The sequence below is a fragment of the Lutjanus erythropterus genome, chromosome 12 (assembly GCF_056507025.1).
Source record: "Lutjanus erythropterus isolate fLutEry1 chromosome 12, fLutEry1.hap2, whole genome shotgun sequence".
Lineage (NCBI taxonomy): Eukaryota > Metazoa > Chordata > Actinopteri > Lutjaniformes > Lutjanidae > Lutjanus > Lutjanus erythropterus.
Window position 1 is genome coordinate 21,931,559 of NC_139328.1, and position 64,229 is coordinate 21,995,787.

Consider the following 64,229-nt stretch of genomic DNA (forward strand, 5'->3'; position numbering starts at 1 on the left):
TTTATTCATTTATGTTTAGTCTCATTCTCTAACTTCCTTCCTCACTCTCTGAAGTATCAGACTTATCCTGTTCTCCTGGAAGTTATAGGAACTAGCAATGGATAGCTGAAAATGCACAGTTAACTTAAATAAATTAGGCTTTTGTCTGTATTTTAAAATTGTTGGAAACATAGGATAATGTATAAGTACAAAATTTAACAAAATATATAAAATACGTCTAGTTTTTTTAGACATTTTAATGTGTAAATATTACATATAATGGCTTTAAGAACAAATATGTTTTCTAATATTTAAGAGTTCACTGTGTCTCTCCATGTTTTCTTGCCAAATCAAGGCTTACAAGCAACAGTACATTGTTCAATTTCTTCTTCAATTATCAACATAATATTTGAACAAGAGTTCTCTGTGATCTTTGTGTGTTAGCCAATGTTAGCTAATGTTATGGATAATGTTATAGATGCAGCAGTTTTTTGACAGGCTGGCAAGTAACCTGCTGGGAAGTGTCTCTTTCTAAGTGTTCAGTGCCACCTAACTGGAGAGAAGAATCCATGGCGACAATGAGAAACATATTGTTGGAAAAATATCATGCACAAGCTTAAAATAAGTTTTTCTGTTGTTTCCTGCCCAACCAGATCAAAGGCACATACAGCCAAGTGAGTGTAATTAACTTTTCCCAACTCATTTGGATAATCTCTCCCTCAGTTACCTTAGCTTGTGTGAAATTTCCAATTATCTATATCCCGGCAAAATCACAAAACAACGCCATGTGAAATTTCTTAATGAATTCCTTTGTCTCTGACTGGCACAGATGAGGCATGAGAAAGGCACATGTACGGCGAGCGTATTAGTTAGGCGAGCCCATGTGATGGTGCCCGTTCACGGCTGACGGAGCGTTGGTATCCTCGGGCATGGCTGCCAAGCTGCCAGTCTGTGCCGTCACACCTTGCTGCCTTTAAAGATTGCCCTGCAGAGACGGGGAGGGGGTACGGAGGGCCTCACGTTTTTAACAACGCACAGTCTGGCAACCCAGGAGGGTTTACGACTCAGGATCGGTGCCAAGAACTGCCCACCAGAGAGAAGGGGGGTGTGAGGGGAGCTGGGGGAGGAGGATGCAAGGAGATATGGGTGTAGAGCACACACACACACACACACACACACACACACACACACACACACACACACACACACACACACACACACACACAGAGTAAGGCCTCCATCAGTCACATTCACACAAAGTATGTGTGTATGAATATGTGCATATATGAATTCTTCTCCTATATCAGTGTGTGTGTGTGTAAGAAGAGGCAGCTGGGTCCAATATTGGGGTGTATATCGAACAAAACAGTATGTCAAATCAATTCATCAAGCTTTCTCTGTGACATGTTAAGGGAAAGAGAAGAGTGTGTGCACATATTATGTACCCCCAGCATCACACACACACACTCCCACACACACTTTGCCTTTTCTCAGTAATCCACACAAATGGCAGTGGATGGCAGAATGTAAATGAGCTGGTTATTACACAGCAACGTTCATCAAGCTGAGCTGGAAAGACTTCAATGGCCCTGATGAATATGCATGCAAATTTGTTAATTAAGTTAATTATTCTGCTGAAAATTCATTTGTCTTCCCAAGGACATTTCTGCGATGATTTTAACATGTTTCCACCATTAGTCATGCACGGTGCTATTGAAAATCACTTCTGTTCACCTTTTGGAAAGTTGTGGCCAAAAGGGGGATAGAACACCTACAAATGAGGAGGAGGAGGGACGAAGCAGGTAGAGGACAACATATCAGGGGCGTGGAGTGTGGCTGGAGGTAGACAGCAGCTGGTGCAGCCTGAGGATAAGGACGGGTAAGCCAAAAAGCATGGTCTATAGGATATTAGCTCAGTGGGTAGAGCACTGAAGAGTCAGAGCCAGGTCTAGAGGTCCAGTTCTCACTGGGACCATCCAAAAAATGTTTAGCACTAGAAAGCACTTGTTATTTTATTAAGTGATGTGATGCTATGTCATATTATGATAAATTGTGGACAGAAATGAAACACCTGGTGTGGAGGTTATACTCTTGACATACAGTTTTATGAGTGTAATAAATAAATAAATGTCCTGGGAATACAGCTATTTTACTTTATTACATGACCTAATCTGTAATTTTTAAACACATAAATGTAGGATTTTCCTTTACACTTTGTCATTGTGTAATATTGCATTGTATTGTGTTGCATAACCTTATGAAAAACTATTTTGTATTACATTATGTTTAATTCAAATAATTTCTATTTTCAAATCTGTACTTTGGTCCCATTATATTCTCCTTTGGGTGAGGCCAACCAGGTGCCACATTAGCATTTTGCTGCGCGTGATGTTATGTTATAAACCGAATACGTAATATGTCCACATTAAAATGTCTTAAAAAACGTATGATCCATATTTTATTGAGTTGTATCCTTGCTTTATCCCAGATTTTTCCAGCTTTGTTCAGATCTAGAGATATCTGTAATATTTTCAAGGTAACAGTGCATTTCCTGCTAGCATTGCTGGATAGAAATAGCTAGAACTAGAACTAGATAGAAATTTAAGATATTCTAATACATTATGTCATTATCTGATGTAATTTTATGTTGTGTTTGCGTTGAATTGCCCTGCCTTACGTTACCTTAGGTTGTGTTATTTTACATTATGTTATGTTACAATCAAATAATTTATATTTCTAAGTCTGTGATTTTCTCCCCATTATTTTTTCTTCTTCTTTGGGTCAGGCCGACGAGGTGCCACATTGGTCTATTGCTGCTTGATATGTTATGAAAGCTATAGGCTGAATGTGTAACATGTCCACATAAAAAACACCAGTTGTACTATATGTTCTACATTTTGCTGAGTTGTGTACTATTATCCCAAATGTTTCCAGTAATGTTCAGATCCCGAGGAATATGTAATTTATTCAGGGTAACAATGCCTTTCCTGGTAGCCGTTGCTTGCTGGTTGCTATAATTTCCAGGAAAACGTGGGATAGGATGGGACACGTTGGATGTATCACATACATCAGAGGGTGAGGACGGAAGTCGGTGAATGTGACTAAATATGACATGAATGAAACATGAATGTTGCCTCTCTCTTTTTTTTTTTTTTTCTAGCTCAGTGGGTACAGCGTAGTCTCAGGGCCAAATGTGGGGGTCCAGTTCTCAGTGGGACCACCCAAAAATGTTTTCATTCATACCACTGCAAAGCCCCTATTTTATTTTATGTGATGTAAGTTTATGTTACGATAAACTGTGGACAGAAATATAACACCAGGTGTGGAGATTATTTCTTGACCAGTGTTGGACAGTAATGTATTACACAGTAATATTTTACTCTTACATTATTACTTTTTCCAGTTACGAATAGTGTAAGGGATTACAATTTATAAAACAGTAATTATATTACAGTTACTATTTCAAGTAACTGAGAGTGACTGAGTTACTTTTTGAACTAGCTAGGTTATGTTATGATGATGTGCAAAAAGATAAACAAAGGATTGAGGATGAAGGAGAGGGAGAGAAGCAAACTTTTCACAGGTGGAAATGTTTCTGTAAGCCACACTCAGAGGTGTAGACTGTTTCTACCATGGCAGACATCTGGACAGCTAAAAACAAAAGGTTTCTGAATGTGAACAGTTCACTGGATCAGCAGTTCAAGTTTGGAGTGCAACAAGACTGCCACAAGGTACATTACAAAAGTAGTATAGTAACGTAACTAGTAATGTAACCAATTACTTTTGATACCAGGTATTAAGTGAAGTACTGGGGTGCCCTTATAGCTCAGCTAGTAGAAAGTGTGCCACATATAATGAGGCTGTTAGTCCTCTGCAGCAGTTACTGGTTCATTTCCCACCTGTGGCCCATTTGGTGTGTGTCATCTACCCCCTTTCAGCTATCACTATCCAAATAAAGGCAAAAGCCTCCCCACCCCACCCCCCAAAAAATCTTAAAATATATAAAGTACTCTCATTACTTTTTAAAGGAGTAAAAAGTAACTTCCTCAGCAACTTGCCAACACTGCTCTTGATATACAGTTTATGAGCCTAAAAAATAAAAATAGTTGTCCTGGGAATACAGTTATTTTAATTTATTATGTGACCTATTTTTTTTTTCCAATATACATATACTTCCTTCCATTACGTTATGTCATATCATATCATGTAGTATTGTTTTGTGGCTTAACTAATTCACATTTAAATGTTATCAGGTTAAAATTAGCCTGTTTATTATCACTGATGAAGGCATCAAAAGTCAAAATACTGCTGATCATCAAACCTGTATCATCATCGTATATAATCTAGATACGGCTTTTTGCATTTTTCATGAGTTTTGCGACCACTGAAGTTCCTCTTACTTGCATGGAAGGGGAGGATAAGGCGAGGTGTTTGCAATTTGCAAGCCCACCACTAGATGCCACTAAATCCTACACACCAGTCCTATAAATACAGAACAACATTTCCTCATTAAGTTCATAGAAAACATATTTCAGTTGGCATTGCATTACTTGTCCCTTTGAACATATTTGCTATAGCAAATTAAACACAACTATAAGGAGAAAGGACTGATTATCTGAGGTAGACACAAAGTTTAAGACCACAAGCTACACCATGACAATTCATTCTTGGCCATAGGTCTTGTTTTATTGTTTTATTGTATTTTATATTTTACTGTCTCTCTTTGTGCACATGCTGTTAAACAATTAGTTTTTACAAGTGAGTAAATGTAATTAAACCTTAAGTGATGTTGTATGCAGGATTAACAAGATTATATCATAACACAGGCAACGTATGTTACTATAAGAGTCAGAAAGTTGACTGTTTCTTCTTTAAGTGTATCTATTTTATTTTGTTGTGTATTTCATCATCATCAAGTAGGGATATATTTATTGTGGAAAAAGTGGATCATTTACATTTAAACATATGTAATTGTTATGTTATTTCTTGACAACTGTGTGCAGAAATGTAAGATCTAATGTGAGGTTAATATATGCGAAGGTGAAACATAAAATAAAAAAAAACATCCTGGGATTACAGCTCTTTCCTCTTGTTGTAGGTCCCATGTCAAGTTTGTTTTTTTGACAATTCATTTAAAAGAAAAATCACATTTGCAACACCAGTACACTGGCTGTTGGTGTAGGAGCATGTGGGTGTGTGAACACATACTGTAAAAGCACAAAAAACATAATTACAAAGAAAATGCTAACACTGAGCATTAGCAAGCATTATTTGGACAACAGACTAAAATACACGTCCTATTATACTAAAACCGGTCCATTAAGTAAGTTGCAAAATGCTCCCTACACTTTGTCTTTACAGGGGTGCATTATCTTAAAGTTAATGTTTCAGTTTCACATTAAATGTGACCGGATTTCTAGTTTGTTTAACACCATTGGGAATCTTAGTCTGATCCTTATGTTGTGTCATTCTGAATGCCACAGAGTAATCAAAAAAGTTACATGAAATACTAAACAAGCAACATTAAAAGTTAAAGTTGCAAAGTGGGAGACGCTGTAAAAAACATAAAAAAAAATAAAAAATAAAGATACAAAACAAGCCAGATGGGAAAAATTTAGCAAGAAACATCAGGACGCACTGTTTGATACATCAAATGGCCAATCTTACAAGAGGCAGCTAAGCCTTTGCAGTAGGCCTAGTCTGAATATCCAGATGTTTGATTTGTTAATTAAGTCTCCATGGTAGTTAATCACCGTGCTTTTCTATCTGACAACAGCAGGTAAGAAGACGAGGATGACCCTAAAATATAGAGATATGACGGTGTGGGATATGCAGAGACAGGCTGCATTTGTTCTTTGTGGGGAACATTTGTGTTTGAAACTGGCACCGGCAGCCAAAAAAGTTGTTGACTTAAAAAAACAACAGCAGAAACATGAAAATATATTCAAAGCAGTGCATATTTTTAGCTCTTTTGTAGGGACTAATAATCTTTTTGTCAGTCTATATGAGAGTCAATCTCTGTCCTAAGTTTTTATGGCTGATATGGAAAGTAAATCAGATTGTAATCAATAATGTGGCCTAGGAATAATGAAACAAACAGCAATATGCCAATACCCATGTCCCCTCTAGTGGAGAAATGTGGCATCGCAGTGTCAAAATAAAGCCAAGATGCAGCACGAGAGGAGGTTATTGTTTTGTTTTGTTTTTTTAATCTATAATCCATCAAATGCACACATCACTCTCCTGTATCCATGAATGAGCAAAACAAAGATGTGTGTGTTTGACTTAATGATTGAGGTAAGGGTGTGTGTTAAACATAGAATGTAATCCTTTTTAAAGAAGAAAATGTTCCCATGACAAATTCAATCAGGATGAGGTGCATTAGCAAAATGTCATACATGCCAGTGTATGTCATACAAGGATTAAGTCATCTATATTTGTTCACTAAAACAGTTGTTTGTAATGATAAGGCTGACACACTTAATCGATTTGCACGCATTTTCCCTGACAGTCCAGATTAACAAGCAGCAAGACTTTATTAGTAATATGCACAAAGCACACACACGCATTTACACATTTGCAAGGCATCAATTAAATTCACATATGGTTGGAGTAATTATCGTTATAGATAACTGAAATTAAAGGGGAGATATCGATGTGGAAAAGGAGGCTGAGTTGCCCTGGAGAAAAGAAGAGCAGGGAGTGAATGTTGGGGCCAGGGAGGGCTAGTAGAAGAGACTACATAAGAAAACAGCAACAGCTGTTTAGCTTGTGGCGAAAAACAGGATTGAACAACAACATCATTTGCTAAGAAAATGATCTGGGAAAAGAGATTCTGACTTGAAGATAAGAAATTGGATGCCTTAGATTGTCTTATTTGAGCTCTGTGGGGTGGATTTTCTACTGCGTTTGTGAAATCTTTTCTCTGTGGTCTTCAGTGTTATTAATTCTTAAAACAAACTTCTTGCTTATTGTTTTATTTGCGTATTAAAAACAAAAATTCAAAAACTCTCTCTTTCTCTCTTTCCACCAGCTGACACTCCAAACAAGGTAAGACTAGACCTAACAGAGGTTTTATCACTTTCTTTTCAGAAATGCTGATAAGTCCAAAGGCTGTTTGCAAACACTCATAAATCATTCTAACATGAGGAATCATATGCAAGATAATGGGATGACAGTTCCCCAAACTGCAGAATAAAGGTGGACTGCAGGTTTGAAACTTCTCTGTTCATAGGTTACTGATATTTTATGTTTACTGACTGCATAAAGACACATGTAAAGAATAATGTATGTATGTGTCATTATTGCAAAATAAACAATGACATGTGGTCTTGAACTGCACTCACAATGACATATTAGTTAAAGGTTTAGGCATGAAGAGTGTGATCAGGTAGGATTAGGGTAAGAATATCAGGATAATACAATAAGAGGCAGAGTAGGGCGGTAAATGCTTGCACCATCTTGGGAAAAAAAAAGGAAGCGCAACCTCCAGTGGCTAACTGTTAATGTTATCAGTGACACCTTTTTGGCACCAATCACTCAGAGGTGTCTTTTTCCAGTTGTTTTCTATAGGTGGTGAGCATTTTGCATGCTGCTAATGCACCCCAAGCATTTCACATTTCACGGCTCTCGTTTTTGCATAAGTGCCCTGAATTCCTTGAAAACTGCAGAAATACACTTGACATCATTTGTGTTTTTTTTGCCCCCATTGTCCAATCAGCTCAGTTTCGATATCTGCCTGGGAAAGTGGCCTGTAATTTCTCCTCTGTCTGAGGATTTCAGACAGATCCCTGTTTCCCTGTGTCAATGCAGGACCATGACATGAAACTACTTACTTAAAAAAAATCAATCATTTGGCAAAAAATATTGATTTTTATTAATTTAAAAAATATTTCATTGCTTTCGCTAAGTCTTCCAAAGTCATATGATGTGAAGTATGTCCATAGCAATGATGTGATATTTATAGCAGTGGTCTGAATGTAGAGCGTAGAATGCTGTAATTGACCAATGAGAATAGAGTATTCGACCAAGCCAGTGTAACAATAGACTAAATACTGACTTGTACATACAACTTTATTATAGCTACAGTATCCATTTTTTTCCTGCCATTACACACACACAGATAAAATTCGGCACAAATCCTCTCCCAGTGCCTGCCAGAAAATGTGTGAGCACACCCGTGACTGCTCTGCCCTTGACTTGTATCCATTCATCCAAGCGTGCTGGATGGTTTAGTTAATTAAGCTTAATCTACCCCCAGAGACAGATATGAGTGCTGTTACAGTGGCCCACTGAGCTGTCCCTATACACTCTTCTCTGGACCCCCCGTGGAGCCATCAGGGCCGCGCTACTCAACCATGTTCAAGTACAATGACTCTGGAGAAACACATTACATATAATAGAGTTAAAAGATTTGGACCACAGAAGAGGAAAAAAAGGTTTGTGAAATATTTTAATTACTGAAATAATACAGCTAAATTACTTAACTGTTGAAATGTCTGGCATACATAACAGGAAAAGCAACTAAAAGCACATGGACTGTTGAGTTAGACATACTTGACTGGCTATGATTTTAATCACAAATATGCAGTCTGTTATATTATATTTTATCGATCCTGCTGCTGACAGCTAATTTGTTTATTCTGTGTCACATAGACAAGGTCACTCCAGAGGGAAACACTTCCCTAACATATTGGCTGATATGTAAAAAAAAAAAAAATGAAGAGGGAAATGAATTAGATTCAGAATTGCTTTATTTGCAGTTACAGTGGATGCACAAGGAATATCGTCTGGTTAAATGGTACTTACACAAATAAAGACAGAGACTAATGGACAGAAATATAACATCTGATATGCAGGTAAGAGTTTGAGATTTAAAAATATATAATAAGCAACTTGGGTGTAATTACTCAGAATTCAAAACACAGGCTTGTTTTACAGTAAATGTTAGATGACAAAATAGCCTTAGCTTAGACTTGTATTAAATATTCTGCTTTTTAAAAAAAATATATTTTACTGTATACAGTATTCATGATATCAACTGCAGTCTTTCTTATAGTAGGCCTATATTTGCATGGCATTACAAGTTAAATTGTCCACCTCTACAACACTGAGTAACAACCATTATCCATTACCATTACATAGTTTCAAAATTCTGACTCTTTTTTCTTAACAAACAAACAAAAAAAGATCTGAAGAAATTATCACCAGCCTTATTTCCATTTATTTTTGTTGCCATCTTGTGGGTTGAGCTGTTCAGTGCAGTAAAATCATCATAACAAGGTTATCTTAAGTGTTTATAGTTGTGAGCTGTTTTCTGTATTTGAGATAAAGTTACTTTGATATATAAAACTTTTTCCCTTTTTTCCTGCTTCATTTTTTCAGTCTCAGCATTTCTTTTATTGAATCAAGACACCCTTCCTCTTTCATGCAAGCCAATTTTGCAATAACCACCAAATAACATTTTTTTTCTGCTTCTTATGTTGTATTTCATGTGTATTGTGTCAGTTCGCCACTGACACAATACACAAGAAAGATAATTCATCGGTTTTCTTGTTTCTGGTTACTCATGGTTACTGCTATTCATGCTGCCATCAAAAAGGAACTTGTAGCTGCAACATGTCAAGCTGTGCAACTTAACATGGAGGGTTTACAAAATTTCTGCTTACGAGGTCATGAATACAACAAGGTGGGCGTTCTCCTCTTGTGAACATGGTAAACGTGACCACAACTGAAAGAGGGATCTGTTACTGCTGACTGTTTGTTAAATTAAAAAAAAAAAAAAAGTTCACAAGTGATGCACATTCACTGTTGTGTTTACTCACTGCATGGAAGCTGGTCCTTGATGCTATCAGAGTTCAGACTAACATTAGCTGCTCTGTCCTGCTTTGTGATGGGATCTGGGGAAGTTTACTCTTAAGCAACCTAAGTCAGCTTTGGCTGAGATAGCGTTATACTTGCTAAATACATTTTTGTTCCTCATCCTGCAAGCCTTTTTTCTTGTAATGAGCCGTCCACACCAAGAACCACACAAGAGAAGCGTGGCACAATTAGCCTGTTGTAAACCTCTTGAGGCTTGGCGAACAGTCATGAATGAGATTTGTGAGTTATTTCTTCTAATCATGGATGGTTATTTAATTATGATAAAAGAAAAATAATCCTCATCTTAAAATGTATTTAGACAAATATAAATGTTTGTTAGTTACACAGCAGGGATGACTGCCATTGAGATGAGGTTGTGACTCCCATCTCTTCTCTCAGATGAAGTCTTACATGGTACCAGTAGATGTCTACTAAACTTTTGTACTCCAAATATATGGACCAGTGGGTTCAGGCAGCAGTGGAAGTAAGGCAGTGGGTTAATGTTCAACTCTGCATGGTACATTGCCTGACTCCTTTTAACTCTGCTGCCCAAAACACAGGCCATCATCATTTTCTTAGCAAATGATATATAAAGAGCATGAGCACGAGCATATTGTATGCTACCAAACAAAGGAAAAAAAACAACAGTCATCATTAAAATCAATCTTGAAGCCTGGCGTTGTGTGTTTATTTCCACATGTTAACACAGCAGAATATGATAATGAAAGGTATGAGAATGAAAAGGACAATCTGCTTGTAAATGTCAAAGAGCAGTCATGTAAATGACAGTGGATCATATAAACATGTTATATCACTAAATCCATGGTCTGCAGCCTCAATGCTTACAGCAGCACATACCAGCCATATTGCAGTGCTAGCCACAAGGACACCCGATTTTTGGGCAGACAGAAGCATGAAACATGAACCACAGCAACATAATGATGATGAGGGTCAACACGTAGCTGCTCAACCACAGAAAAAAAGACGCTCTTATGACTGATACAGTCTGTGAAGATGTAGCCGTGGTGTAGACAGCAGGCCCAAACGGCAGGGTCACAGTGATGCAAAAGTCAGAAATTTTGAGTTGCAGAGGCAAGATGTCAGGTGTGGTCTCTTAAACTCGTATCCTCAGGATAATGCACAGGAGGATAATTCCAACCACGATAATGCAGGAGAGGATGACGCACACAAAGTAAGAAGACATCAAATGATGTTCTCTTGGCCTGATGATTCATCAAGCTGGTTTCCTCATTGTAGTCACTGCAGTATTGTAGTGATCGTAGTCACTGTGGTGTAAATGGTCATGATAGTCACTGATATCATAGTCAGTGTCATGATCCATTGTTTACTTGTTGATGTCTTGTGAGGAAGTTTTACGTTTGTGCACGATTCTCACACGAAAGAATAAATAAATGAATAATAGATATCACATAATGTTTTAAGACATTATTCATGGAAAAAATAAAGAAGAAATCTGTAATATATTTACTGTAATTTATCATTACATGATCATAATATGTCATCAGAGATTAAGGGAATATGCTAAATTGAAATACTCACTTCTCTGACAACAACTCTGTGTGCTCCTTTAAAACTTCCATTCCAGGCCAGAATAACTGTCAGTTGTTTGCCTGTTTCATATTACTTAGAGTTGTGGCAAATTAAAGCTGAGTGTTGGGCGAATGAGTGAGTGTCTGTTTAGTTGTAAGAGTTTATTAAAGGAAATTTTATAACTCAAATCCAGGAACAAGACCACTCTCATCTTCCCTCGCTTTTGTAGCAATTTTTGAATAAGGATTAGCAAAGAAAATTCAGGACATTTTATTTAATTGTGGTACTTGAGCTAGAACATTTTTTTTTAAATTACATATTTATAGTTATCATTCTTAGTGTGGATGGCCTATTTTTCAGTGTTCTCAGGCTTGTATCATGTTTTAATCCATGTTCTCAAAATTTCACTCAATATTCTTAATTTTCATTGCAAATTTTCCATTTAATTTTTATGTAAACAATTTCCCAGATTGATAAATACATGAATACATATGATGCAGCATAATTTGAAGAGATAAAATGCCTAGGAGACCTTATCTTGGACGTACAGTCAGTGTGACAATGAGTTTTGCTGTAGATGCTTTTTTTAGTCAATTGTATTGTCTGTGCCACTTTCACTCTGTGTGGGATTTTTCCCAGAGAAAAGTACTTGCACAGCAAAATTTAAAATCCACCCTACTCCAATGGTTAAAAAAAAAAGAAGTGAAACCAACCAAACTAGACTCCAGCCTAACTTTATTCAAAAGTACAACAGTAACAGCACAAGACCGGTTCATTCAAAATGATTGCGCAGCAGCACAAAGCATCCATCATACATGCTTGCATACTTTACATATAGTCATCATTTACTTGACACATTTAAAAAGAAATTTATATAAAATGAAAATAAATATAACAAGTTTTGTCAACCTATAATCTTATATTTACTTCTTTAGATAGACTTGATTCTTTTAGTATTAGAAACCAAAGATTTTTTTTTAAAAACAAATCAGTATTACAAAACTTGTTCACAGTGAGCTGTGGGCCCGATGTCAAGGTTTCTCAGAGAAAAAACACTGGAAATGCCAACATTGTCCTTACTCAAATTCCATAATTAATTTAACTTAATTTATACAAATCTTGGTTTTTGCCCTCACATGTTTCATTCTATAATATTTACAGAGTTTATAGCTTTTACAGTGATTAAATATTCAAAACATTAAAAAATTAATGGAAAATTAAATAAATACAAACCTGCATGAAAGCATCTATGTTGTACTTCAAGAGTAAATGTCTATTTGAGGGGTAGTTCCAACAGAACTGCAGAGTTTTGTGCAATAAAAGCTACATTATGGCAAACAGAAGTGCTCTGGGCAGTGCCTCTCTCTTTGTTATTACTCTTGGCATTCTTGCAGCGTAAAAGTTTCAAAAGATGTCCTCGCAACTTTTGTGAGAGCATGTACAGCAGAGGGTTCATGCAGCAGTGAGAATAAGCAAGTATTCGACAAACAGAATGAACAGTGTACAAGGTGTCCTCGAAATAATCGAGTTCATAGAAAGACTGGATGAAGAGCATAATATTGTAAGGTCCCCAGCAGATGAAGAAAGCAGTAACAATACAGAACACCACCACTACAGTCCTGTATCTTCTTCTGTTGGAAGCTTGGAGGACTGTCTTGAGGATGGCAGAATAGCAGAAAACAATGATGACAAATGGGAGAAAGAAGAGCAGTGACACTTGGAGATAATATCCAAGTTCGATATAATATGTATCAGAGGTATGGGTACATTTGGAAAAATTCGCCTCGGTTTTCACCTCTGCATTTATAGCATCACTCACAGCTGCAGCGATGCTGATGGCCCAGGCTACAGCGCAGGCAGCTGCTGTGCACCTCTGTCTCCTGACAGGGCTGCTTGGCCAGTGGTGCAGCACCACCGTTATGAAACGATCCACAGTCATGGCAGTCAGCAGAATGACGCTGCTGTACAAACCTAAAATGTACATCGCAATCATAAATTTGCAGACAAAGTCACCAAAGATCCAGTGGTGCAGGAAATAGACGGCCCAGAATGGAAGTGTGAAAGTGAAGATCAGATCAGAGCAGGCCAGGTTCAGGATGAAAATATTCGTGACATTTTTCAGCTTCTCATAGATGAAAAGAACACATAAGAGGAGGATGTTGCCTGTGACACTGAAGATGAAGATCACAATGAAGATTGCACCACTGATGGTGTCCAACAAGACAAACAGCTCATCATCTAAATACTCTGGCTCAAAACTGTCCTCCACACTTCCGTTGCTCATTGTGCTGTAAAAAAATCAGACAGGAATTTAATGGAATTAATTAATCTTTTCTCATTGACTTCATGGAAATATATATTCTATAAGTTTTATACATTTGATTTACTTAAATTCAAGATTTTACTTTCAGAACTTATAAAAATTAGTTCTTCTAACTTTAAATCTTTTGATTTTAAATGATGCTTCTTTTTTATAGTTTAAAGAAAACATTGAAAACTTGGTATGTGTCTCTAATACACTTAAAGATAAGTCATGGTTGCTTATAGGGCTGCACCCTGGAAACTGAAGATAGAATTTTACAAAAATGCACAGGGAGAACATTTAAATTAGGATTTAAGGGGAATCATATAGGAGTCCATATAGGAGTTTAGTTTGGTGCACTGAACTGGAAAATTGGACAGCCAAATCTGATTCCACTGAATAAAATCTTAGTCAGGGACGGTTCTAGTTGCTCATTTTCACAATGAAAACACTGCAAAACATGTTTTCTCAAGTACAACTTCATATATCAATCTATCAATACTAAGTTTATTTGATTAGAAATGAATTTAGCCTAATGTACTTAAGACATTAAGACTAAGCACATGTCTTCAACCTTCACCAATTTGTCATTTAAAAAAAAAAGTAATTACTTGTCAAATATTAACCCTAAAACCCGGAGAGTAATTACTGCAAATACAAAGCAACTTACCCTGAAACACAGCTGTAACGTCTCAGAATGACTTGAAGTGTGAAGGAAAGGAGTGGTATAAGTGCAAACAAATGGTTCCTCTTTTTTTGTTTCACAGTAAGTCAGAGGTGTCTGGTCAGTAATCCAGTCTGAGAATGAACATACTTTGAATTCACCGAAAAAACGTGAGGTTGGTTTTGGTTTTGGTTTTACCTAGAAACAGCAGTAAGGGTTATGCCCCACTTAAAACAGAGACATGCTGGAACTTTAAGTTGAGTGATTTTTATTTTATCATAAAGCTTGAAAATAATGATGATATTGTCATGTGAAAAGAAACATGATGAAAAATAAATTCAGTAATCAACAGTAAAATACTCTTCATTGATAGGAAAAAGTATAATTCAGCTATCCAAAGTAAATCATACAATTATATTATCTCTCTATATAATCGATTTATCAATATAAACTCAAAATCACATATATATTCTTAACACAGAAGTACAGAGCTCATTGTTCTTTAATAACAACACAGATTCATTGGAAAATACAAGATGAATATGGAATTAAGTTATGAATTAAACATTGTACACTTCTTATCATCATATCATTGTTATTAAATAAAAGTCTCACACACATTTGCCAATGTATCAGGTACACTTTAAGAACTGGTTGACCCCCTCCTCTGTTGGGGAGGCCACTGGCGTACATTGAATTTGCTGTCAACCAGTTTGAAATGACATGTGCACTGACTGTGACATGCTGTGCTTTTTTTAGACTATGGCCATGAAGTGATACACTGTCAGTCAGGTATCACATCTCTTTTTCAAAACCTCTTGACCATGTTTACATGCTTTTATGTACAGAGTTGTTGCTACTTGATCAGCTGATTAAATAATTGCATTATTGAGCAGGTGTACCAAAAAAGTGGCCACTGAAATGTAAAGGATATAATTGTAGATTGACAACTACACAGAGTATTGAGTGAATAATATAAACAACCATGTTAGCAGCTCTGTCGAGCTTTGAACTAAATATTAATGTTTGCAGTGACAATGGTAACGAGCTGATGTTTAGCATATGTCAGTCAGAGATGGGAACTAAGTTCAAATACTTTGTTACTGTGCTTAAGTAGGTTTTTCAGATATCTGTACTTAACTTGAGTATTTCTTTCTGACAACTTTTAACATTTAGTCCCTACATTTGAACAAAAATATATGGCTTATATTAGAGACAGGCCTTTATTACTAATTTCCTCTGTTTACTAAACATATTTGGTGATAATTTAGTGGCAAACATGCTTGTTTTCTGAGCTGCTTCCATTTGCCCTATTCAATTCTTGTTACTGCATTAGGCTGTGATCACATATATGCAAAGATAGAGGAGTGGCTATTGCTTGCCAGGGCAAATTACACATGTCTTTGCTATTGGTTGAGGCTGTGATTCTGTTGTTTCAGAATTCTCCAAAGTTGACATGCAAAGTGAAAAATTCAAGCATGTGTGACCGTGGCATTATGCTGTTAACACAAACCCAACACTTCTGATCCACTGCAAATTAAAAGCCCTCTAACATCGCGTCTCTTAATGAGGATTTTATTGTGGAATATTTGTGTTGCGAAAAACAGTGTATTGTATATAGTGCTTTGTACCACAACGGTACTTCAAATATAGCTAATATCATCTTGTGGCACTTGTACATTACTACAAAATATAGTTTAGTTGAGGCATGAACACGAAGTGCACCAGCAATGCATTATTTGAGACCCAGCTCTTATTTAACTACAAACATTTGTGTGAGGAATTATGGTATTTAAATTATTACAAATGTAGAACCTGGTAGGTCCAGTTTTACTACTGCTCACTGCATCTTTTACATTGAGAACTCTTCACCACTTGTCATTGATGTGATTGTGAGTCGGCTTTGCCTATTGCGGATGCTGCTGTTGTCGTGGCCCCAGTTCTTCAGCAGTTTCTTCAAATGGTTTTTGAACTTAACCCCCACAAATACATAAAACACAGGGTTCAGGCAGCAGTGCGAAAAGGCAAAAAATCGACTGATGTAAAAGGCGTAATCTAGCTGTTTTGATATTTCACAATTTTTAGTCATAACCTTTTGGTCAGCCTCCCCTTCGGTCCATAAATACAGAGATTGTAAAAATATTACTATATTATAAGGTGCCCAGCCCACAAAGAAAACAACCATGAGAGTGAAAATGAGTTTTAAAGTTTTGCTCTTTCTTCTTCGGGCAGTGGGGCGCAGCAACCTACAAATGATGTGAGAATAGCAAAAAATGAATACCACTGAACTCACTATGAAGAGAACATTTTGCTGGTAGATTCCCCACATGGTCAAGTAAGAAGACCCAAACACACAGTCATTATTGTCCTCGACTTTGATGAAGATGAAGGCCGGACTGGTGACCAAAACACTCACTGACCAGATGACCGCAGATGCTAGTACACTGTAGAAGCCTTTGGTGGACACAATATCAGACAGAGGATTCATAACAGCTACGTAACGGTGAGCAGTCATCAGGATAAGGAGGATACCACTGCTGTAGAAGCCAAGAAAGAAGACAAAGGTGACTATTTTGCATGCAGGCTCCCCTAAAGTCCATCCGTACATATGGTAGTAGGCCCAGAAGGGCAGGCCTGTGGTGAAGAAGAGGTCCGATACTGCCAGGTTCAGGATGAAAGTGTTGGTGAGGGATTTGAGATTCTCATACTTGACCAGAATCACAATGACCAGGATGTTGCCAAACAGACTGAAGATCGCCACAATGGAGAAGAACACCGTAGTGAAGGCTGCCCCAAAATGCTTGATGCTTGTTTTGTCACATATTTCATCTCCATAGTCGCCGTAGGTGTAATAATCAGAATGATTTTCTGTGGTGTCAGATGTGAAGCTGTAGATGGTGGTTGTCATAGCTGTGGCTGTAAAGTCACAAAAGTTGATTTTGCTTCTGCTAGAAGATAAAGTATAAACAAGGGCTTTGTTAGAAGGGTAAATCAAACAGGTCAGATAACAGAGACTTAATGATTCAGATGTGGATTTCATTGTAAACGTTTTTCATAGATTTCTGTCAAAACTTCATTGTCTACAACGTCATATCAGTTGTCTGATATTAGATCATTATCTTGATACATGACTACATTTTGTCTGGGACACGAGGTTATCACATATCATATATCTCAGAGAGTCAGCTTACCCAATATCCAAAAAGTTGTTGTTTTATTTGCCTATGCTTTAAGATATCCATCTTTCTGTCTCCAACACAGTGCAACGGAAATGCTTAGATTTTGGCTTTGTGGTGCTCACAACTTTAAAAAAATTTATTCAAACCCCTGACAAGCTTGTTTTCAAATCTTGTATTTTTTTGTCCAAATTCGATGGAAAAACTACACTTATATCAAATGTGCTGTGTACCATATCTGCTTTTCTTAAAAAACACAAGAGCTTCTTTATAAAGTGACTCTGAAATCATGAAATTCAACTACTTCCTTAGTAGCCCACATATTGGTCAAGATCAACACTGTCCTGCTCCAGTGATGGGTGCTACTCTGCACCATGAGATCCAGTGGGTATTTAGACCACTACCTTTCTGTGGCACACCTAATAGGCAAAGCATTGGTCACTGTACTGGCACAGAGGACATAACTGTATTGATGACATCACCGTTTTATAACTGAAAACAGCACACAATGAAATATATAACTATTAGCCTGCAGAGTTTATTGTACCATGTTAGGACATCACTCTGGCTTTTTCATTTTCATTTTTAATCATCATTATGTGTATTATATATTATTCAAAATATTATTGCATTATAAAACTAAAGAATGCATTTATTAATTTGTTATTTATATTAACATTTGCCAAAATATTGTCAATAGATTTTTAAAGAAAATCAAAAGTGGGTCCCCGACCATGAGCTAATATATATATGTATTTTGAGGGCATTGGCATGAAAAAGTTTGTGGTTATTATATTGTTCAAAGCAGGGCCATGAGGGATCAATCACCTTGTGTAGTGAAATGAGCCTATTTGTGATAGAAAAAAAATGTTTTCAGGGCTAATTCAACAGCAACAATTCCTTTCCACAGTATAAGGAAACATTATATTTTCAGAATCCACATATTCATTGTGAGCTACTGAGAACTGTATTCTAAACTCTCAAACAAGGTTGCATATCCTTAAAGCTAATCAAATACAACAAAATCTGTAATCGTGGCTAACAGAGGTAAATGAAGGTAATTCTTTTTTAAATTTGGGTGAACTGAGCCTTTAAATGCTTTTTGTCCCTCTGCCTTAAAGCTATTAGCTGCTACCAATATTAGAATAAGGAGGTAACACAGTCTGTCTCTTCTGCAATTAGTCATTATATGTTACAAATATTTCAGTAAAACTTTTTTTTTTTCAAAATATACAATATTAAACTTAAATTCCAATATTGCTGAATTCTACTTCACAAGAGATCCTCATTATAATAAATAATTGTAATGTGGAAAAGTTATACTGTACCTGCACAACAGCTGTGCACACACCAGAGTCGTCCTGGCAACTACCTCTGGAAAACGGCATTGTTCCTTAAGTATCAACCACAAAGGTGAACAGAAATCAAACACCATTTTCAGATCTCCCACACACATGATTTCTGTGGGATACTTTGTTCTCAACAATGCATGTGACAACACATGTTCCCTTTAATCATTCATTCATTTTAATTTATCAGTTTTTGCTTACAAATTTGTCACCACAAATAAGAATACAAGTCTGTGTGACAGCATCCTTTACACCTTAAACAATGTAAGTCAAGATTTTTTAATTAATTTAATTTAATTAGTTTAATTAATTAATTAATAATAGGGCTACAATATACTATTACTTTAATTATTGACTCATTTGTGGATTATTTATCTATTGTCTAATTGTCACAAAACATGATTTTTCTTTTTATTAAACTAACATCACAAATTTAAAATTATATAAAAACAAGAAACTAATCTTAATCCTCAAATTTTTGGGCATTTCTTCTTGATAAATGCCTAATACTTTCAAATTTTAGTTTAAATATTCAAAAATTAACTGAGATTATCAAGAGCATGTGAAGGAAGAACAGTTTTGAGATTATGTCAGTGTTGATGTATTGTTTTGCAGAGATATCTGCTAAAATTAGCATGCTAACCAGCTAGCCTTGGCTTGTTCTGTCTTTTAATACCACTTTGTACCTCAAGAGGCAATAGTGAGTTGTTGTTGTTTTTTTTTTCTGAATGATTAATTTATTAATAAACATTAACATCAAAAGTAGAATTTTAATGCCATAGAAATATAAGAAACAAACAATGTAGGGGATAAACTGCCCACACCACCACCACCACACCATCTCACCACAGGTCTAGTTACATTAGGATAAAAGGAAATAAACCAACCAAACATGTGTTATATATTATTCTGGTGAATGCTGCTTGCATATACTATACTTATGCTGACTTTGCTGCTACTAATTACACCACTATGCCACTCTTGCCCTAATTTTGACTTTAATTGTTCTTGCTCCATAGCTTCTATTTTTATGTTCTGATTATTTATTTGTCACTTTCTCTATTTATCTGTGTTTATGTCTGCCCATGGGCTGCTACGAAACCTGAATTTTTCCTTTTGGCATCAATAAAGGCTTATTTTATCTTAAAATAACAGGACAGACATAGTCAACAAATAGAACTTCAGAGAAATACTGACAGCAAACAAGCACTTAGGAAAACCAGCAGGCAGGAAAGCAGTCAAAGAATGGCTATAGAGAATGATCTCAAAGTTGAGAAAGTTGAGAGAGGTATGAGTGTGATTTTTTGTTTGACATTTCAGGTAATTCAATGGCACAGGTGCACTAACAGCAGAACCCCTCTAATTAGGGACTCCTGGAGAATGTTAAATATTTAAGAACTATTTTTGTTCATGTTGGTTGATTTTTTTTTTTTTTTTCCAGTGATTTAATTTTTGATTATATTATTCAACTGGTTCTGTTTTAATTGTTAAAAATATTTGAATACTAAAAATAAAATAAAGAAAAATAGTTTTAAAATATGTATTATTCATATATTTAGGTTCATGCCTCTTCTATATTTTGTTGCATGATACAGAGCGTTGATGCCATAAGTTATACTACTTATGTATCATGAACAGTATTACGCTTAATATAGTGCAATATCACAGCATCTATCATGCACAATATTACTTTTCATTTTTCATTATTATTATCATGTACAATGTCACGTTTATTATTTTTCAATATCACTGCCAATATTACGTTTCCATGTCATCTAATCTTGTCGAAATTCTGTCACCACAACCCCGTTGATCTGTGTACAGTAAAATCTACATGTAAAATAATAAAGTGACAGAAGAACGTCTTATTTGTTACACTAGATATTCTTCAGTTATATTTAATAAAATATTCGTTTTATAAGGCACGTCACACGTCTCAGCTTTTTGTTTATTTACCATTTGTCTCTCAACCAAACTAGAACAGATTTCAGCAGCAGCGGACGGCTATTTGTTCATTGGGCCTGTCAATCATCCGCAGTGTCCGCCCCCAACGGTAGCAAGTTTCTGCTGTATCACCTACAAACTGGACACTCTGGACAATATAACACAACAAGTATGTATGTTATTTAACTATGTATTCGTTGTGGAAGTGTTTTGCTTTATTTACAGCCAAAATGTGATGGTTTATAACAAAAATGGACATTAAACAGGACCGGGAAATGAAGAGCTGAGAACAGGTGCATGTCCGATAGCTCTCGCCAGCTTTGACAAATCGGTGTTTATGTCACGGTTTGTTGCATTTAAATGCTGTTTGAAACTGATGTAAGTCAACTTCAGTGTTGGGTAATAGCGACGGTAGATAAATCTTTAGTCAGAGGGATCTGATAAAACATACTGTCGCTATAAACAGTGGTACGCTTTCACCTGTCGTCGTGATGTACATGTTGTACCTCCTCTGACTGACTGCAGGCAAATTCTGCTAACTTTACTGAGCTGCTGTGCCTCTTCCGTGTGTCAGTTAAACAAATTCATAGACCCCTCGGGAATATTGAAATTATTTAATTAATGAAAGACTTCTGAACTGACTGAACTGACTTATGAAGGAGACTCATATTCCTTTACAGTAAGGGGAAACTAATTTAGGGCAATACTATTTTTATGTTTACCTCCTACTGGTAGTAGCTTTCGCATATTTTTAAAGTCACATGCTGTCATTTATTTTATTTTTAGATACAGGTTTATTTTTTACAATTCAGACATATGAGGGGCAATTTTTATATCATGAGAACATTTCTTGAATAGTCAAAAAATAATGACTGTTATTTTTAATCCCACATGCAGAATTTCCTGACTACACTGCCCTTACCCCACAATGGCCTCCTCCTCCTCCTCATCAGTTGGAGATAATCAACTGCAGAGGATAATCAGAGATCTGCATGGTAATTAAGCTGGTCACACTTCCGATAAACAACATCTCTTACAGTCTCTGTGCTATATATTACTTTATGTGTGCCAGTCAGCGTGTTTTAATGTGTACTTTCTGAGGTAGGCACATGTATGTGTGTTTCCTCAAGTAATGGCCCAAACATGAGATAAACATTATTAGAATCTGCATACAGAGTAGTCACAGCTTTTCATCATGAAATGTCTGGTGCCTGATAAAGATCATTGACTGATAAATGGTGAAATGCTGTAGAATTTATTGAGGGACAGTTTGCATATTCTACTGTTGGTATGTTTTTTTGCCTTGTCATAGTACACAGGAAAATAATTTGATATTTGTGTGTGTATGTGTTAATAATGTTGTTATCGTCTTGTATAGATGCTGTGTTAGAGTTGAGTAAAGAGCACAAGGAGTGTGCTGAACCTGTGACTGATGACAGCACCAACCTACACAAGTTCTTCTATAAGCTAGAATATCTGCTACAGGTATGTTTTCATATCAGAGCAAGTAGCATTTTGGTTCAGTACTTGTCACAAGTATTGATATGTACTCTTTCAAACCACACGCATGAAAAAATACAATATCTGTTAATTATAGTATTGAACTTACTGAAGGAAGCTATGAAAGTGATTTAAGTGCTCATCAAGACCTCAGTTCAGTTTTTATTGTCCTGCATACAGTGTGGCTTGCAGCAAAATCAGACAGTATTCAGTGGCTTTTTCTGTACCAGCACTGTGTGCATGATGTTAATAACTGCTGTGGTACCTAAAGAGGTATCAAATATAATTTTTTTGCACTAGTATTGTGTCACTAAGTTAAATAGGATGATCCGATTTCAGTTGTGCTCATTTGACTCTTCTGACTAGTGGTCTCAAACTCACCTCTAAAGGGCTCACAAGACAAATCTTAAGGGTTGTCATATGATAAAAAGTTAGGGAAAAGGATATAAAAAAAATGTACTTTTATAGTGTATGTCTTCTCTTAACAGTTATGACTTTTACAGCCATTAAGACAAAACAACCTGAAAAGCATTGTTTTTTTTGGTTGAAATGTCCACATATCGAAAATATACAACCTGTGTCAAATAGGACTTTCTCAAATACCGTTTTCGGGGCTTTGAAGCTCCAATGAAAATGACCTGTTAATATTCGAAGCTTTGTGAGGTAGGACACAAGCTATCATACTTTCTTCAAACCCTGTCGCCTTGTCGCATTCTTCCAGTCGCCCAGTCCTAATGCAGAAGGGAAATGCTCCCTCATGAGTGGCGCACATGTTTGTTTTTATGTGTGCAGGTTTTTGAGAGTGTTTAAATGCCACAGAGGAGATCCATTTGTCACTCTTTAGTCTTCTGCCTCTTGACTAATTCCTCTGTTTAAAAATAGAAACTAAAAAACCCTCAAAACATTTGAATATTGATGTGGATGTTGATTACGATGGCAACAGTATAAACCTCAAAGCATTAGGGTCAGCCCTAGCAACAAGGGGTTGTACACTACATAGTTAAAAAAGATTGAAAACCTGTTCAGTTATTCAAATCTTCTTGGGTTATGAACCTAAACAATGAAGCATTAATGATTTCCTGTCACTGAGTATTATAAAAGTAAAAAAGAGAATAATATGTGATAATAATATTCTAAATTTACAACAACAACAATAATAATAATAATTATGTGAGTAGCTGAACTACATTTTTCAAATTTCTTGTGATCCTTGGTGTCCTTGAACCTCAGATTGGGAACAGCTGTAGAGGGTGAAACACAGAGGAAACCTATAGGAAATATATTAATTGCAATGTGAACCAAATGCTTAACTACACACCAGTCAGACAGACCTATTGTACAAACCAATTTCCTTAGTATGTTGTTACGTAATATAATGGTACTTTTAAGCTATTATAGCACCTCTTTAAACAGGGTTTGCATGGGATTTTACAGGGTAAAAAAACAACAGGAATCACGAAAGTGTTGATCATAAAAAAATATCAGGAGAAGAGAGAGAAGAGCATCATCAGTAAACAACCCATAGAATAAGCAATAACACATGAATGCAACATAACAATGTCTTAATATGTTTCTTAGTTTGACCAGAAAGAGAAGACAACCTTTCTTGGACAGAGGAAAGACTACTGGGATTACTTCTGTGACTGCCTGATTAAGATCAAGGGAGCTAACGATGGCATCCGTTTTGTTAAGTCCATCCCTGAGGTAATCCTCCTGTGCAACGCACACACAAACGCCCACAGTGCCTTCTCGGCCCTGTCATGGCGTGCAACACACGCAAATACACAGTGACTGTATAACCATGTAACTAATCCTCCGCTCGGTCGGGTACAGTAAGACTCTGTGCTGCTAATTTGCTTGCTGCCTTACAACTGTAGCTGCTGTACTGCACTGTTTCCTCCTCTCCTTTCCTGGGAATTCACAGTGGTGAGCTTCATACTGGAATAACTCTAGTTGAATTAGTCCCTGTTTGCACTGTATTTAATTTGTAGATTATTTAACCTTCATTGTGCCTAATATTTAGTTTGTTTATGCTTTAAAGCTTCATATACAAGTCTTGTTGTTCTCTCTAACAGGGTCACAACTCAAGTCATTATCAGCAAATATGCTGGGTTTTTTTTTGTTTTTTTTTACTCATTCAGTTGTGTAGAAAAGGATTGTAAAAATGCATGTTACGATTTCCTAATGCCCAAAGGAGACGTGGTCTGATAAACCTCAAACCTAAAACCACAAACCTAAAGGTGTTTAATTTAATAGAATATATGACAAAGAAAATCAGCAAATATTCACATTGGAAGAGCTGCAGTAAATTTTTAATTATCTGGCAGTTTCTTTTCTTTCAATTGCCTAATTGTTTAATTGACTAGTCATCTCAGGTTTACTTGCTAAAAAGTAAGTGAGAAACTGATGATCTGTGGTCCTTATCAAAGGAAAGTATGAGTGTGTGTCAAGTTTCTTCTATGTCTATTGTTGAATTAGTCCTTCTTTGTACTATGTTTAATTTTTAGGATGTTTAACGGTCTGTGTGCCTGATATTGAGTTTGTTTGTGCTTAAAAAGCTTCATATACAAGCCACGATGTTCACTCTAATAGAGCTGCAACTAACAATTGTAGTCATTATCAACTAATATGCTGATTTATTTTTACTCAGTTAATTGATCGGTCCATAAAATGAAAGAAATTCTAATGCTCATTACAATTTCCTAAAGCTCAAAAGAGAAATCTTCAAATACCTAGTTTTATCTGACAAACAGTTTGTTTGTGATGCACTCCACTGAGAATCCCATTGTTGAAGCGCAACCCCCTTCTCTCAGTATTTCATTTACTATCATATATATGCCTAAAAAAAGTATTTAACAGAGTATCAAGCTTTTAAATATTTGCACTTTTTTTTTTAAATTTACTGGTTGCTTCAGATTTTGTCTCTAAAAAGTAAGTTACTGATTGATGATCAAGTCTGCCACCCCACTATCCTTTTGTTAATTGATTTATATTGTATGCTAAAATAAAAACATTTCATTATCGGTTCAGTCATCTTTAGAAAGGTTCTTGTGCCTGAAACTTAGACATTTTTTAATGAATTAATGCAAAGGTGATAAATGTGTGCAAGAACTGGCTTTTTTTTGTCTGATTATCAGTTCATGTGCTAATTATTTTCTCAATCAGCCCAAGGGGAGATTTTATGTTCAGATGTCTTGCAGTAGCATTCTAAATACAGACTGTATATGCAGCCCTTGAAATTAAGGATGTCCCATTGTCCTGGGGACAATAACAACAACACATGGGACCCAAAGAAATGGTGTCTGAGACAGCAGAGAAACATATCATTACATTTATGCATCATGGAAAATATATAATTGTAATTGTTTAGTGACCAAACATTTATTTGCCATTTGGCTGGGCAAAAAGTTGGTCTTGCACTTGTTTGCAGTGCAGTTTGTAGTGATGCATTTGTTGATCAACGAGTTACAAATGAACAGTAACTCAGTCAATGACTAAAAGAATAATGAAAACTAATCATAGCCAAACACCAATAGTGCTCAAAACTTCATGGCGAATCAGAATGGGTCAATTAAGTGATGCTTGTAACTGAAACAAAGTTGTTATTAAACCATATTTATTATGTAAAATGAAAAAAGAACTGAAATTTGGGCGTATGCGGCACAGTTGTGGTGCACTGAGGAACAAATTTAATTTCGAGCCCTGTGTGTGTGAGAAAGAAAAGCAGGAAACTACCACATTTGAGAAGCTGAAACCAGCAAATATTCAACGTTTTTATCTCAATATTATCAATAATTATCTCAATATTATATATCAATTATCTCAATAGTCAAGATAATCCTTTATTCATTTCACAGTGGGGAAGTTTGCAGCGTTACAGCAGCAAAGGAAATACCTAAATAAAAAATATATACAGAAGCATCAATAAAAAATAAATAAAAAACAAATAAGTGAACAACCAATATAAACAACAGTAAATACAAACAATATAAACAAGAAACAGACTCAACAATTAAGTTTACACATATTGGAAATATTGATATTGAACGATTGGAATATTGAAATTGAAATATTGGGTGATATTGCCCAATATGAAATGATATCACACCTGAGTGGACTGGACTCTGGTGCAGAGCCATTGTTCCATTCTTTGGTAAAAACCCTTATATAAATTGTGGTATAGTATAATTAAGCTGCATTCCAGTATGAGAGAGCTAATTACTGAAAAAGTCCTGCTTTATAAGGACAGCAAGACCTCATGGCTCATTTTGTGCTAACTGATGCTCATTCATTAGCAAAACATATCTGTGGTTTAAAGTTTCCTCAGGGATTTACAGAAGTCTCCAACATATTTTCTCTTTAAAAGTGGCATAGTTTAGTCAATCAATCAGCTGAATGCTAATTACTTTTTGGAAACATTTGGTACTCTCACTTAAAATATTACTTTTACTCTTCCTTTACTCTTCTTGTTCCTTGTCTGTCAGTCACTGACGTAAGTCTCCAGCTGGCGTCCTTATGGTAGATCTGTGTGTCTTACTTAAATCCCTCCATCTGCTAATGTACTGGGGAGTCTGGGCTTACAGACAGACACTGTAGATGTGGTGTCTGCACTGACGACCTTTAAACTCAGACGCCCTTAAATGTTCTGTGTCAGGACACATTTTAATAAAACACAAATCATATATTGGAGATATTCAGAACTAGAGCTGAATTAGTTAACAGAAAAATAACAACAACTATTTTAATTTTCATTTGATTTTACTTGTCAAGCACAAAACCCACACATTCCCTGGCTGTAGCTTGTCTGTGTGAGGATTTTCTGCTTCTCTCTGTTTTGTATCATGATAAACCAAATATCTTTTTTGGACTGTTTGTCGGGAAAAAACAAGACCTTTGAAGATGCCATCTTGGTCTGTGGAAGAATGTGATGGACTTTTTTAGCTGTTTTCATACATATAATAGACCGAATAATAATCAGTTAAATGGGAAAATAATGGACAGACTAAATACTGAAAATACTGCTTGTTTTTGTTTTTTAAAATGACTTGTAACTATTGTCACTTTCAAACTGAGATTTTTTGGGAAGTAGGAGTCACTTAATATGAAATAGTTTTAGCTGTGTAACATTGACTCGGCAACAGAAGACAACACAAGTTTATTTATCTAGCACATTTAAGACACTTTAAATAAGCATGAACATTTAAGAAGAAAAGAAGAAAAGACAAATAGTAGAAATTCACTACATTTAAAATATTTTAAGAAACAGAACAGTATAACAATGTAACATCTTAAGGAAAAGCAGCAGTAAACAGAAAAGTTTAAGCCTCAATTAAAGAGAGCTAAGGGTTGGGGCAAAGCCCAGGTGTTCTTGAGGTTTATTTCAGATCTGCGGGGCATAGAAAGACCCTGGGGATGGTGAGCAAAACTTTCCCTGATGATCTCAGAGTTCCAGGTGGCTTGAAATAGAGCAGACATGTAATTTTGGCCCCAAACTATTCAGTGCTAGCTCAGTAATATTTTGAAATCAGTCCTTTGATTCGTAGGAAGTCAGTGCAGAGTTCTAGGAACAGGGGGGTGAAGTTCCACTTTCTTGGTTTTAGTAAGAACTCAGGCTGCAGAATTTTAAGTAAGCTGCAGTTGTCTGATTACAGTTGTCTAACTGGACTATAAAAGAGCAATTACTGTCTGCTGAGGTCAGTCCACATCACAATGAGGTAATGTCTGTGTGTGTGTACGAATGTAAAAGTGCACTGAAGTGTATATTTTTGTGTGTCCTCAGTTGAAGACATCCCTGGGGAAAGGAAGGGCCTTCATTCGCTACTCGCTTGTTCACCAGCGTCTTGCTGACACACTGCAGCAGTGTCTTATAAACCAGAAGGTCACGAGGTCAGAGGACACACACTTACACACACATACATATTCTTATACAGCACATTCTTTGTTTTTTGTCACATTTGCTCCCTTCAAGTTCCCCAGACATGTATTAAGATAAGATTATTAATCCCACAGTGGGGAAATTTGCAGCAGTTGTTCCAACAGAAATTATTATTCCTTCATGTTGTCGTGATAGCATCGCACAATTGCTGCAGATTTGTTGACTGCACGTCCATGATGCAGTTGTCCCAGTTTGATGGTGTCCTTTTTATAGGAAGTGTGACTCTCCCTTCCTGATTTATGTCTCATTTCTGTTTTTTCAGAAAATGCAACAGCCACATAGCCTGGCTATAGACACCCGCACCCACATCTCACTTCCTCAGCCTTTCACCAAACCGAATGTCAATTTTGTTTTTGACCATGATAATCATTTATGATTTACATTTGTATTTCAAGAGAGTGTTAGGCAAAAAGAAATAAGATGTTAAAGTTAGAAGATAGCGTCAGTCACATACTGTGGGTCTGCAGATTGTGTTTTTCTGTATTTCGATATGAAACCTTAACCACCTAATTGCATTCTTTTGCAGGCAGCTGGTTAGCTTAGCTTAGCATAAAGAGTGGAAACAGGTGGAAACGGCTAGCCCAGCTTTCACTAGAGGAAACAAAAATCCACCTACTAGCACCTCTACAGCTTATTAATTAGTGTTAATTATTTTGATGCAGTTAGCCTTTGTCTTTTGACAGAATTGTTGTTTTAGTTTGTTTATTTGTATGAGACAGTGCACATTAATCAACAGTGACATTGACAGTATAAATTTACTGCAGTTAGCTCAACAGCTCATTTCCACACGTAGTCCCAACACAAATAAAAATGCCAGATGATAAAATGTATTTTCTGTATAACAGTGTTACAGTTAACATAAAGAGATAAGGGGGTGTAGATAAGCTCCTGCAATCTCTGTTAAACAAAACACTGAACAGGCACGGGTCTTTGAAATGAGTGTAGATCAAATTACTCCTTCACTCGACTACACCTGGCTGGGAGTTTGAGTTGGTCAGCTGGTCTCGTTTGATAGTGCTACACTTCTATGCTTCACTTTGTTTTTAGAAGCTAATTGTTAAGTTATACAAGCCAGAATGTGCCCAAACGTTTGCCTCTTTTGACTGCCTGTGCTCTTACATAACTACTGACAATGTCCAAAATATATTTTTGGTGTTTTTGAATCGATAGAGGCTAAGAAGTGCGACTCTCATACAAAATGATTTTTTTTTCTCAACCCCTAGTATTTGTGGTGTGTATTAAAGCAATAAGCCCCAAGAGGCCATGGTTTACAGTGGTTGTACAACAGCTAGCTAAGGGGTGTTGTTAGGCATGACACAGAGTGGGGCAAGGTTTAATAAAACAAACAAATAAAAAAAAAAGCAAGAATTGCCAAGCAGTGTAGTTCGTTGGCAATATTTAGCAGAATAGTTGACAAGCAATTCCTGACCCTTTTTGCCCTGTGCTTCAGTAACCCTTCCCTGTTTCCTGTATGTTATGTGCTAGCGTCATCTATGTCGAAAAGAAAAACACATTTTGAAGATGTCAATGGGGGACCTGTAAAAGTGACATGTATGTAGTCACACTGACTAACTAGCTAATTAACATTAGCTAAAGATGTAACTAGCTACTGTAGCTAGTGATTGATGTAGATTAGTTGGCTCATTAGCTAGTGTGTTTTTTTTAACATCTTCAAAATGTGGTTTTCTTTTCAATATAGATGAATCTGGCACAAGCACCAAGCCACACTGTAACAAGAACTATATCACTAGCAGCAACATAATTAGAGAGATATGAGGACGGTAAGCTACAGATAAAAACATGCAGGCTAAAGTTAAATTATTACCTAACCCTACATCAGTGTTTCTCAAACATTTTACACTGTGTACCACCTCAGAAAATACTGAGTGCTCCAAGTACTACTTCACTGTTTGGTGCTGTTTAGTGCTAGCAGGTGCCATGGACACTTTTCTGGCTTCTTAATTAGCCTCTAGCAGTTGTGCTTGCTTCACTGTCGTCCGCTTCGTTTTCAGCATAGCTTCTTGAAATATTCTGCTCCCGATCTGCACTTCTCTTCATAATAATGCCCATTCAGAGGTACAATTACAGTGTTTTTGAAGGATTTATTTTCAGTCTCTTCATTTTACCTCCTCTTACTTGTTTGCCATCGCAGTTTACTTTGTAACTACCAGTAATCATGAATGACGTATGTGCAGACTATGTGCCTGATCATGACTACGTAGCAGGTTGATATTGAAACAGGAAAGACAAAATTTATTTTTATTGGTATCTCATACATCATTTTATGTATTTCAATCAGAATTTTCTCGAATTTTGATAGTATTATTTGTTTTTATTTGATGGCATTATTATTTAATTTTAAAAATATTTCTGTGACATTTCCTGCGCATATCACTAGAGGGAACTTGCGTACCACCAGTGGTACACATACCACAGTTTACCACAATCTAGGCCCCTACATCGTGTAGTTTGTCTCATTTAGATGTAGATAAAAAATGTTGCTAGCTATAACCTCGGGATCTTTTTACAGATACCAGGATTGGCTGATTGGTGGATCACTGATGTGAGTTAAGCCCCACATAGGCACGCATAGCCGCTGAAAGCAGGGTTCACCTTTCCCATTAAGCACAGGGGCATAAAGCTGACAGAGAGCCTGGTTTTTAGGGTTTATTTTAAAATCAATAGCCAAATCTGTCTCAGAACAACAGGTCTGAAAACAGCAATAAGACTACATAGTCCGTTTAACAGTACTGGTTTTGTTTCTTCACTTTCTCGACTGTTCAGTTTTGCTGTCATTAATTTTTCATTACGTCTCCTTTCTTTTTTATCTTCTCCCTCTAGCCTGCTCATCTTTCTCAACCCCTCATCCACACTTAGCAAACCCAGTCAATCAAAATCAAAACAACAAAACATAACATTTTTTAACCTAAACAATGCAATATACACTCAAGACATATTTCTTAACCAACAGTATGCACTTTGTTCTGTGTCAGATAAAAAAATGTTTGAGTGCATTTGTCCTTGTCGTAAGTATTGTGTATTTATGTGTTTTTGTTTGTATTATTCTTTCCATGCAGTGACTGGTATTATGCCCGGAGTCCATTCCTCAAGTCTCACCTCACTGCCGACATAATCAACCATCTTTATGAGCTCAACCAGATCCAATTTGACGTAGCAGCCAGAGGTTACGACCTTGATGCTGATTGGCCAAGCTTTGCCAGGTAACCAATGCCTACAATTATCTGTTTACACTTTTACAGTCCTTTTGTTTCCTCCCTTTTGTTGAAGAAAAAGAAATTTGAATGTAGACATTGTTCTGATAAAGAAATAAAAGCATATAGTTCTTCTGCCTCGGCTGGAACTGATTTGTAAATTGATGCAAGACAGACATTAAGTAATTTGAAATAACACATCAGTTTAGTGCAGCTAATGTAGAATAGTGGTGAAGCAATTCTGGGTATTTCACAGCTTGAAGTAACACTTAATTATCTGATCACTCGGCACATTCACAGCTCTTTTTTTTTTTTTTTGCTTGAATGTGTGTAAATGTACGTGTGTGAGAGCATGAAGGTGCTGACAGTGTGAGTGTTGATCGCCATTCCTCACGTCAGCACCTTTGCCAAAACTTTTCACTTCCTTGCCATTAATTTGCAGTCACTCTACAGGCAGTGGACACATTTTTTATTTATTTATTTATTTAATAATTTGTGTTGTTGTGCATGACAATATAGTGATTATTATTTAAATTTTATAATATAATGCTGCAATGCACCAACAACAACAACAACAACAACAACAGGAAGCAATGCTCTGAAAGATCACCTAAAAGAAGGTTGAATGAACACCTCTCGCACACATTATTAAGTAAAAATATTCACAAATGCTGTGTTCTTTTAAGAGCTATTGTATAGACGAATCTGACAACCGCTTTGTGTGTTCTGCTATCTAGAGATGCCATCACTGCTGTGGTGGCACGTCGTGCAAGTCACTGTCAGTGTCTGCTGGTTGTGTCTAGAAGAGAACCCAAAATTTATGCAACTCTAGTGGGATTTTTCATGGTTTCAGTCAAAATGTTGCTATCGCGAGATTTCGCACATCTGGGGTTTCCTTCCAGACACCGTGTCTGCTGCTACTGACAGTGACAGATGGATAATTGGATTGATGACGTTAAACAGTGGCTCACAGTAACTGTATGCGAACGCATAGTTAAAAGCAAGTATATCTCCGCCTTTAGGATGGAGATATTAATAGACTTGTGTAATTTGCATTCCGTTTTTGTCCAAAGTTGAAATTTGAAACAACTATTGGAGCAGCTGGTTCTTCCCAACTTCTTCCTAGACATTGTTGTTAAAAGTAACGTTACTTGAAAAGTAGGTGTAAGAGCATAAAACTATAAACCTATAAGCCTTATGATGGCTCACTTCATTCGCACTCGTACTGTAAGGAGACGCCACCACAGCAATGGTGGATTGTTAACGTCTGTTACAAATGTAATTCAAAGTGCTTTACATAAACATACGCAAAAAAAATGGATAATATTTTCTAAAAGAAACATTTAAAGAAAAAAAAACAAACAAGCACACACAAAAACAAACAAATTTAAAAGCAAACAAACAAATTGTAGAATTTCATTAGATTCAAAAGATTTTAGATGCTGAAGTGTAACACTTAAAGCTTCAAGTGTCATCAGATTACGTCAGACAGCACAGATGCAGTATGTGTGATTTGGTTTGCACATTGTGTATTTTCTGTACTTGCTTTTCACAACTACTTGAGGTCAAATATTTGTTCCTCTTGTCTTTTGATGTGACAACCACACCAACCCTCACACGTGTTTTCACATGAATCATGACTGGTAAACTGCTAAATGGGAACTGTTTCATCACTGTACCTGAGAAGAATTTTTTAGAAGCTTCTAGAAATAGGCTTGCTCTGAAAACATGCACTGACTTAATTTGTTGTTAAGTTTGGATTGATGCAAGGTTTTAAGCTGCTGTTACAATATATTTTAATCTTTAAATAGATTGAACGTGATTGAACATTTATGGGAATGGGTACTTTACAACAATTTTTTTGAGGAGTATGACAATACTGGTAACACTTTGTTTTGGGTTCCATAGTTTCATAATAATTTCCTAGAAAACAACTGAGAAGTTGGTTACATTGCAACATGCAACCATAAATTTAAAGAGAATTATTATGAATTATATGAAAAATTGAGACAATGATCACTTGATAAATCTTGACTTTATTTTAATTAATTGGTAGCAACAACTTCAATAAAGACAAAGTAATAGTGTGGAAGCCCATTTCTACCAATTTAATAAAAAAAAAAAAGATCCTGTCAGTCATTACAATAAGAAACCTAATCAAAATAAAGACTTGTTATGTCAAAATAATGACTTAGTACTTCAAAATATTCACTTGGTATCTTAAAAAAATGCATTGGTTTGAGTTTAAGGTCAGCTCAATATTTAATAAATATGGTGATTTGTTAAATAAATAAAGTAATATAGTTATATAACATAGAGTTTTTCTGTCATTATATTTTTAGCACAGAAATATGTTCCCTAACTGTGGTATAATTTCCTTGTTATTTAAAAGAAAAACTGAATACTTTACTGAGTACTTGGTGTTCGTAAATACCCACTTCTGTAAACTTGAGTTCCTTTTTTGTTTCAGGGAAGATTGTTGTAATTGCTTCTCTTACTAAGACCTTCATTTTTGTTATGCCATTATGTCAAAGGCGAACATTAGGTGCTGCCTCTTCAGGTTTCCTGTGGAAACCTCCCAGTCGCTGCTCCAGCATCAACAGTCTTGTTAGCAGCTACTCACATGCACAGGTACACACACACACACTTTCTACATACTTTGCGTGGACGATCTTGCACAAATATTTGAACTCAAAAGCACCTGACCAGAGCTCTCTTGTTTTATTTACTGACCAGGCACCAGAGTTTCTCCCAATTCCAGACTTGAATCACAGTCTGCTTGGTGAACTGGGAGAACTGGGGGAACCCTCTCCTTGCAGCATTGCGGAGAACCTTCGCATTGAGCTTGACCAGTCTGAGCTCAGGCAGCAGGAGCTTCTGGTACGGGTTCAAGAGTTAGACAAAGAGGCTGCTGAGCTGAAAGGTGTGGTTAAAAACCTTCAAGGTCAGCTATTAACAGCTCAGACATCCTCTGGTCACTCAGTGTCTACAGAAGCCCAAAGAAACCAAGAAACTGATAATCAGGAGAGAGCAAATCACATTCAGAACTGTAGGGAAACAATAAACAGTGAACTTCAAGACAGACTCACAGCTGCTGAGAACAAAAATATGGAGCTTCTCTCTAAGTTGGATGAGGCTCTTAAAGAAAAGGGACAGCAAACCGCTAGCTACTGCGACTCAGCCTGGAAAATCCAGGAACTCCTAGATAAACTCAAGATGGCAGAGGAGGAGAGGCTGGAGGCAAAGAGAGAAGCTGAGGACAGGACCAGGCACTCTGAGCGTCTGTCCCAGGAACTAAAACTCAGGGAGGAAGAGTTGAGGAACAGTGAGGAGAAGCTGGCTGAAGTAAAAGCTGGAGCCAGTGACGAACATGAGGAGGCGCTCAAACGGTTGGAGGAGCTCCAAAGTGCAGTAAGTCGAATTCAGGGGGCACTGACTTTGAAAGAGAAAGAGACGGGGAACTTGAGAGCCCAGCTTCAGGATCTGCAAGCGTCGCTGGAGTGCAGAGAACGGCAGGCAGAGGAGCTGAGGAAAAGACTGCAGGAGGAGAGGGAAGAGGAAGAGCAGAGATGTAGCATGAGCAGCGTCCAGAATGAGGAACTCGAAAGCCAGCTCCTTGGTGTAAGAAAAACTCTAAAATGCAAAGAGAAGGAGCTAGCTGCCAGTTCAGAGAGAATCAAGCATTTAGAGGAGCAGCTGGAGAAGATAAATGTTGAGAAAGACAGTCTGAGCTCTAGACTTGCTGATAATGAAGACGTTTCTTGTGATTATACTGCAAACCTTGAGGAGTACAAATCCCAATGCAGCAATCTCATGGAGATAAATGCTAAGCTACTCCAAACAGTGAAGAAGAGTGAGGAGAGCATTACAGAACTGACTAAGAGCAGGGAAGCCTTGTTAGACCAGCTAGCTTCTTTGAGGGCCTCTGAGAAGCACTTAAAGGGCAGAGTAGAGGCTGCAAATATGAGCATGGAGGATCGGGAGAAGAAGCTTCTGGATGAAAACCTGCATTTGGAGGAGGCAGTCCAGAAGGTGCTCGTCCAGAAGGAAGTATTTGATGCTCAGTTAAAGAAGCTGGAGCTTGAGAACAAGGAACTTCTTGAGGTTCAGTCTTCTCTGAAGAAGGACTTGGCCACAGCTCAACTTGAACTGGAATCCCTCACTGCCAAAGCTGCAAAGTTGGACAAGAACCTCACAGTGTCCCAAAGAAGCCAAGCAGAGTTACTTGAAAAGCTCCAGGAAACTGAGGCGAAACTGAGAGACCAGACTGTTAAATGTGGGCTCCTGCAAGCAAGAGCAGAGGAGCTGGAGAGCAGAACTGGGGAGCTGCATGCTGAAAAAGGAGCTGCAGAGAGCAATGAAAAGATGCAGAAGCTCCATGATGAGCATCAGACATCCTCAGTGGAAACCAAAGAGGCCCCGATCAGGCTAGTTATAGCTGAGGCTCAGCTAGAACTCAACCTAAGGGAGGTGCACCGGCTCCGGGAGGAAGTGGTGGAGCTCAGGGCTCAGCTTCTGGCAGGAACTGAGGAGAAGATGAAAGCTCAGGCACTGCAGGAGGTGACAGAGTCCTCCAGAGAGGACCTCCGTGTCTTAGCGGAGCAACTCAAAGCCCAGGTGGAGGAATTGAACCGCCGGCATGTGGATGAGATTCTCCGGTCCCGGGAGCGAGAAGAGGCTCTTGTCCGGGAGCGTGATGGTGAGGCTCAGGCTCGAGCAGGTCTGGCAGCAGAGGTAACGGCCTCCAGAGAGGAGCTCAATAAACTGAAGCAGCGTTACGAGGCCTTGTGTCTGGAGAACAATGAATCTAGGGAGGCGCTCCACAGAGCCAACACAGAAACAGCTGAACTCGGTGTGCATGTGTGTATGCTAACTGCTGAGAATGAAGAGGCTCGTCTCCGCTGGGAGGGCTTGTCAACAAGACTGCAAGAGCTGGAGGAGGAGGCGTCTCAGGAGGCAGACAGGCTGAATACCTGCATGGAGCAGCTACGTCAGGAGAACCAGCAACTTCTTGATCAGCTCCAGAGTGAGGAGGGTTTGTTGACAACCAAGCAGGAGCTGCAGCATGAACTGGGCAAGGCCCAGCAGGAGGCCACAGCTGTGCAGGAGGCGAACCAGGAGGAGATTCAGGCACTACGCTTCCAGCTCAGCAGCCAAGCCATGAGCCACGGCAGCCAGCTCCAGGTCAGTCACAAACCGTTCAGCCAAAGAAATGTAATGTCCTTCAGTGTGTTTACACGCACTGAAATGCGAACTTCTGCACTTTTCATGTGGATGTGCAGTCAGTGTGGATGGTAAATGTAGTCAGTTGAAGCAATAAATTCCTCAGTATGTGCTATATTGACAGAAAGAGTTCTTCTGCTGCAAAATCTGTTGTTCTTCCTGTATCTAATGATGTTACAGTGATTTAGTTGGTGTTAAGGAACAATGACAGGTTATTTTAGCTTAGATTTCTAATCACTCCCTCTGGGTATCCAGGGGGCAGCCTAGATGAGTATTTTTGTCACCTAACACTATGTTTTGACCAACAAAGTAACAGCTACAGACAAGGGTGGTGATAGATGGCGACATGGACAAGCTTGTGTGTGATGCATCCCTAGTACATGTAGGCACTGCCGGCATGGCTCAGTGAGCAAGAGTATTCAGCTTTCTTGGTCAGTGTAGCACCCACTGAGGACATCCACATGGAAAGTGACAAATTTTATCTTTAAACCACCTGGTTCCAGTTTCTTCTGTAAGATTATTTCCTAAACTTTTTCATGTTAAGGACCCCAACAATAGACGCACATTAGACCACTGACACCCAATTTGGGAGGATTTTGTTTTAAAGTCTTTCTAGTTGATCAATGATCAAATTAGTAGGATCATTATGAAGTATAACTAAAACTTCCAACCCCATTACTTCCTTTATTCCAACTTCCAAAGATATGCTAAAAGTTTAAAAATTTTACAAGTACTACCCTACCCCCCTAAAAGACACTAAAGTACTAAAAAAAACTGTCAAAAAAAATCTACATGACAGTTTGCATGTGTTACAAAATTATAACAATATGTAAAATAAAAAAGTCACATGCAAGCAAAAATACCACTCAGTTGAGTTTACTCCAGGAAGTGCCCACTTGTTCAAATGATCCATGATGACACTGAACATGCACTACACAAAGGTTAAGTGAAAAAAGCTTTTCCTTTGCCTTTATGGCCCAAAAATGTTTGTAGTTTCAGTAGTTACCTGCATAAAAATGTCAGGAAAAAAGTAATTTGAATACTTGAAACCCAGTGCAAATAGAAATGTAGTTAACCTACCAGCAAGCTACTGCAAAAGACAGTTCAAGTACTAGTTTAAATACATTTAGGGTTGTTCACTATTCCCTTATTAGAGCAGCACTATGAAGGGACAAGTCATTACATGTAGTGATACATTCTAATATAGAAAATATTTCTATCCAAAGTCAGAGTGAAACTAAAAAGTAGCATAACTAAAAATCTAAATTTTCCAAGACTAAACATCAGACTGTACAGTTCAGACACTGTGTGCTATGAGGAAAAGATACTGTGGGTAGAAATCTTCTTACTAACCTGCTGCACGTATACATGGATTCAATGCAGCTAGACGCCTTCTCTGATTACCTGCTTGACCTGATTTCTCTGAGCAACGTGGTTACTTAGGTGCATGAACACTAGGGCTGCAACTAATTTTCTTGATTAAGCCATTAGTTATTTGGTCCAGTAAATGTCACTGGTAAAAAGTTACTTAAAACAATTAATAAGTTATCAAAATAGTAGGAGATTAATTCAGTAGTTTACAACTAATCGATTAATTGACTCATCTTTGCAGCTGTAATCTAAATATACTCCTTGACTGTGTCATATTAGCAGTATCAGCAAATCTACTGTAATATCTGAATTCTTGCCATATTTTCTGAATCATGAGTTTATGATTTTGTGGTATTCTCATCCAGACTGTCAGTCAGGAGTTACAGGAAGTGAAATTACAGCTGACTACAGAGCAGGAGAAAACGGTCGACCTGGAGAACAAACTCAAACAGCTCGAGGTGAGAAGACACCCTCATTCCAGATCTGCATGAAAGTTTGGTATTTACATCATAAGCAGGTTATTCTGGCCCCTGTCACCAACACAGCCAAAATATGTTTTAAAGGGCAAGTTCAGATTATTTGAAGTGGGTTTGTATGAGGTCCTTTTCCATAGTCAGTGTATAAACTTCAGTAGATGGTGGTCAACACACCCACAGTTTGGAGAAGCAGCAGGGTACCTGTGTAGAAAACTAAGCAATGTACGGCTGTGGTCAGGATCAGCTACAAAATGTATTTCAGCTGCCTAACTTTTAATCATATGCTGTATTTCAGGTATTTTTAGTGCTTTAGTTTGCTGTCAGACAGCCTTTTCCAATGCAAAACAGCTGCTATATGAGCCAAATATCGCTCTCTCCAAAGCAACCAGACTCCGTAGGTGAAAGCAGTAATTTTACCTTGCAGAACACGGGAGTTGCTGATCTACCACTGCCTTGATTGGTTAGTTTGTTGGTGGTATTGTGTGACTTTGGTGCTTTATAAGCTTAGTTTGGATTCACCAAAGTCACAAAAAATCCCTGTCAGATCGAGGCAGTGGTAGTCCAGCATCTTGAATGTTCTGCAAGATGAAATGACTGATTTTGTATATTGAGTGAAATCTGGCTTAGCAGTTTCTCGTTGAGAAAAGGCTTTCTGTTGGCAAGGTAAAGTGCTGAAAATATTCCAATTATAGTGTACATTTAAAATGATAATGGCTTTTTGTTTAAGTGGTTAAAATATGTTTTGCTGTTGACCCTGTCCACAGCAGCATGTTGCTTAGCTTCCATGCTGGAACTCCTCTCTGCTTCTGCTTCTCCAAACTGGGGTGTGCCAACCTCCATCTACTGTAGGTGATACACTGACTATGGATAAGAACCTCATAAAACCCCACTTCAAAAACTCCAAATTATCCCTTTGAATCATGGCTGAGGAGCTGGTATTGGGATACTAGACTGAAATCCGTTTTAAACAAGAAAATGAAACTATTAAACATGGCCACTGACAAAATTCATATATGTGCAGCTCTATTTGTGTTTGTGTGTCTAGAATTGATAAAAAGAAATACAAATCCCTGTTACATTGTGTATATCACCAATTGAAGTAATCATAACATTATGGTCACAGGCATAATTCTCAAAGAACCAGAAATAATGTCTTGCTTTGCTGTACTGATTGCAGGCTGAGAATCAGAGATATTGCCAACAGATTGAGGAGAAAAACATCCAGATGGCCGAGTCTGAAAATCTCATCCGGCAGAAAGAAGACGAGATAATCCATCTGAAAGGGAATTTATCAAGGTGAGATACAGTATTCATAATCACACATTCTGGACCAAATTAAAGCTCTGTGAAAAAATGCTTCTAATCTTGTGTGTTTAGATCAGAATGTTTTTGTTTAGTATGTCTTATCTGGGAATTTGGCGCTCTTGTTCTTACTGTTTTTAGAATTCAAGCCTAAAAATAAAAACTTTGTGAACACAGTGAAAGTCAACTGAGAATTCCAAATGTTCCTGAACAACAATTTATCCCGTGTATTTATGTTTATATGTACGTATGTGTGTGTGCAGGTCTGAGGCTGGTTTAGCCACGGCTCAGCGGGCCTGTCAGGAGATGAGTGAAAACCTACGGAGAGTCACACAGGACAAACAGAACTTTGATCTTAGGACAGCTGCTGAACTTGACGATCTTTACCGCACCAAAATCAATTTGGAGGAACGGCTTGTAGAACTCATCAGGTATTAAAATACATGATTTTTTTTTTTCGTTTTTAATTGGATTTATTTATTTTTAACATTTTGAAATTTTTCCTCCATCCATCCCCATAATTACACACCTGTGTTTGTCATCTTCATACCTAACCAACAATATGCCATAATCACAGATGTGAAAAGAGAAAAGAACCAATGATGTCAGTATTGCCATTAAAATTCTTTACATTCTTCCTCATTTCTGTACCTCCCAAAAATGTCTTTGTACATCTTATTAAACTGTCTGATATTTTTACTTTGTGATTTCTACCCCCAGTGCCTTCTACAAAATCACCCCACAAATTAATATGCACATCCTCTTAAGTCCCCTCTTTTCTGACGATCAGATTTACTTCAATCTACTGTTGCTGTTAGTGAGGTTTATTTTAATTTAAATATGCACAAAGCATTTTTGTTGCTCCAGTGTCTGTGTTTTTTTAAATGCCACCTAAACTGTGCAATCTGCAGTATACTGCCTGATTTTATTGCATGTAAAAACATGTGTGATGATGCTCTCCACAGGGAGAAAGATGCACTGTGGCAGAAGACAGACGCCCTGGAGTTTGAGCAGAAACTGCGGGACGAGGAGACGGAGAGGGACGTCAACTACTGTCTGGGCTGCCACAGTCAGTTCAGCTGGTGGCTCCGCAAGTACAACTGCAGGTTAGATGGTCCGCTGTATTATAAACAAACATAAAACATTAAGAGCATTCAGTCCATCAGTTAATACGTAACACCTAATCTGATATGTAAAACAGCTAAAAATAAATAAAATCATCTGTCAGTGAATCAATGCCATCAAAATGTCATTTCCCTGTTTGAGTATAAGGTGGAGACAGTCAAATGTCAAAGGAAGTGAATCACTGACATCACTGACATTTAGTTTCTGTATTTCACTTCACATTTGGACTGAATAACTGTACCAACCCAAAGGGAAGTCAGATAACTTCTGCGGCCAACCAAATGTTACCCATCAAATCTCAGTATACAGAATAGCACAAACGTGAGTACACTTGAGTATATCAACGTGAGTGGATATAACTTAGAGTAGTCGGTGTACAGCTTGTATAGCAGTATAGATTTACTGTCCTCTGAAAGTAACTCAACACACAACCATTATTGTCTAAATAGCTGGCAACACAAGTAAGTACACCTCACAGTGAACATGTCCAAATTGTGCCCAAAGTGTCAATACTTTGTGTGAGCACCATTGTTATCTCGCACTGCCTAAATCCTCTTGGGCGTGGAGTTCACCAGAGCTGCACAGGTTGTTACTGGAATCCTCTTCCGCTCCTCCATGAAGACATCACAGAGCTGGTGGATGTTAGAGACCTTGCGCTCCTCCACCTTCTGCTTGAGGATGCCCCACGGGTGCTCAATTGGGTTCAGGTCTGGAGACAGACTTGGCCACTCCATCACCTTCACCTTCAGCTTCCTCAGCAAGGCAGTTGTCATCTTGGAGGTGTGTTTGGGGTCGTTAACATGTTGGAATACTGCCCTGCAGCCCAGTTTCCCTCAATGAACAGTGCTGGCAGCATTCATGCAGCCCCAGACCATGACGCTACCACCAACATTCTTGACTGTAGGCAAGACACACTTGTCTTTGTACTCCTCACCTGGATGCTGCCACACATGCTTGACACCATCTGAGCCAAACAAGTTTATCTTGGTCTCATCAGACCACAGGACATGGTTCCAGTAGTTCATGCTCTTGGACTGCTTGTCTTCAGCAAACTGTTTGCGGGCTTTCTTGTGAGCCAGCTTCAGAAGAGGCTTCCTTCTGGGACGACGGCCATGCAGACCGACTTGATGCAGTGTGCGGCGTACGGTCTGAGCACTGACAGGCTGACCTCCCGCTTCTTCAACCTCTGCAGCAATGCGTGCAGCACTCATGCGTCTGTTTTTTGAAGCCAACTTCTGGATATGACGCAGAGCACGAGGACTCAACTTCTTTGGTTGACCCTGGCGAAGGCCTGTTCATAGTGGAACCTGTCCTGTTAGACCGCTGTATGACCTTGGCCACTGTGCTGTGGCTCAGTTTCAGGGTGTTACCAATCTTCTTATAGCCTTGGCCATCTTCCTGGAGAGAAACAATTCTATTTCTCACATCCTCAGAGAGTTCTTTGCCATGAGGTGCCATGTTGAACATCCAGTGGCCAATATGAGAGAATTGTACCCAAAGCACCAAATTTAACAGCTGTAATCCATGACACACAAATTTGTATGTTCCAGTCAAGCAGGCAAAAACATGAACATGGTGAATAGGACAGGTGGCTTTGCATGTTTGAACGACATGTACAGGTATCACTAAGGGTGTACTCACTTGTGTTGCCAGCTATTTAGACAAGAATGGCTGTGTGTTGAGTAATTTTCAGTGGATAGAAAATCTATACTGCTATACAAGCTGTACACTGACTACTCTAAGTTATATCCAAGTTTCATTTCTATAGTATTGTCCCTTGAGAAGATATAAGAAAATGGTTGCTGAAACGTGAGGGGTGTACTCACTTTTGTGACATACTGTAAATGTCTGTTTTCTGCTCCATACTCAGAAATTGTGTTGCCTTTTATAAAACTCCTCTCACTCCGTTTGTGTTCCTCTTACTTTTCTTTGTCCAAAGAGCTTCATTTGAGGATGCCACATCAGATGCAGCAAATCCTCCTGACTTCATATTACTGTGTACATGATCCTCCTCTGTGTTCATGAGATTTGCACATTGCCATAATTAACGCCTTAGTAACACCATATAAGAATTCATGAAAATGAAAAGTAAAAATGGCATCAAAGAGTAAAAAAAGAATTTTACAAGTTTTGAGATTGAAGTCCTGCTTTTAGAGATCCATAAAGTTTCTAATTTCAAGCATCAGCAGTGGAATAAAGGCAGCCGTTAAAGCCAAGAAACAGGAAAAACGGGTGCTGTCAATGCCGCCTGTGGCTCGTACTGTCACTGAAATAAAGACGAAATTACTCAATGACAATGGCTTTGACAAAAAAAATTAAACCCCTTGTCACAGCAAGCCGATTGATGGGTCAAGGTGAAGTACTGCTGTACCTGCCATTATGGTTATAGATGATGCTGCAACAGAAGATGTTCCCCTTGACAATAACTTGCCTAAATGTGCACATAGAACAGAATAACAGTAGGTAATGGCCAATTTAAATCAATGATGATATCAGTAGGCTATATGGGTAAATTTAGAATATTAAAATTCAAAATATGGAGACAAACAGGATAATGACAACCTAATTTTGACATGTAATTTAGGATTTCCAATTCAAAGTAGTGAAATGTACAATCTATTAGTGAAAAACTTTTTTGTTCTTTTGATAACAGCAGACTAACTGCACTTGACTCCTACAACAGGTCTCATAAATTGTGTTGAGGCCAAATGTCTTTGAGTAAAGACAGTGCATGACTTACACCTGTAAACTGTTTTAATATGGGATCGATAGCGCTACAATTTGAGGATGGAAATTTTATTAACTGAACTAACTGAATTTCAAGATTCATCTGTTATCAATTCCACGTTGTTGAAATTTATAAAGCATTTATGTTTATCAGGTTGTAACAGTTGGTTCAAATATTTTGCATGTTAGGATTCACACAGTGAGCAGGTCGATCAACACGTGAGGGAAACGCAGTGTAGTTGATACCTGTTACTTTTTGCTGTGGATTATTTTTTAGTAAATATTACAAAACATACATAAGAACAGAAGCAGCTTTATTTCCTCTGCTGTGCACATATTTTTTTCTAAATGTAAGACATTCTGACATTTAGTAAAATATGCAATGAAAAATATGTCAGGGGGAGAACTGAGAGAAAATAAAGTGAAGATCAATGAGCTTTGCTAGAATAAAACATCATTGCAGGGTCATTCACTCGATACCTCCTCAAAATCTAGCTGTAAGCGCTTTACATATTTGACCTGCAAGGTCCAGAATTTAATGAACACATTTCTCTGAAGACAGAGAAAAAAATCTGAGAAAAAACAACAACAAATGCATATAATGTGATAAAATGAGCTGTGAGAATTTCACACAGTGATTTGACTTTATTTCAGTAATTGATCCGCACAGTAACACTTTCAACAAAAGCAAAATGTAGATCCCACATCAGTTGTAGCATCTTATTGCCCTGAATATTTCTTCTAAAATGTAGCTATTGTCTTACGCAGTTACACCCTTCTAGGTAAAGTTTGAGACTTGTTCTTCAGTGCAGCTATAGGGACTCTCAGAGCAGGAACTGCTTACTATTCAAAGATTAAAGCTGATAAACTGTGCTTTTGCTGTGACCTTGCAAAAATCTTAGAATTAAGTTCCTGACAAAAATAGCAGTTGCTTATTTTCTGATGTGCATGTCTCATTTTTATAAAAACTATGTAGGAATTGAGCTCAGATGTTCTCAATAAAAAGCTTCACTTAATTACACACTAAATCCTCTCTACACTCTGATAATCTTCATGTCAAAATAATGATCAAGTTTTACTCTATCATAATTCTCTGTGTCTACTCTCAGACTGTGTGGGCGTCCCTTCTGCTACTACTGCTGCAGTAACACGGTGAGCACCCAGCAGGGCGGCAACAGAGAGCGCTGCTGCAGTGACTGCTACAACCAGCACAGCGCAGTCGTTGAGCGCCACCCACAGGAGGACGTGACTCACAGCACACCAGGGACACCTTTCAGTCGTCTGCTGCAGGCTGGGAAAGCTGTGACCAGTTTCTCAGGTAACTAAGCACACACACACACATACACACACACACACATATACGTAATGTGTCAAATTTGCACACTTGCTTTAGATTGGAGTGTTTTCAACTGCACACAGAGCCCTGGAAGAGTTGAGTATAAAATGCAATAATGAGCATGTATCTGATGTTCCTTTTCTAGGAGCTGATGAAGGTGACAAGCAGGATGATGGTGTTTTTGACATCATCACAGAGGAGGAGGTGAGCGGCGTGTATGACAGTGACTCCCTCTCTTTTGCCACGGCCTGCTCTCCTGGTCACGGACAGCAGGGGGCAGCACAGCTGTAAGTATCTCACGTGGATCATTCACTCACAGGGGAATTGAGAGAGTGGCACAATGAGTGAGTGACACAGATTTTAAAGACTGATAGCAACCACAGAAACAGATTTTATATTTACAACATGCGTCTTGTACAAAATTGCACCTTCAGAGAAGGGAGTATTTGCTGTGTTCTTTTATTCTTTTATATTGTTATTTTCCCTTGTTTAACTGCAATAATTTGCTTATACCTTTGTGCTTTTTAATCTTTAATCTTCTACCTTTGCAGTATTTTTATTATCCTGCAAAAGCACAGTGAATTAGTTTTCTTGCCTATTCCAAATGTAGTTCTGCAGGCCATCACAGTCAGAAAACTGGTCATTTTTGCAACAGTGACAATAAACTGAGGTGTGTGTTCTTAGAAAATAAATTTAATTTAATTTATACATACATTGCCAATATAAAAATAATTAGTGCTATATTCATGAATAATTATGTACATGCACTTGCATTTACTGTACAGCTGCGTGCGTATACCTTGATGCCTTTAATGCTATAAGTATGTTTTTATGGTATGTGTCAATTTGTCAGTTGAAAGAATTCATTAGAAAAGAAAATTAGTTGCCAACTATTGAATAATTTTAGTAATTTTCAAGGAAAAATATAAAACATTTGCTATTTTTTGTCATTTATGATTATAAGTGAAGTGTCTTTAGGTTTTGACTTTTGTTTGGACAAAAGAAGCTACTAGAAGATGTCACTTTGGGCTCTGAGGATTTACTTTTTTTCACAATTTTTGGCATTTTATAGATTTAATGAATAATCATGAAAGTAATCTGCCGACTAATCTATAATGATAGTAATTATTCTTTGCAGCACTACTATGTGTATTGTGTTAAACACATCAAAAACATATTGAGCCTTGATCCTGTAACCTTTTTTCTGATTCACACAAGTTTTAATTACAGTGGATGTTTTAAAATCGTGAGACACTTAAATGTGAAAATAATTCTCCTCAAATAAACATAAATTGTGTATAAATATCTGTCCCTCCCTCTAGAAACAGCAGTGCCAGTGCAGGAGACCTCACATCAGAAGAAACTGAGGACCTCAGTGCTGCAGTTCAGGATGCAGAGATCTGCCTTCTGAAGTCTGGAGAACTGACGTGAGTTTCACATGTAGTTAAAGTTACACTGAAGTGCAGCAGAGTTGTGTTTACACGTGGATGCGGTCACAAGGTTAGCCTTACAACTTTCAGTGTGTGTTCTTCTGGTAAAAACTCTAAATGCCAGAATGGGAAGTGAAACATGGAACTGACCCATGTGTGGCATGGACGGTGTGCCTCAGTCTTACTTTGTTGGTGTTGTAGTACCTCTGTTTCACTTCTATTCTAATAAGGAGCAGTTTTGTTTACTGAGTGTGGAGAAAGATTTAAGGCCTTATGCCAGCAGAAGTGCTGTACAGCAGAGGACTGAATCCTATCCCTAGAACTAGAACATATTGATTTTTAAATTTTCTTTTGTAGGCTCTCTGCCGGCTTCACGGTGGATGACATCTCAGGGTTTGGGGACAGCTCCCGAGAGCTCTTCATCAAGTCCAGTTGTTACAGCACCATCCCCATCACCATGAGCAGCCCAGGCCCGACTGTCACGTGGACATTCACCTCTGAACCCAAAAGCATCTCCTTTAGTGTCGTCTACAGGGAGAGTACAGAGACACCGCTAGAGCAGGCCAAGGTGAGGCACCAGTATTCTGTATGTGCAGTATAAAGGGAACATGTGTACACCAGACCTCTCTGATAGCCAGCTCCACTTCAGATCTGACTCATTAACCCTCTAGACCCCAGTAGAATTTTAGAATGTTGCTGCAATTCACTGAGTAACTTAAACGTCCTACTCAACTCAAACAAACAGGTTTGTCTCATAAGACCAAACATCAGTAATGTGGCAGAAGTTGTTTAGCAAGGTATATATCTGGAAAAGTTGCAACCCAGTCAGTCGTCTTTACCAACCCTTTGTTGCTCTTCCCCCAAGCAACCAAACAACTGCAAAATGCAATATTTGTGAAAGGATTTAGGTTCCTTGCTTGAATATTTAGTCCAAACTTGTGGCATGTTCGATGTGAGGAATGATGAGTGCTTCACCTCAACCTACTGCAAGTGCTAGGGTGCTGTCAGATGTGCAAATTTGTATCATTGAGTTCAACTTTGGTGAAGTTGGACAAGCAAAGTGACAGCCTCGACCAACAGCAAAGTCATGATCGATCGAGGTGAGTTGCAGAGTTATGGAGGTATCATAGAGATGTCAGTCCTCTCTTGAATATAACAGAACCAAACAGCACTCACCTTGTGGTTCTCAATGCGCCATAAAAAACATTAAAAAAAATTCAACAGCAATATCTCTTGACAGAAATCATGATCCTGTTAATCAAGAAAATCCACAGACTTTGTTATGAACAGTTTCATGTAGGAACTTCTTCAATAGAAAACTTATCATGGGACGTTTAGTACAATGGAAGATGATGATTCTTAGCGTGTCGAGTTAGATACTCATGGAATTGTGAATTACAGTATTAACAAAGTTATATGTAAAACTATGAGGTCTTGTATCTCGCATGAAAGACAAATCTACAAACTTGAAGAATGTTGATATCAAAGATATCAATGCAATTTAAAAAAAAGATATGTGCACTTGGAAAAAGTGGCTAATCTGATAAACCGTTTCTGCAGCAGCAATATTTTTGCACAAATAGGTTTGAAACATACTTGCCCATACAATATTACAGTATGTTAAATAAGGATAAGTTAAAGTATAATGTAACATGTGCTTATGAAACATGCACTGTGTACAAAACCCCTTATTTTTCTCAGAATCCCAAGAGATTTAGTAACTTTATTCCAAACAAAGCCAACCTGTTCTCTACAAGAAAGTTTGTCATCAATTAGAATACCCCAAAAAGTGTTGTTGAAACACTGATTATTTCTTCATTATGAATAAGAAGTTTAATTTGCTCATCTGCTTCATATACTGTATTCCTTTGCTGTGGTTGTAAGTGTCAAACAAGTTGTCTGTCTTTTGCTCTCCACAGGTCTTGATCCCGCTGACTCGCTGTAACTCCCACAAAGAGACAATCCAGGGGGAGCTGAAAGTCAGAAACCCCGGAGAATACACACTCATCTTTGACAACTCCTTCTCCAGGTCAGTCACTCCGGATCTCATGCGAGGGGGTTTGTGTGTTTGTTAAACAAACCACCAGTTTTGGATAGACAAAAGCAAAGATGGAATTAAACAAGTATTCTTCTTTCTTTCTTTCCTGTTAATCAGGTTCATCTCAAAGAAAGTGCTGTATCATCTGAGTCTAGACAAGCCTGTGGTCTATGATGGAACTGACCTCCTCTGAATGTGACGGGGAGGAGGAGACAAAGACGTAAAACTGACTTTTGAAATGTTCAGGGTGTTTAAGCTCATGCGCATCTGCAAGTCTACTGATGTTTAGCAACCTCAATGAAAGGTTGTGGCATTTTAAAAACGCCTCTGTCTCAGCTAGCTGCTTTGATCATGAGGTATTATACGTCAGATGAATTCTGATCGTGAGAAAGCTGAACAGACGCTGACAACAATGAAGTAAAACAATGTTACACTACTGAATGTGGGCTGAATGTGGGCATGCACTACCTTTTATAAAAGCTTGATATTGTTTAAATGTGGCATTAAGGGTATCAAACGTCACTCCTGCTGTAGGTGACTGGAGGATTGTTGCATATTTGAATGTTAAGAACTTTCTTAGGTTTCTCAGCACCTACAGATGTAGCTCCTGTACTTTTTTTTACTGCATCCTTGCAGACATAAAGCTGCATTTTTGCGTTAGCCAGAGCTGCAATTGTTTAATACGTCAAGGTTTGTTCTCATCATTTACCTTTGCTCGTAAAACTACTGTCTAAAATGTAATGTACCCTCTGCACAGTGGCAAAATTCCCACAAGGAGGGAGAAATATGGTAAAATGCTCCAAATTTGGTTGTGATATCAAGCATTTCTCATGATTTAACAAATTTACAGAAAGTCAGTTGGGAAACTGTTTATGGATAAAAGAAACAGACTGAAATGTTTGTTTTTTTTGTTACTTATCAAGGTACAAAATCAAGGTTCTTTAATACATAGATACACAAAAGACATCTAAAATTACTGCCAAATATTGCCATAAATCATATCCTGCTTATTGATATGCACATCATTACCCGCAATGGCCTAATACACCCGAAGATATTAAAGGGAGAGGAGCAGAATTATATTATCAGACAGTATTTTAACATTCAAGAAATTTACACAAACGACTGTAAACAAGAATAAACTGATACTTAAATGAATTTCATATGGTTTTAGTTGCCTAAACTACTGTAAGTTTGAAAAATGTAACCTAATTTAACTGAATTTGTTTTAGTAGCTTAAACGTACCATTAGCAAACTGACTGATGTAACTAACTCTTTAAATTGGTGTGTTGCTGTTGTAGAATTAGCATTTATTGGTGGAGCAACTTAATTGTGTCCAAAGCAAATTCTAAATTTGTGCTTTCACATACAGTTCAGTATCTCTAAGACTGTTGCCTTTTCAGCTGTCAGAAATTACAAGAAATGGATTTGTCGTGTTACAATCATGATGAAGAGTAAGAAGCAGGACTTCTGCAAAAGCTGCAATAAAACCTCCTCATCGTTCAGTTTTAATTAAAGCAGCTTTAACTCAGTGCAGTATGAAAGCCCATTTCCACCAGTGGGATTTAAACAAAATAAGATCCAAGAGGTCATTATTATGAGATACTTTCTTAGATTAATGTCTTATTAGGTCAAAATAACACTATACTACGCTATACAATACTGAGAAAATGACGAAAATATTGACTTATAATAACGTCTTCTCTCAAAATAACTGACTTGATTGACTTTTCAAAATTATGAGAAAATGTCTCAAAATAATGACTTGTTATCTCAAAAATAATGACCTATCAACTCAAAACAATGACTTGGATACTAAGATATGATTTTAAAATAAGTCATTATTTTGAGTTTCTCTTTAAGTGACTGACAGGATCTTTTTCTCATCACATTGGCAGAAATGGCCTTCCAAAGTGCAGTTTTCTGGTGATTGCAGTTGAAGAAAGGACGTCGAGATTTCTATGCATGCAAACACTAAGAATGTGCACATTTCCCCAACTTCACCCTCAAGGGTAAAAATAGGGAGCACATATCAAAATGTTAAGTTTCAGTGCTTTAAATATTTAGTTTTTACTTTGAGCCTAACTTGAATCATCACTCATGTTTTGACAATTGATGATTTCGCATTAAATTTAGTGAAGCTTCTGTGACATTTTGTCTTAAGATATATAAAGCCTTTAGATGAAGAAATGTTTGTTTTGGAAAAACAAACATAATAAAACTTTATATTTATCACATGCTTTTCTAGACGTATAGAGACGTACAGTTGTGTACTGTTGCTGTGTGATGTTACTGAAGTTCTGGAGTGTGTCAAACAGAAATAGTTGAATCTCAGCATACAGCCGTCAAAAAGTCCAAAAATCACTTTTATACTTCAAGTTGTCTTACACGGACTTTTTATTTGAAGGCTTTAATGTTGAAATTTATTTTTGTTTCTCACCGATTGTTTTTTGAGCGAGTCATTTGATTATACTGACTGAATATGCCGAAACACTGCTTTGCTATTTACAAATTCCAAAATGTCTTCCACTACTTTAAAACCATTTTGTAACTTATATTTTGAACATGATATGAGGAAGAAGATGATGAAAACTGAAACTTTTTATACATATCCGAGTAAGAAGAGTGATATATTGCCAAATATATATATTGGGGAGACATATTTGTCTATTTTATTGTTTCTATTTAAAAGCATTGCAACATGACTGCTGTATGATGCACTTTTCAAAGGGCTTTTTGTCAGTCTGTATCCCATGAGCCTTTGTGCCAGTTAATGAATGTTTTTGGGGTTTTTTTCTTTTCATTTGTATTTAGTGAGTGTGTGACTGTAGAAGTTTACTGCTGGATTTGTCAGAGGGAAGCTTTCATTCTCTGATGTAACCTGTAATTGATTGTCGACAGATGTTTTATTGAAATATAATTTACATACTAAAGGTTTATAATAGAATGGATTTAAGATTGTGGACAAATAAATAAGGATTGTGTGATAACTTTATAGTGACTTTTGGTTGATTTACTGCATCTGCAGTATATGATATACTTTTGTCATCATTGTCAAGTGTTGAAAAGAAAGATAATACAGGTGTTGATCCAGTAATCTTCACTTCTCGCTGTTTGAATGCAAAATTGTAATTTGTCCAATACATTAGTTCATTGGCGTCCTAGAGCATCCTTATTGGGGAGAAAAAATATTGTTTGATCATTTTTTTTAAAGTTTTTTCTCTTTTTTCCCTCCTAAATTAAAGTATGTATAAAAAATATACATTAACGTGACTGCAGCATATTATTAGCAAAGGTAAATTGGCATATTAGTTTTTTTTTTTAACTAAACATTTAATTTATACAACATAGACAGAAGCTATCCATGAATCCTTGCACAGTCATGTGAGCTAGCTAACCCACTAACTCTCTGAGTGGCTCCTATCCACAATTTCAAGTTAGTTACATATTATTGAAACATATTGGCCAGTTAGCTGTATTATTATCCCACGTGCACAGATACAATGGATCTTTTCTTAAAGGTGGGGTGAGCTATCCTAATTCAATACACTTATTTTTCAAATTCAGTGAATATCTCCTTACAGCCCTCTAGCTCCTTGTTCTGTGAGCACGATCAAAAAAGAAAAAAAAAAGATCCTGGTAGATGGTTCTGCGACTCCTCTGTGGGTCCCTGCTGCAAACAAGTTGAGTCTGCCCCCTTTATTTACGAACGTAGTAGAGGATTAAGAGGGAAATTGTGTGGGAAACTAAAGGTTCACTATTGATAAAGATTAGTCATATGCAGTTAACAATAACCACAGACCCCTTGTAATCCCTGAAAACTGTAGAGCTCTTGTCATGCACCTAGCACACACAATCACACGCCAGACACCTTGGCCACCACAAAACCTATCTGCACATTAGTTCACACTTTCATTGGCCCCCAATGTGCACAGACATCCAGAGATATTGCACCCCATGCCCCACATGTCAGAAAACATGCACTGTCCGCAAGTCTAACCGAGCGTTTCTGCACACGGAGAGGCCATGGACACTGTGGGCCCACTGGTGAAAAGCAGCAGTGATCACCAGTGCATCTTGGTCAGGTGTGACTATGCCACCTGTTTCCCAGAGGCTTTCCTCCTGCGCACCATCACCGCTCCCATGGCTCTACTTGTTTTGGTGCAACTGTTTTCCAGAGTGGGAATACCAGACGAAATCCTGACAGACCAGGGCACCAACTTCACCTCCAGGTTAATGTGGCTCTGCCACAAACAACTGGGTATGTCAGCAATTAAGACCATGCCATACAACCCACACTGAAGAAGATGCTGCAGGGGTTTGTGGATGACACTGGCAAGGACTGAGACTGTTGGGTGCTATTACTGCTCTGTCCTGACTAAGAAGTTCCTGAGGCCTCAACAGGTTTCAGGTCAACTGGCATGAGGCCCACAAAGGCCAGAAGACCTGGTATGACCTGACAGGCCTAGCACCAAGAACTCCAGCCTGGCCAGAAAGTTCTGCTGCTTCTCCATTCCTCCAATAGCAAACTCCTGGCAAAGTGGCAAGGACCATACTTCATCACCCGCAAGATGGGCCTAGTCACCGACAACGTTCATCATCTGGAGAAGAAGAGAGGAAAGCAAACTTACCACGTGAACCTACTGAAAGAGTGGAAAGACCGACCAACCCAGGCTCCAGGAAAGACCCTGCTGGTGAGGGAGGTGGACGTCAAAGAGGAAGGGTAGATTGGACAGGAGACTCTTGTGCTCTACTCTTGTGCTCACACATCATTCACCAGAGCAAGCTGCCCAGCTCCTCCAGGTCTTTCAGGGTGCTTTTTTCCCTCTTCGCAGCCAGCACAGGGAAATCCACCCTTGTTTAAAGTGTCATTCAGTTAAACAATACACGACCTGCCAACGTTCCTACTATGTCCCACAACAGCTGGAAAAGCTGCAGTAGGAAATAGAGGAGATGTTGAAGTTTGGAGTGATTGAGCCTTCCAGCTCTGAGAAGTGCAGTCCAGTGGTCATTGTCTTCGAGAAGGATGGGTCTCTTTGGATTTCAGGATGCTCAATTCCACCTCTGTATTTGATGCCTATACCATGCCACCAACTGATGACTTGCTGGACCTTACTGGCAACCTGGTCAGGTGCCTGTGAAACAGCTTTCAACATTTTAAAAGCCTACTCATACTTTTTCCCTGTCCTCAAGAGTCCGGGTTCCAACAAAAGATTTCTGGTTAAGGTGGGTGCATCTGCAGTCGGCCTTGGAGTGGTCCTGGCCCAAAGTGACCCTAGAGAAGAACACCCAATCATGTACCAGAGCCATAAGCTGAGACACATGAGACTGGGTATTCCACTGTGGGTAAAGAAGGCCTGGCCATCAAGTGGGCACTGGTGATGCTGCAATACATTTGCTTGGATGGGAGTTTAATATGGGGACTGACCATCAAGCCCTGACCTGGATCAACCCCAGCCTTTTAGGTTCACTATCCAACACCAATCAGGCAAGGCCAGTGTGGTAGCAGATTACCTCACCAGATTGTCGCCAACGTCCAGGAAGATTTTGATGATGTGACAGAGCAGCTCCTTCACTGACTGTTGGCAGCGCACAAACACACACACACACTCACTACATACTCCCTGCTTCATAATTGACATAATTGAACGCTTTAGCAGGAAATGATACAATGCATGTACCATCTGTGGAAAGTTACTGCCAATTAAAGTAAAAAAACAGAATTCAAAATGCCACTTTTATGATTTAATGTTTTATTTGTTTGTCCTGATCTTTCTGGATCTTTCTTCAGCATCCACTCTTTGTTTTAATTTTTCCAGCTGTAACATGCTCCTCCATTTCTTTTGTGCATTGCAATAGCGTCCATAAATAACAAACTCAAAAATTGAGGTTTATGGCTTTTATACTGTCTGTTTTGAGTGCATTATATGTTATTTATAGCTTTTATACTGTCTGTTTTGAGTGCACTTTATGTTTTCCAGCATAAACACGCCACAAACCAAAACCTACTTAGATTTAGTGTGTTACCATGTAGTATTTGGTACAAGACTAATGTTTATTCAGTATTTTAAAGATCAATTGGGCTTTGATAATTGTGGGATTCACCCGCATGTGTTTTTCACAAGTCACAAGTATAGCGTGTGTGTGTGTGTGTGTGTGTGTGTGTGTGTGTGCGCACAAAGGTATTGTTCTTGCAAGGTGTCTGTCTGAGAGATAGTGTTTATGTCGTGGAGGCCATTCTGTTTCTCAAGGTTAATGATCTCATTGTAAATCATGTCACATCCACCTCCTCTTCCACTACCTCCTCCTCTTCTTCTTCCTCCTCCTCCATGACTCCTCTCCTCTGCTTTTCTCTCCTCCAGCATGCTGCCTTCACTGAATCTGTGATTTGCACTGTGGCACATGTGCACATGTGTGAACTTGTGTGTGCTGGGGGTGTTTTTTTTTTAATAAGAATGTGTGTGTGTGTGTTGACTGCTAATACAGAGCTAGAAGACACATACAAGTAATCAATTCACAGATGGGGATATTCATGCACACATAAGGTAAATGCATTCTTGCACATGTATGCATAAAAGAAAAAACACTCTCTACTTGAGCACATCACACACGATATGATGAAGAACATGCCTTTACCTCTATCCTCCTCTGTTCTGGTTTTTGTGTATCTGACAGTTAAACAGGAATTTGCGGTACTTTTCAAACAAAGCGATACAACTTGTCAGCGTTCTGCTTCCTTTTTGTAACAAAAAAAAAGAGAAACGCTTTTATTATCTGTGTCTTGCAGCTTGTCAAAGTCTCTCGCTGTTCAAACAAAGGCTGTGAGACATTTCACAAAATATTTCCACAGAGAATCGAAGTGTTAAGTGTGAGCCACGTTGCATTTGTCTGTGTTACCTGAAATGTGTCATGAATCATTTGTCTAAAGTGCTCTTGTGTGAAGTGATGTGCTCTTCACAGTTTAACCCCTCGCGCGGAAAAAAAAGGCCGTCAGCAGTTGAAGGGGACATAATGAAATAATCACACCACTAAAACATGAGAACATGCAGGGCTTAAAAATTTTAAATATTCTATTTATCTTATAAATCAGTTTTAAATAGTTTTAACTGGCGTACTCTGTAGTCTAATTTCAATTAATAAGATGTATTCCATGTGCTTTGTCTTTTCCCTTAGAAAACAAAAAATAAACAAATAATTTGTCACAGATAAGAGCAAGCAAGTGAAGTTTATTTAATATAGCATGTTTCACAGAGTAACATCATAAGGTGCTTCATAAGAGTAAAATGGGATCATAAAAACAGTAAAAAGAACTATAATGCGAAGCCAAAATATCTTGATCACCCCCTGGTGGCCGGCAGAGGGGATATGGGCCAAACTAAAAAATCTAAAAAGTACCAGTTAAATACATTTTTCCCAAAGATGGTCATTTTAGGTATATAGTACGTCTTATCATGCTGATGTATTTCAAGTGTTTTCTTGAGTTTGGTTTAAATGAGTTATTTCAAGATATAAAAAGGCTTCACATCATGATTGACAGCTGAGCTCTACTCACTCAGAGTCGGACAGATGTATGGTTGAGACCTTGATACTGTGGCTCCAACCCTGATCACCACAACAAGTGTCTATAGTGGAAGCGTTTCACAGTGTCAGAGCTACCAAAAGACTGGTTGGACGACAGACATTTTGACTTTACACAGCCAGAAAAACACACGTGAACTTAATGACAGTAATTACAGCTCATTCCATTGAGGGTTCCAGTAACAGTGACAGTGGCCCAGCATGCACAACAGAAGGACGTCCTCTAAAAAGAACACAGCAATCATTAATACACCTGTGAGTTTTCTGCTGTCTGCCGTGCAACCAGTCCATTCAAGGGCATGATCACTTTTGCTTTCAGTATAGTGCAAAGAACAACCAGGTCAGAGAACCTAAGTGACCTGCTGGTGATATAAGGATGGAGCAAATAAGGTAGCTGACCATGCAGGGCTCTATATGTGAAAACTAGAGCCTTAAAATTATCCCTGAACTTGATGGGATGCCAATGTAAGAAAGATAAAGTGGGAGTGATGTGAGTCAACCTGCTGGACCATTTGTAGACGGTGCAGAAACAACGTGCTGAGGCAGGTGAAAAGGGATATACTGTGAATCTAACTGATGTTGTAGTGGTGGTATGTGATTTCAAGAGAATCTATTTGTATGCATGTTTTCTTTGCTATGATCTGTCACATTGTATTTATTTATTGAAAATTGAGCCTGCAGCCTTCTGGGACCTTCAGTTTTAGCACTCCTGGCCCAGTTTCACACTCTGCTTGGGTATTAATCCAGCCTTGTACCGGTAATCCTGAAACCTTAAACCACCTTACTCCAGTGGATTACTGTTGAGGCTGCTGGCATGGCTGTGGTGAGCTTTATACAGCCATGCACATGGTTTGCCTTTATCCTGATGTGAAGACGTGCTGGAAGGATGTAATTGATTATCTCTCATTAATATTAAATGTGCAGATTCCTCAGTGTCCATCCATACTGTGTATCTTGGAAAACAATTTAAACTGAAATGCAAAAGCAAACACATGCCTCATTACTGCCGCATTCCTGGCAGTAAAACAGAAAATATTAATGATCTGGAAAGTACAGAAAAAAGGATTGTTGTAATATGGATTTGTGGCCATAGAGCAATGGAGTAAGCAGCTTATGTCCTCCAACAAAATCAAACCAACTAAAGTAAATTTTGGTCTCATGCAAAGACATACAGCAATGGACATGATTTGATTTAGGATGAAAAATATAATCGTTATAACCCCTATAGCAGCTTAATTGCTGGCCCTTATTGTAAGCAGAGGAAAACAAAATAATGTGATTTGTTGCAGTTCTGTGTGACTCCTACACAGAGGGAGCAAAGCACACACATTATTTACTTCAGCAGAATTACAGATTCATGAGTAAAAAGGCTCTGATAAAAGTAGAAGTACTGATACAACATCTTTACTCAAGTAAAAGTGACAAATGTACAGGCTCTGTAAAAGTGACAAATGTACAGGCTCTGAAATGTACTCAAATGATAAAAGTGCTCTGAAGGGCATTTCAATCAGAAGAGACTCATTCTGAGTGTACAAAATATATTTTTTTGACATGTGCACAGTTGAGGGAGAAATGTGAAAAGTTTTTGCTGATTAGACTCCATTGTGACATCATCATGTATAAACTGGGTAATAACGCTGTGATTAGTAAAGGAAACCCCCAGTGCAGTCTAGACACTGGTGGTGGCGAAGCGCCAGCTGAAGATCTGGATGAGATGAGGACTGGACTTCTGATGAGCTCAGCCTGAGCACTGGATTAGAAGAACTGGACGGGAATGGGGTGGAGGAGGGTTGCAACAGTTCCATGCAGAAATGACACCTGAAAGCGGCAGAGGGGAGAACGGATTTAGGGCTCTGGCACAATAATATGATTGGCTGATAAAGACTGTGGCTGAATCTGGTTTGTTAAACAGCTAAGACAGCTGACTGCGAATAAGTGGGTAAAGAGAGAGGGGGACAGAAAGACAGTTAAGGATGAATGAGGCATAAAGTTAGTCTTCCTGATCGAACTTACACTGAGCTTCATTTCTACCAGCTGTTTCTGTGCAAAGCAAACTGAACCTAACCTTTTCTCCAGAGTCTTCATCTCTGTGTGTTTTGTAATGTTACGTCTTTTACCTGATTTATGTCTTGCTATGTCTTTTAAGTAATTATTGTCTTGTTATGTCTTTTACATTGTTTTCATCTTGTTAAGTCTTGTATGTCATTTTCCGATGAATACACCGAGTAATCGGCTTTTCTTGATGTTGGGAAGGTGGCATGAAAGGATGCAAAATTACTTTTTTTTATTTCTGGGTTAACAAGCCTATCTTGAAAATATAAGGAGTAGAAAATACAGATATCTGTGTTAAAATGTAGGGAGTTAATGTAAAAAGTCAGAAAAATAAATACTCAAGTACAGATACCTGAAAAATCTACTTAGGATTGTTACTTTGTTACTCACCAGCTCTATTCTTGCATTTAACATGTAGTGCTGTTGGCTTAAATCACAGCAGAAGTCGTCTCAGGCTGCCCGATCTCTTCCACTTTCAGAGCTCTCATCCTCTATTGAAGCTTTTCCCTCGGACACCTTAACATAATCTGTACCTGCGTGACACTGCATTATCATAACTGAATAAAGATGGGTCAGAGTGAGCTGGCAGTCTCTCTGTGTGCAGAGGGCACAGCAGCGCTCATATGAACTTGCCACCGTGTCCCTGCAGTGTATGCATGTCTCTGCCTCTGTGTGTGTGTGTGAGTATAGCCAGACAGGCTCACTGGTGTGTGTGTGCTTGAGAGAGAGAGTGAGTGAGTGAGTGAGTGAGTGAGTGTACCCCCATCTGTCCACTCACTGTGTGTGTGTATACTGTATGTTTGTGAGTTTTCTGAACAGTTTCTCCCCCCTGTAGCAGTAATGGCAGGTCGTGTCGGCCCCTCGCAGACAGTTTGCTCCTGTCAAACATTGTTTCACACTGATGGTTTCGGCTCCTGCTGCATTGGGACCCTACATCATAAGCTCCAGGCCTGTCACACACTTTCCCCACACAGCAGCAGATCTTGTTTCCTCCACTGGACTCCCCTTCCTTTATTTATTTATTTTTAATTTTTGCTCTGTCAGTTTTCTCCTGTTTCCCGTGTTCCACTCAGCTCATGGTTTTTCATGAATCTGTATACTGTACATGCTTTCAAACAAACAGAGGTGCTTGCTGTCTTTTTCCTTCTTTTAAGTCTTTCATTGAACCAACATAGGGGCAGCACTATTCGGATCCTTTACTGAAACTTCCAAAAAAAAACAGCACAACACTGATAAATTGTCACTTTCTAAATTGATGTGGTTTCAGTGTTCACTCTTTTTGGGTTCTATTTTTGGTTTCCATTGTCTCCTGAGAGAAATATCTGTCTCTTTAACTGCTAAATGTTTCACTCTGTTCATGAGCTGGTTGCTAACTGTGTCTGCCGTTTGATGCTGAGCAGTGTAAAGTAGATTTTTTCAGTCATTTCACTCAAAATAGCTGTCTCCTCTGGCTGAACACAATGCATGTGTAAGTGGTAAGTACTCATTCTGAACAATAATGTCAACTGGGACTTATACATGACATTATTAGATTGTTAATACTGATGCATCAATGTATCATTTTGAGCTGCTCTTTAATCTTTTCTTTTCCTTTTGAAAAATACTCAAAAATATAATTGTAGCAGTCACCCATTCTTTGGTACTCTGTCATTTGTCTTTTCCCAGTTCATTTTAACTGAGTGTCAGAATTCTTCTGAGTTGATTGGAGGGTTGTTCAGATCACTTGTCGCTGTGGGATCTGGCTTCTAAATAATAACTGAGAGCATATCGGTGCATTAGGTGGCATGGTGGTGCAGTGGTTAGCGCTGCTGCCTCACAGCAAGAAGGTCCTGAGTTCGAATCCCCCAGCTGTGTGGAGTTTGCATGTTCTACCCGTGTCTGCATGGGTTCTCTCCGAGTTCTCAGGCTTCCACCCACAGTCCAAAGACATGCATGCTAGGTTAATTGGTGACTCTAAATTCCTTGTAGGTGTGAGTTTGAGTGGTTGTCTGTCTCTATGTGTTAGCCCTGTGATGAACCAGGGTGAACCCCACCTCTGACCCAGTGTCAGCTGGGATAGGCTCCAGCCCCCCGCGACTCTTCGGGAATAAACGATTACAGAAAATGGATGGATGGGTAGTTGCCAATGAAAATCTGACATGACTCAGACAAAAATCATGGTCATGGACGAGGTTATGTATCAAAGTTTTAGTCTCATTACCTTTAGACATATTCACTGACTTCCTTCCTCACTGAAATTATAGCAACTAGCGGCTAGCAAGGAAACATATCATTACCTTGAATAAATTACAGACTTGTCTGGGTTCTGACCATTGTTGGAAACATTTGGGAAGTACACAGCTCAACAAAATATATAACGTGTCCAGTGTTTTAGACATTTTAACGAAGAAATGTTAGATAGCATAGCTTTAATAAGCTTATTACATGTTTTTAGTGTAAAATCTCTAAGTAAAACGTACCAGATTTTCTTTTGCAATGTAGTGTAGAAATATAAAAGTAAAATAAATGCAAATACTCACCAATAAGTCATATTTGTAGTGCAATACTTGAGTAAATGTATTTAGTTACTTCCCACCACTGATGAGTCAGACAATAATGGACCTGAGTGTAAATACTGATGATGACCTCATCTCTGCAGTATCATTACTGCAGGTTTCTTTTTTTTTTTCAGACCAGCTCCTACTACATCTAAATCTGTATTTTGTTAGCCACAGGTGTCAGATGAAGAAGTGACGTTTTTTATTCCCTCTCTGGCTCTTTATGATCCATCGCGTCTGGGGTTTTGTTTCTCCAGTTACTCTCCTGCAGCCTTTGTCGGAGTTATGATGATAAACGTGGAAGAGTTACAGAAGGCTGGGGATATGGATCCAGCAGGGTGATCATTAACTGAAACACACTCATGAAGACACACAAAAGAGAGTAAAACAGACAGAATGGTATCTATGTAATGTATGCACTGTATATATGTCTTTATATACAGTATTTTTACACTGACGCATGTGCAGCTGAGACACATTTATTTCTTTTTTCCAATCCTGCATTGATCCACCCACAATTCCCCACCATCTTAAATCACATACAGATGGAATAGAGAGCGGGGGGAGGAGGAGGGAGGGCACAGTTGTTCATTACAGCCTTTCTTCTATCTAGAGGTAGATTGTGAAATGGTAGCTTGATGGCCACTGTTTCCATGGCAACTCTGTTAGAGCAACCTCTGCCCACAACATCTCAAAAGATCAGAGATGTTATTTTTAAAGACAAGACGGTGTCTAAAAGCTTGAGGGGGGACAGAAAAAAAACCCCTGAATTCCTGAATTCTCATACAAAATGAAAACTGACAAACATGTTTGAACAGACAGTACGCAGGTTTTTGGATGGGAGTGACGTGCAGAGGCCACAGCATCTGTGTGTTTACGTGGGACTCTGACAACACAACAGGCAGTGAAAAAAAACGAAAAACATCTGCAGTGACGTTAACTGCTTTGTATCTGTCTCAACTTAAAAAGTCTGTTAAACAAACAATACATAACACTTCCCACTTTCTGCTAAGCATTTCCTGACAATGCTTTGTTGGCAGGATATCAAACATCCTGTCAAACTACACTTTACACTTGGAGGCCTCATGTGGCACAAAGTGATAACTGTATTTTTGAAAGTTTGAGCATATTAGGGTTAAATTAGCTCCTCTTCAGTGGCTCTTAAGGTGAAGATAGGGAAAGTGGGAGATTATGTAGGCATTAATCGAGCAAGTTCAGCCATGAGTGTTATGTTTTTAACAACTGTCTTGTCTAATTAATAATAAAAAAAAGTTGTTTGAAGTTTTGTGTTACATTATTTATTGACTGACTTATTGCAAGTGTGCTCATTGAAAAGGAGCAGAGCAATATGCTAATGGGATCTGCCTGCAAGTAAGGCAGGAACTCCATCTCAAGGGTGTGTATTTTCATAGCAGTGGGCCTTTGTTTTCATGGTAGTGGGCTTAACTTTACACTGATGTGTTTGTTTTTTGTTGGTCATTTCCTGTTTTATTTTGTAGTCCTGGTCCTCCCTCATGTGTCTTGTCTTTACTTCCTGTCTTTGTTCTTTTCCCGCTCTTTTTTGATTGTCATTAGTTTCACCTGTTTGTCCACCTGTGTCTCATTAGTTCTGTCTATTTAGCCCCTGTGTTTCTCTGTGTCAGTTCGTTTGTTTTCCATCCTGCTTCACCTGTTACTCTCCTGTGTTTGGACCGTGTTGTTTTTTCCCCTGGACTGTTTTTGTGTTTGCTTTTTTTGTGGATTCTGTTTCTTTGGACCTTGGATTTTTACCGTCCTACATTTGTGTAAGCCTTTATTCCATTTGCTTTTCTTCATTAAACCTTTTTTTGAGCTGGTTCCCCTGTGTTGTCTGCATTTTGGATCCTCCACCTTGTTGAACTTAAACAACTGACAGTTAGAAACAGGTGGTCAACTTACAGTGTCCAACTCACTGTTGTTTGTTACTGTCAGTTTACAATGTTGCACTCATCTTATGCTCCTGCAGTGGTCACGAAGCCTGCCAGAGCTTCAACCTTAGATGATACAATAAATAAATTTTTAACCTATTTAATATACCACCGTCTATGGCTCCAACTTATTTGAACTGTTATGCTCATTTTTGTACGAGCAATTCTTAGATTTAACTCCTTTAACTAAATATTTAACTCATAGTGCAAATGTGAATAACTTGGAATACTGAACACAAAATTTGCTTTTTAGAAATATAAATGTGTCACTTAATTCTGGTAAATAATAAGCAAGTATGAAACATTATCTATACAGCACCTCTAAACAGGTTACAAAGTGTTTTATATCAACATCAAGAGTGCTTTTAACACATTAATTTATGGTCTGTCTGTGTGTAGGTCACAAAAGGTTGGCGCCTATCCCAGCATGCATTGTGTGGAAGTCAAGGAAACACTGGTGAGGTCACCGCTCCTTCTCATTTGTCATTATGTGTTGAATGTGAAGCAAAAACAACCACTTTATCCTCCACATGAGGGATCGCACAGTGCAGGGTGAAGCAACAATCACAAATACTCCCAAAAAATAAACTACATATTGAGATGTTAGTGTATATTCTCCTTCATACTAATCAATTTCATAAGGTGTCAGTATGTGTTACATTATATATCTATACCTGGAGATGGTATTTTAAGAAAAACAAGGGATATTGGAGCATAAGATATGTACTTAAATACTGAAGTTTCATGATAAAAACTAATCATTCTGTGTTTTCAACTTATCATGATTTAAGTATGGCTGTTTTAAAAACAATAGTGATGGAGAACCGCATGCAAAGAAGATCCCAGACTGAGGTGAAAGTGGTCAGACTGAAAGTTCATTCATTTTTAATCTGCAACCAGCTGCTACATAGATCGTTCTGTTGGTCCACAAAATTTCCAAAACCCTCAGGCAGCCACAGTTTTCTCCCTAGGAGGAATTAATTCACAGATTCGCACAAGAAAAGAAAAGTTGGTCATGGACAGCTGATTAACTGTCAACTGGCAAAAATGGGTTGAGGCAGTAGGAGTGGCCTATAACAAAAGTAACATGACCAAACGATGATGTAGAATGACATACACACACATACACACACCATTTTGCCTAGGGATGCTGCAGTCCATGGTTGGCATCCCAACTCCTCAATAGGGCCCTCCAGGGCGCCTCAAATGAAAGTTGGGTGTCCAAAAATTTTATTTAAAAAATATATTAACTTTTGGTTACCTGGATTTTCCAATTAGTTTCTCCCTGAAAAATCAGTTATTTGAATTTCTTCATTTGAATTTGGTGTTGGTGCTCCTCTTCTGTCTAAAGTTTTTGCCTCTAACATGCTACAACATTTGCCACCTTGTCGATTTTCCGTCTTTTCTCTCTCTACATGCCTCATTTGATGTGACTCATGAATCCAACACATGTTGTGATTTATTGACATCTTTTGCCACACACTGTGGTGTAGCAGGACATGGCTGAAACAATGAGTTCTTCTCTGTGTCCCCTCTTTTCCTGTGTCTATGGCTAATTTCAGCCCCCCTCTTAACAAAGAGCTTCAGATGGGTGTATACAGCAGTACCAATGTA

At 38.1% G+C, this 64,229-nt stretch overlaps 3 protein-coding genes across 6 annotated transcripts; 1 reads left to right on the top strand and 2 right to left on the bottom strand.

Moving 5' to 3' along the window:
- Window positions 1-12,117: 12,117 nt before the first annotated feature.
- Window positions 12,118-14,483, bottom strand: LOC146317977 (chemokine XC receptor 1-like). Its single transcript, XM_084732439.1, has 2 exons — window positions 14,364-14,483; window positions 12,118-13,679 (listed from the first exon to the last, which is right to left on the bottom strand). The coding sequence occupies exon 2, from the start codon at window positions 13,673-13,675 to the stop codon at window positions 12,665-12,667; it is 1,011 nt and encodes a 336-aa protein (XP_084588565.1). The 5' UTR covers window positions 13,676-13,679; window positions 14,364-14,483; the 3' UTR covers window positions 12,118-12,664.
- Window positions 14,484-14,608: 125 nt separating this feature from the next.
- On the bottom strand, window positions 14,609-18,979 carry LOC146317978 (chemokine XC receptor 1-like). 2 transcript variants are annotated; one of them, XM_084732155.1, is made up of 2 exons: window positions 18,862-18,979; window positions 14,609-17,305 (listed from the first exon to the last, which is right to left on the bottom strand). In XM_084732155.1, the coding sequence occupies exons 1-2, from the start codon at window positions 18,966-18,968 to the stop codon at window positions 16,210-16,212; spliced, it is 1,203 nt and encodes a 400-aa protein (XP_084588281.1). In that variant the 5' UTR covers window positions 18,969-18,979; the 3' UTR covers window positions 14,609-16,209. The 2 variants fall into 2 exon arrangements, with proteins under 2 accessions (XP_084588281.1, XP_084588282.1); XM_084732156.1 differs by having other exon boundaries at window positions 14,609-17,302; window positions 18,862-18,890.
- Window positions 18,980-20,866: 1,887 nt separating this feature from the next.
- On the top strand, window positions 20,867-49,358 carry LOC146317979 (FYVE and coiled-coil domain-containing protein 1-like). 3 transcript variants are annotated; one of them, XM_084732989.1, is made up of 18 exons: window positions 20,867-20,995; window positions 21,724-21,821; window positions 22,205-22,311; window positions 23,905-24,030; window positions 28,106-28,212; window positions 31,339-31,482; window positions 34,008-34,104; window positions 34,210-36,657; window positions 38,433-38,525; window positions 39,721-39,839; window positions 40,109-40,276; window positions 40,811-40,951; window positions 44,807-45,015; window positions 45,179-45,320; window positions 46,356-46,460; window positions 46,821-47,031; window positions 48,383-48,492; window positions 48,619-49,358. In XM_084732989.1, exons 2-18 carry the CDS (start codon window positions 21,755-21,757, stop codon window positions 48,692-48,694), a joined length of 4,470 nt encoding a protein of 1,489 aa, XP_084589115.1. In that variant the 5' UTR covers window positions 20,867-20,995; window positions 21,724-21,754; the 3' UTR covers window positions 48,695-49,358. The 3 variants fall into 3 exon arrangements, with proteins under 3 accessions (XP_084589115.1, XP_084589117.1, XP_084589116.1); XM_084732991.1 differs by having other exon boundaries at window positions 20,938-20,999; XM_084732990.1 differs by having other exon boundaries at window positions 20,982-21,119.
- Window positions 49,359-64,229: the final 14,871 nt, after the last annotated feature.

Excerpts from the sequence above, each read along its gene's own strand:
- LOC146317977 (XM_084732439.1), bottom strand. The coding sequence starts at position 13,675 with ATGAGCAACGGAAGTGTGGAGGACAGTTTTGAGCCAGAGTATTTAGAT.
- LOC146317978 (XM_084732155.1), bottom strand. The coding sequence starts at position 18,968 with ATGGTGTTTGATTTCTGTTCACCTTTGTGGTTGATACTTAAGGAACAA. Across the intron at positions 17,306-18,861 it reads TGTGCACAGCTGTTGTGCAG|CAGAAGCAAAATCAACTTTT; the intron begins GTACAGTATAAC and ends TTTATCTTCTAG.
- LOC146317979 (XM_084732989.1), top strand. The coding sequence starts at position 21,755 with ATGGCCTCCTCCTCCTCCTCATCAGTTGGAGATAATCAACTGCAGAGG. Across the intron at positions 45,321-46,355 it reads CAGCAGGGGGCAGCACAGCT|AAACAGCAGTGCCAGTGCAG; the intron begins GTAAGTATCTCA and ends CCCTCCCTCTAG. Across the intron at positions 48,493-48,618 it reads TTTGACAACTCCTTCTCCAG|GTTCATCTCAAAGAAAGTGC; the intron begins GTCAGTCACTCC and ends CCTGTTAATCAG.